This window comes from Heterodontus francisci, chromosome 15, assembly GCF_036365525.1.
Source record: "Heterodontus francisci isolate sHetFra1 chromosome 15, sHetFra1.hap1, whole genome shotgun sequence".
NCBI classification, from domain to species: domain Eukaryota; kingdom Metazoa; phylum Chordata; class Chondrichthyes; order Heterodontiformes; family Heterodontidae; genus Heterodontus; species Heterodontus francisci.
The window spans coordinates 96,314,492-96,386,580 of record NC_090385.1 but is presented as its reverse complement, the minus strand read 5'-3'; the positions used below and the strand labels follow the sequence as shown (position 1 = coordinate 96,386,580).

At 44.6% G+C, this 72,089-nt stretch overlaps 1 protein-coding gene across 4 annotated transcripts; it reads right to left on the bottom strand.

Annotated features, from left to right (window-relative positions):
• Nucleotides 1-34,080: 34,080 nt before the first annotated feature.
• LOC137377945 (thymosin beta-b-like) lies at nt 34,081-48,421 on the bottom strand. 4 transcript variants are annotated; one of them, XM_068048008.1, is made up of 4 exons: nt 48,178-48,196; nt 40,307-40,651; nt 38,942-39,072; nt 34,081-34,504 (listed from the first exon to the last, which is right to left on the bottom strand). In XM_068048008.1, exons 2-4 carry the CDS (start codon nt 40,369-40,371, stop codon nt 34,461-34,463), a joined length of 240 nt encoding a protein of 79 aa, XP_067904109.1. In that variant the 5' UTR covers nt 40,372-40,651; nt 48,178-48,196; the 3' UTR covers nt 34,081-34,460. The 4 variants fall into 4 exon arrangements, 1 of the variants encoding a protein (XP_067904109.1); XR_010976529.1 differs by lacking the exons at nt 40,307-40,651; nt 48,178-48,196 and adding an exon at nt 48,303-48,421; XR_010976527.1 differs by lacking the exon at nt 40,307-40,651 and having other exon boundaries at nt 48,178-48,255.
• Nucleotides 48,422-72,089: the final 23,668 nt, after the last annotated feature.

The following is a 72,089-nucleotide window of genomic DNA, read 5'->3' as shown; positions in this document are numbered from 1 at the left end:
TGCTCTTTTTGCATCAACCACTAAAGTATTTCTCCTTGGCTAGCCCCCTGAAAGTCATCGACTGAATACTTTCTAAGGCCTTGGTTCAAAATGACTCATTTGGTAGGTGCTGGTGGCTGAATTCCTTTGTTGGTTGTCCCAGAGTTAGGCGATTGTAGCCAAGGCAGAGTTGCTTTGGAGGTGTGAAAGTTCAGAGGTCATAATGTGGCATTCTGGACCCTGGGGATGCTATGACCAGACCGGTGGTTCAGATTTATTGCATTAGTTAGTATCCTATCTATCCTCTGACTGCTCATCATACAGCAACAATCATGACCAAAGATTGCAGATGAGAACATTTCCATAACACTGCCAGCAATACATCAAAGCCTGACACAGCCTCCCGGTCTGCTAACACAGATGGGGCAGTGTTGGGGTAGAAACAATATCTTCCTTCTTTTTGGTAGAATTGAGACTTGTTCCTGGCTGTGTCTGAAAGCTAATGGTGTTTCCGACAAGACCTGAGTCACTGTAATCTCAAACACAATATATTTATCCACTTACAGTGCAAATTCAAAGCCTGTAATCTAAGCCCTTGGACAAGGGAGGGAACACTCACATCTTTGAGTTCTTTATATATTTTTGCCTACTGCGTTTAAGGGTTGCCCTTGTAACTGAGCCCTCACTAGATTGACATAGAATACACAACACAGAAACAGGCCATTTAGCCCAACTGGTCTATTCCAGTGTCTATGCTCGACATGAACCTCATCCCATCTTACTTCATCTTAGCCTATCAGCATATCCTTGTATTCCTTTCTCCCTCATGTGTTTGTCTAAAGCTTCCCCTTAAATGCAAGTCTGCTACTGACCTAAGATAAAAGCAAAATACTGCGGATGCTGGAAATCTGAAATAAAAACAAGAAATGCTGGAAATACTCAGCAGGTCTGGCAGCATCTGTGGAGAGAGAAGCAGAGTTAATGTTTCAGGTCAGTGACCCTTCATCAGAACTGGCAAATATTGGAAATGTAAAAGATTTTAAGCAAGTAAAGCGGGGGTGGGGCAAGAGATAACAAAGGAGAAGGTGTAGATAGGACAAGGTCACAGAGAATAACCGAACAGAAGGTCATGGAGCAAAGGTAAACAATATGTTAATGGTGTGTTGAAAGACAAAGTATTAGTACAGAGAGGGTGTTAACGGACTGAAAACTGAACAGCTGCAAGTACAAACATAAAAATAAACAGTGGGTCGGCATTTACCGATTAGGCACACTACAGCCTGCCGGACTGAACATTGAGTTCAATCATTTCAGAGCATGACGGGCCCCCTCATTTTACTTTTATTTTTAGCTATTTCTTTCTTTTTTCTTTTTTATGTACTTTTTTGTGTTTATTTTATTTTATTTTATCTTAGTTTGTTTAGTTTGCCTACCCGCTGTTTATTTTCATGTTTGTTTTCAGTCCGTTAACACCCTATCTGTACTAATGCTTTGTCTTTCAACACACCATTAACATATTGTTTGCCTTTGCTCCATGACCTTCTGGTTAGCTATTCTGTGACCTTGTCCTATCTACACCTTCCCCTTTGTTATCTCTTGCCCCACCCCCACTTTACTTGCTTAAAACCTTTCACATTTCTAATATTTGCCAGTTCTGATGAAGGGTCACTGACTTGAAACGTTAACTCTGCTTCTCTCTCCACAGATGCTGCCAGACCTGCTGAGCATTTCCAGCATTTCTTGTTTTTATTTCTGCTACTGACCTCTTGGGCTTGACTTTCTATCCAGAATCGGGAACCCAACGCTCCGATAATTTCCAAGTCCAAACCCCATGCTGCATCTGTGTCACTCACAATCATCAAAAGTGAATGCCCAATCAGTGGCGCCGATGGTTACCAGGAGGCGGGAGCCGTCTGCACAGCACAAGCTGCGAAAGCAGACGGCAGCGATGATGGGGTCTGCTGCTGCCTTGCAGAAGAGAGGCCACACAGCAGAGTGCCAGCAGCCTCACTGCACACAAAAGTGGGCAAACAGCCTACTGAAAGGTACTGCCTGCAATCTAGAGCAAGATCTGCCATGTCCCAAAAGTTTGCAGCATTAAAAAAATCTCTTTATTTCTGCCTGGATTGAACCTGATAGCTGTGCACTAACGTTCATCAGATTGGTTGGGTTTGGTGTTTTACAAGTTGAAAATAGCTTTCTTTCCCTCCCCGGACCAATAACAAACTTCTCAAGGAGCATAACAGGCTGGTAATTGGAGGTAGGCGGGATCTCAGTTTAAACCCCGCGCCCTCACTTTGAAAACTCGAGCACGGCCTGGAGGTGCCGGAACACTGACACGGCATCCAGAGTGCTATTTTCAAAGTACGCCTGCTTCTGTTCCAGCCCAATGGGCAATAGCAAATGCCAGTCCATGTGTCGTAAGTTACACATTCTCACCAGTCTCTGAGTCAAGAAATTTCTCCTGAATCCCTTGGATTTATTTGTGACTATCTATTTTTTTTATTAGTTCTTGGGATGTGGGCATCACTGGCAAGGTCAGCATGTATTGCCCATCCCTAATTGCCCTTGAGAAGGTAGTGGTGAGTTGCCTTCTTTAACCGTTGCAGTCCTTGGGCAGTAGGTATACCCACAATGCAGTAAGGAAGGGAGTTCCAGGATTTTGACCCAGTGACAGTGAAGGAACGGCGATATAGTCCCAAGTCAGGATGGTGTGTGACTTGGAGGGGAGCTTGCAGGTGGTGATGTTCCCATGTGCCTGCTACCCTTGTCCTTCTAGATGGTAGAGGTCACGGGTTTGGGGAGGTGATGTCGAAGGAGCCTTGGTAAATTACTGCAGTGCATTTTGTATATGGTACACACCGCAATCACAGTGCGCGGTGGCGCAGGGAGTGAATGTTTAAGGTGGTGGATGGGGTGCCAATCAAGCGGGCTGCTTTAATAAAAACAGAAAGTGATGGAAATACTCAGCAGGTCAGGTAGCATTTGTGGAATGTGAAGCAGAGTTAACATTTCAGGACTGTGACCTTTCATTAGAACTGGCAAAGGTTAGAAAAGGAGTAGGTTTTAACCAAGTGAAGGGCAAAGTGTTGGTGGTGAAGAGAACAAAAGGGAAGGTGTGTGATAGAGCAGAGGCCAGGAGAGATTAAATAACAAAGCTGTCATGGGACAAAGGCAAAGAGTGTGTTAATGATTGTGGTGAAAGACAAAGCATTAGTCCAGAGAGAGTGTTAATGGCAGAATAATGAGCAGCTCTGTCCACATGCAAAAATAGGCACATGGTTAAAAAATTAAAATAAAATAAAATAATAAAAAATATAAAAAAGATCAGTCATGCTCTGAAATTGTTGAACTCAAGGTTGAGTCCACAAGGCTGTAGAGTGCCTAATTGAAAGAGCCACCTGCTGTTTTGTCTAGGATGGTGTTAGATTTCTTGAGTGTTGTTGGAGCTGCACTTATCCAGGCAAGTGGAGAGTATTCCATCATACTCCTGACTTCTGCCTTGTAGATGTGGACAGGTTTTGGGAGTCAGGAGGTTACTTGCTGCAGAATTCCCAGCCTCTGACCTGCTCTTGTAGCCACACTGGCTGGTCCAGTTCAGTTTCTGGTCAATGGTAACCACCAGGATATTAATGGTGGTGGGAATTAGAGATGATAATGTCATTGAATACCAAAGAGAGATGGTTAGATTCTCTCTTGTTAGAGATGTTCATTGCCTGGCACTTGTGTGGCACAGAAGTTACTTGCCACTCATTAACCCAAGCCAGAATGTTGTCTAGGTCTTGCTTAATGTGGGCATGAACTGCTTCAGTATCTGAGGAGTTGTGAATGGTGCTGAACGTTGTACAATCATCAGCAAACATCCCAACTTCTGACCTTATGATGGAGGTGAGGTCATTTATGAAGCAGCTGAAGATTGTTGGGCCTAGGACACTACCCTGAGGAACTCCTGCAGTGATGTCCTAAAACTGAGATGATTGACCTCCAACAACCACAACCATCTTCCTTTGTGCTAAGTATGACTCCAAGCAGTGGAGAGTTTTCGCCCAGATTCCCATTGATTTCAATTTTACTAGGGCTCCTTGATGCCACTGCGGTCACTATTTTTGGATTCCCCACAAGTAGAAACATCGGATGCAAAATTTAGTTGCCTCTAGTGCCACTTTGAAGGCCTGGTGCTGCATTTGCGGGGTGTCCTGTGCTTCCAACTGTTTCCTGAGTGGTCCATGTGGCATTCTGTGAGGAAAAAGGTGCACACGGTACATCCCCTATGTGCGCTGGAAGGCCTTGAATTAACATTATCCTGACATGACACAGTCTAATTTGGAACACACAGGTCCCGACAATATTTCTGTAGATCACTCTGCAAACAAGCAAGCATTCAGCTGCAAGATGGGCCCAGCACTAGTGTTATTTGAAGAGCCAGGTACCCAAATTGCCGGTAAGGGAATTTCTAAGAACTTTTTGTATTGCAAAGTTTTTGGAAATACTGTGGAGTGTGTTTGGAGGTGTTGTGGTGAGTTCCTGGATTTGCCAGAAAGTGTTACTGCATCCTCACAGGAATGGCAGAGGAGTAGGTGACCTGTCTACACAAAGGCTGCATGGTGTGGGGGCAGCAGTGATGGTGCCTCTGGTTCTGCAGCATGACATGGAGATGGAGCAAATGCTGCAGAGAGGGCAAGCTCTGAAAGCGATGCCCTCTGCAAATTTGGTGTCACACTCCTCCATGTTCCTTGACAGTGACAGGAGGCTGCCAATGCACCCAACATCTCGATTTGCATGCCCATCAGCACTCTCCTGTATGCCACCCTATTGAGGTGCTCATCTGAGACCTCAGCAGCAGAGTTCATCTGTGACCTCTTCCTCTAGTGAGTTGGCAAATGAACCATCCTTTATCCCTGGCCTTGCTGAGGCCCACTCACAGCTGCATAACTCACCAGATGCCGATCTCAACTGTATACTCCCCTCTAATTTACTTGCAGTGCCAATATCTGAGCTGGTGGCTGCGAGAGTCAGATCAAGTGGGAGGGCCTCTTTAACATGCTGGACTATTGCTCGTTCTTCTCCTCCTTGATCCTTGGGCTGCTGTGGCTTGACAGACGGCAGTTCGTGGATGTCTGAAAGCAGGACCTCATCGGGGAAGATTGGTATGAGGGAAGTAGGATAAGGTGGGAAGCAAGAGGTCTATGGTCACATCATCTGCAGATTTCTCATCATTCCTGATAGCAGGATGAGGGTGTTCTGGGAATTGAGGAGGAGCATCCTGAAGGTTCCCAGTGATGCTGGATGCTACAGGTCCCACTGCAGGCTGCTCCATGATGTTGAGAATCATCTCTGAAGGGCAGTCCCCTGCTCGTTCTGCTCTGCTCCCTTCTACTGAGCACAACTTTGTTCTGCAAGAGAGAGGACAGAATGTAAGTAATTGTGGGTCACAGTGTTTGGGTGATGTGACTGCCACAACTGAATAGCTGGAGGTATGTAGAGGCAGCAAGAGGTGGGTGAGAGGCTGCCAGCATTGGAGGGTGTGTGAGGATGAGGCGAAGTATCTATCTGCATGTTAGGCGGGAGTCCTGATTACCAAGGGACTGGTGTTGGATGCGTGATGGGAGTGTGGTACATTGAGCAGCATGAGACATTGGTGTTGTGTTGGTAGAAGATGTCAAGTGAAGATGCATTCACTGTCCTTGTTTCTGTTGTGTGTTGATTTTGTTTCTGGAGTCAAATAGCTAGAGCATTGCAGATAAAGTCTAAGAGTGTAGATTAGGTCAACTATTAATTCTTTATTATTTATATACATTATTATTTGCACTCTCCTCAAGCCTCCTCATTCTTCGTGTTGCTACCTCTTCCTCCCTAAAGCCCATTACCATGTGACTGTTACATCTTCACCCTTACTGTGGGAGGGGTTACTCTCACAGGCCAGAATTTTTCATTGGGCAGAAGGTCCCGCCCTCCAGCCAAAAAATCGAAGAGAGCCTGCCTCTGCCAGGCTTGGGAAGCCAGGCTGGGACTTTTCACTCTGCAGGCCTGGCCTTTGGTGGGAATTCCACCTCTGTGCGGCAGGAAGTCCTGCTTAATGGAGCTGCCAGCCAATCAGTGTGCTGACAGCTCTTAATCTCAGCAGCGCCACCAGGAGCAATGACCACTGCTGGGACTATACCCAGCCATTGCAAGCAAGGTGAAGGAGGGCCCCGGACCCACCGCGGACAATTGGTCGGGCCACGGCGAGGCAAGGATTTGGTTAGGGGGCAGGGGGAGTGTTGTGTGTTGGAGGCGGTTGGGGCTTTAGGGGCGGCCCGCCATGTGGCACAGGGTGCCCGATCAGGAGGCCCCGCCCCCTCCCTGAGTCCACAAGAAATCCATCTGGTTTTACCAGGCGGGCTTCTTAAGACTTTTGCCTCCTTGCCGTCGAGGGTAAAATACCCGCAGCGCAGGGGAAGGCCCTTATGTGCCAGTTAATTGGCCACTTAAGGGCCTTGATTGGCCTGGGATGGGCAGTGGTGGGCCCCCCAACGTCCCACTCAATTTTACATCCCTGCCCTCGGCCTCCCACTCAATTTTACGCCCCTGCCCCTGCCTCCCATTCAATTTTATGCACCCCCCTCTCCCCAACCCCCCCACCCCAGTCACCAGCCCGCTTGCTTGGGGGCTGTAAAATTCTGGTCACTGTCTCCAGCATTAACCATTACATGTCCTTATACTACATCTCCCCTCAAGTCTTTATCCAACATTTTGATTAAAAATATATATGCATTCTTGACTTAATGTACTACCCTTTCTCCCCCCCCCCAAGTCTCTGGCTTCACAGATTTGTCGGTGATGTAGTGTAAGGATGTAAAGAGTTAATACGGAAATGAGTGAGAGAGGCCCCTCCCACTGTATGAGCAATGATGTAATGGACAAATGAGATGGGCTAGAGGAGAAGAAGGAGCAGCACTTAGGATGCTAGCTTAGATGGCTTGCGGAGAGTGTATATAGTAACTGTAAATAATAAAGAGTTATTAGTTAACCTTTACCGGAGTCTACGACTTTCTCTATAATGCCCTGGTAATGCGACAGAAACAACTAACCCAACAGATTAGGAGCTTTCACGAATCTCCCCGATCTGGTTGTAGTCTGACTCGGAATATCAGTAGTCTTCCTTCTGAGTCTGGATCACTGACTTAATCGATCTTTACTAAGGATGTAGCATTCTGTTAAATTGTGTTTGTTCCTCTTCATCTGGGTCTTCCAAATGAATGAGTGGCTATTGCTTGTGGGGACTAGAGGAAATGTTTCTCCTATTCCTATGTATGTTATCACCTTTGTAGATTACAGTACCTTCCCTTTTTTTTATTCGTTCATGGGATGTGGGCATTGCTGGCTAGGCCAGCATTTATTGCCCGTCACCAATAGCCCTTGAGAAGGTGGTGATGAGCTGCCCTCTTGAACTCCTGCAGTTCTTGGGATGTAGTTACCCACAGTGCTGTTAGGAAGGGAGTTCCAGGATTTTGACCCAGTGGCAATAAAGGAACGGCGATATAGTTCCAAGTCAGGATGGTGTGTGGCTTGGAGGGGAACTTGCAGGTGGTGGTTTTCCCATGCATCTGCTGTCCTTGTCCTTTTGTGGGTAGAAGTCGCAGGTTTGGTAGGAGCGGTCGAAGGAGCCTTGGTGAGTTGGTGGAGTGCATCTTGTAGATGGTACACACTGCTGCCCCTGTGTGTCGGTGGCGAAGGGAGTTAATGTTGAAGGTGGTGGATGGGATGCCAATGAAGCGGGGTGCTTTGTCCTGAATGGTGTTGAGCTTTATGAGTGTTGTTGGAGCTGCACCCATCCAGGCAGGTGGAGAGTATTCCATCACACTCCTGACTTGTGCCTTGTAGATGGTAGACAGGCTTTGGGGAGTCAGGAGGAAGATCTTCATCTCACACTTCTCAGTTATCAATCGACACCTCTTCAGAATGGTTTAGCCAATGTGAATTGTTAATGGGAAGGAGGTTGAAGACTCAACTTCCTACACTTACATGTACACTCAAGCCACAAGTACTAACAGAAGACTTGGGAAAAGTGAGGGAGAAGATAGAGATCGATCAAATCAATCAGAAAATTATGACAGATGCCATTATTATTACATAATTATTACATATCTTACAGCAACTATACATTCCTTCAAGCCACAAAAACCCCAAAAGGAAAGGCAGTCAACCGTGGATAACAAAGGAAGTTAAGTATTGTATAAGATTAAAAGAAAAGGCCTATAAAGTTGTCAGAAATAGGAGTAAACCTAAGGATTGCGGGGATTTTAGAATACAGGAAAGGACATGCAAGAAACTGATAAAGAAAGGGAGAATAGAATATGAATGTAAGTTAGCACAAAATGTAAAAATGGACTGTAAAAGTTTCTATAGATATGTAAAAAGGAAATGTTTGGCTAAGACAAATGTGGGTCCATTACAGGCAGAGTCAGGAGAATTTATGATGGGGAATAGAGAAGGACAGAGAAGCTAAATGATTACTTTGTGTCTGTCTGAGGAAGATACAAGAAATAGCCCAAAATTAGAGATCCAAGGGACTAGGGAGAATGAGGAATTGAAGGAAATTAGTATTTTTAAGAAGTTTGAATTGGAGAGGCTCTGCTGCACAGCAAGGGAGGAAAAGGGTTGGAAGAGCTATAGTGATAGGGGATTCTATCGTAAGGGGTGCAGATAGGCGTTTCTGTGGCCGCAAATGAGACTCCAGGATGATATGTTGCCCCCCTGGTGCTAGGGTCAAGGATATCTTGGAGCGGCTGCAGGACATTCTGAAAGGGGAGGGCGAGCAGCCAGAGGTCCATATTGGTACTAACGACATAGGCAGGAAGAGAGATGAGGTCCTGCAAAGTGAATATAGGGAGTTAGGCAGAAGGTTAAAAAGCAGGACCTCTAGGGTTGTAATCTCAGGATTACTCCCTATGCCACGTTCTAGTGAGGGTAGGATTAGGAGGTTTAGGCAAATGAATGCGTGGCTGAAGAGCTGGTGGAGGAGGGAGGGCTTCAGCTATTTGGATCATTGGGATCTCTTCTGCTGCAGAGGTGACCTGTACAAGAGGGCCGGGTTGCATCTGAACTGAAAGGAGACCAATATCCTTGCAGGGAAGTTTGCTAGTAATACTCTGGAGAGTTTAAACTAGTCTTGCGGGGGGGGTGGCGGGGGGGGGGGGGGTGGGTGGTGGGACCCAAAGTAGTAGTCTCTCGGATGAGATAGTTGAGGCAAATATTGAGGTTAAAGCAAGCAAGTCCAGTAGGCAGGCCGGGCAGGGGCAGGACAGAGAGTGTGGAAGGTCTGGTAGGCTAAACTGCATTTACTTTAATGCAAGAAGCCTTACAAGTAAGGCAGATGAACTCAGAGCATGAATCGGTACATTGGATTGTGATATTATAGCTATTACGGAAACGTGGTTGAGGGATGGGCAGGACTGGCAGCTCAATGTTCTGGGGTACCAATGCTTCTGTGTGACAGAGATGGAGGTAAGAGAGGAGGGGGAGTTGCACTACTGATTAAGGAGGACATCACGGCAGTACTTAGAGAAGATATCCCGAGGGAATGTCCAGTGAGGTCATATGGGTAGAATTTAGAAATATGAAAGGGATGATCACTTTGATGGGATTATACTACAGCCCCCCTAATAGTCAGAGGGAATTGGAGGAGCATATATGTAGGGAAATCACAGATAAGTGTAGGAATTATAGGGTTGTAATAGTAGGTGATTTTAACTTCCCTAATATTGACTGGGACTGCCTTAGTGCTAAGGAATCAGATGGGGAATAATTTGTTAAGTGAATCCAGGATAGTTTTCTGAAGCAGTATGTGGATGGCCCTACTAGAGAAGGGGCTAAACGCGACCTCCTCTTGGGAACTGAGGCTGGGCAGGTGGTTGATGTGTCAGTGTGGGAGAACCTTTGGACCAGTGACCATAACTCTATTAGCTTCAAGATAGTTATGGAAAAGGACAGGACTGGTCCTCAGATTGAAGTACTAAATTGGGGGAAGGCTAATTTCGATGGCATCAGACAGGAACTCTCAAAAGTTGAATGGGAGAGGCTGTTTACAGGTAAAGGGACGTCTGGCAAGTGGGAGGCTTTTAAAAGTGATATAGGAAGAGTTCAGGGCCGGCATGTTCCTGTTAGATGGAAGGGCAACCTTGGTTGATGAGGGATATTGAGGGTCTGGTCAGGACAAAGAAGGAGGCATAGGTCAGGTATAGGCAGCTGGGATCAAGTCCCTCGAGGAGTATAGGGGATGTAGGAGTTCACTTAAAAATGGGGCATAAGATTTCCCTGGCAGATAAGATAAAGGAGAATCCTAAAAGATTCTATCAGTATATTAAGAGTAAAAGGGTAGCTAGGGAGAGAGTAGATCCCCTTAAGGATCAGTGTGGCAATCTATGTGTGGAGCCACGGGAAATGGGGGAGGTCTTAAATGAAGACTTCTCATCTGTATTTACCATGGAGAAGGTCATGGGAGCTGGTGAGTTCAAGGGAGGGAACAGCGATATCCTGGAGCATATCAACATTACAAAGAAGTAGGTGTTGGAGGTTTTGAAGCGCATTAAGGTGGATAGATCCCCAGGGCCTGACCAGGTGTATCCTAGGATGCTATGGGAAGCAAGGGAGGACATTGCAGGGCCCTGGCAGAGATTAGCCACGGGTGAGGTACCGGAGACTGGAGGATAGCTAATGTTTTGCCTTTATTTAAGAAGGGCAGCATGGATAAGCCAGGGAACTACTGGCTGGTGAGCCTTACATCAGTGATGGGAAAGTTATTGGAAGGGATTCTGAGAGACAGGATTTATATGCATCTGGAAAGGTATGGTCTGATTAGGGATAGTCAGCATGGCTTTGTGCGTGGGAAATCATGTCTCACGAACTTGATTGAGTTTTTCGAGGAGGTGACCAAGAGGATTGATGAGGGCAGGGTGATGGACGTTGTCTACATGGACTTTAGCAAGACCTTTGACAAGGTCCCGCATGGTAGGCCAGAAGGTTCAAACACATGGGATTCAGGGTGAGCTAGCCAATTGGATACAAAATTGCCTTGGTGATAGGAGGCAGAGGGTGGTAGTGGAGGGTTATTTTTCAGATTGGAGGCCAGTGACCAGTGGTGTGCCGCAGGGGTTGGTGCTGGGCCCTCTGTTGCTTGTCATATATATTAATGAATTGGATGTGAATATAGGGGGCATGATTAGTAAGTTTGCAGATGACATCAAAATTGGTGGTATAGTGGACAGTGAAAAAGGTTGTGTAAGATTACAACAGGATATAGATTAACTGGGAAAGTGGGCAAGGGATTGGCAAATGAAATTTAACGCAGACAAGTGCAAAGTGATGCATTTTGGGAAGTTAAACCAGGGCAGGACATATACAGTTAATAGCAGGGCCCTGGGGAGTGTTGTTGAGCAGAGAGACCTTGGCGTGCAAGTACATAGTTCCCTGAAAGTGGCAACACAGATAGACAGGGTGGTGAAGAAGGCATATGGCATACTTGCCTTCATCGGCTGAGTACAAGAGTTGGAACGTCATGTTACAGTTGTACATAACGTTGGTTAGGCTGCATTTGGAGTACTGTGCGCAGTTCTGGTCGCCGCACTACAGGAAAGATGTGATTAAGCTAGAGAGGGTGCAGAAAAGATTCACAAGGAAGTTGCCTGGTTTGGGGGGCTTGAGTTATAAAGAGAGATTGGATAGGATGGGTCTGTTTTCCCTCTAGCAAAGGAGGCTGAGAGGGGACATGATAGAGGTATATAAAATTATGAGAGGCATAGATAAGGTAGATAGCCAGAGACTGTTTCCCATGGTCGGGGGTGACTAAAACTAGAGGGCATAGACTTAAGGTAAGAGGGAGGAGGTTTAAAGGGGATCAAAGCGGTAAATTTTTCACACAAAGAATGGTGGGTATCTGGAATGAGCTGCCAGAGAAGGTGGTGACGCAGGAATGGAATCAACATTTAAGAGGCATCTGGACAGGTACTTGAATGAGCAAGGCATAGAGGGATATGGAATTAATGCAGGCAGGTGGGATTAGTATAGATAGGCATTATGGTCGGCATGGTGGGCCGAAGGGCATGTTTCTATGCTGTACGACTCTATGTCTCTATGACTCTATAAATTAATGGGGCTGAAGTCCCACGAGCTGATATTCTGAATTTCAGAGCTCAGTGAATGCAGTGCATTGTGATTCAGTGGGTACACTCTATTGGAATTCAGTGGGTACAATGTGTTGGGATTCAGTGGGTGCGGTGTCTTGGGATTCAGTAAGTTCAGTGTGTTAGGATTCAGTGAGTTCAGTGTGCTGGGATCCAGTGGGTACAGTTGTTGGAATTACATGGGTAGAGTGTATTGGGATCCAGTGGGTACAGTGTATTAGGATTCAGTGGGTGCAGTGTATGGGGATTCAGTGGCTCCAGTGTATTGGGATTTAGTGGGTCCAGTGTCTTGGGATTCAGTGAGGTCAGTGTGCTGGGATCCAGTGGGTACACTTTATTGGGATTCAGTCAGTCCAGTGTATTGGGACTGAGTGGGTCCAGTGTATTGGGATTCAGTCAGTACAGTGTATTGGGATTCAGTCAGTACAGTGCATTGGGATTCAGTGGGTCCAGTGTATTGGGATTTAGTGGGTCCAGTGTATTGAGATTCAGTCAGTACAGTGCATTGGGATTCAGTGGGTTCAGTGTATTGGGATTTAGTGGGTCCAGTGTATTGGGATTCAGTTGGTACAGTATATTGGGATTCAGTGGGTCCAGTGTATTGGGATTTAGTGGGTCCAGTGTATTGGGATTCAGTCAGTACAGTGCATTGGGATTCAATGGGTCCAGTGTATGGGGATTCAGTTGGTACAGTGTATTGGCATTCTGTGCGTCCAGAGTATTGGGACTAAGTTGGTCCAGAGTACTGGGATTCAGTGTGTCCTGTGTATTGGGATTCAGTGGGTACTGGGTTTTGGGATTCCGTGGGTCCAGTGTATTGGGATTCAGCTTGTGCCGGGTTTTGTAATTCAGTGGGTCCAGTGTATTGGGATTCAGCGTGTACCAGTTTTTGGGATTCAGTGGGTACAGTGTATTGGGATTCAGTGGGTCGAATGTATTGGGTTTCAGTATGTCCAGTGTATTGGAATTTACTGCGTACAGTGTATTGGGATTCAGTGGGCCCAGTGTATTGGGATTTAGTGGGTACAGTGTATTGGCATTCAGTGGGCCCAGTGTATTGGGATTCAGTTGGTACCGGGTTTTGTGATTCAGTGGGTACTGTGTATTGGGATTCAGTGGGTCCCATGTATTGGGATTCAGTGGCTCCAGTGTATTGGGATTTAGTAGGGACAGTGTATTGGGATTCAGTTTTTCCAGTGTATTGGGATTCAGTGGCTCCAGTGTATTGGGATTTAGTGTGTACAGTGTATTGGGATTCTGTGGGTGCAGTGTATTGGGATTCAGTGGGTCCAGTGTTTTGGGATTCTGTGGGTGCAATGTATTGCGATTCAGTGGGTCCAGTATATTGGGATTCACTGTGTACCAGGATTTGGGATTCAGTGGGTCCTGTGTATTGGGATTCAGTGTGTGCAGTGTATTGGGGTGCAGTGTATTTGAATTCAGTGTGTCCTATGTATTGGGATTCAATGGGTACAATGTATTGGGATTCAATGTGTACAATGTAGTGGGATTCAGTGGGCCCAATGTATTGGGATTCAGTGGGTACCGGGTTTGGGATTCAGTGGGTCCAGTTTATTGGGATTCAATGGGTCCAGTGTATTGGGATTCAGTGGGTCCAGTGTATTGGGATTCAGTGGGTCCAGTGTATTGGGATTCAATGGGTACAGTGTATTGGGGTCCAGTGTATTGGGATTCAGTGGGTCCAGTGTATTGGGATTCAATGGGTACAGTGTATTGGGGTCCAGTGTATTGGGATTCAGTGGGTCCAGTGTATTGGGATTCAGTGGGTACCGGGTTTTGGGATTCAGTGTGTACTAGGTTTTGGGATTCAGTGGGTCCAGTGTATTGGGATTCAGTTTGTCCAAAGTATTGGGATTCAGTGGGTACCGGGTTTTGGGATTCAGTGGGTACCGGGTTTTGGGATTCAGTGTGTACTAGGTTTTGGGATTCAGTGGGTCCTGTGTATTGGGATTCAGCGGGTACCGGGTTTTGTGTTTCTGTGGGTGCAATGTATTGGGATTCAGTGTGTCCTGTGTATTGGGATTCAATGGGTACAGTGTATTGTGGTCGACTGTATTAGGATTCAGTGGGTCCAGTGCATTGGGATTCCGTGGGTCCAATGTATTGGGATTCAGTGAGTCCAATGTATTGGATCCAGTGAGTACAGTGTATTGGATCCAGTGGATACAGTTTTTTGGGATTGACAGTAGGTGCAGTGTGTTGCAACTCAATGTGTATACTTTGTTCAATTCATTGTTAACATTGTGTAGTGATTCAAAGGGTACAGTGCATTGCAATTCGGTGGGTACAGTGTGTTGGGATCCAGAGGATACAGTGTATTTCAATTAATTGGGTACAGTGTGTTGCAATTCAGTGGCTAGAGTGTGTTTTGATCCAGCATGTACAGTGTGTTGGGATTCAGTTGGTGCAGTGTGCTGGTATCCTGTCGGTACACTTTGTTGAGATTCAGTGTGTTCGAATTCAGTGGTCACAGTGTGTTGAGATCCAGCGTGCAGACTGTGGGTAGCGGCCCTGATAAAGAGTGCCGTCCCGCTCCGTCACATGGGAGTCCTCCCCACTGCAATTGCACAGCGGGTGGCCATTTTGCATACGGCAGACACAGGTCCCCCCGATCCCACCCCCACCCCGTCACACGGTGGGCCGGGAGGCAAGTCGTTGATTACTGTCTCAGCTGACCCCGGAACAGGTCCAATGTTGTCTGGTGCACCATATTTTAAGGGCCTGCCAACATGTATTCACTCCTGCCTGGATGCGTTGGTGCACCATACAACTCTTCTGCTGGGTCATGTATCGCCCCACCCCCCGAGGAGGGCAGAAGACAAAGTCAGAGCAAAGATACATGGCAGTCCCACAGTTCAGTGATGCCTCTCTGCAGTTTCTCCTCCAGGCTTCAAGGGAAAAGCAGGAGGTTCTTCCCCTCGTGAGGGCAAGAAGAGGTCCTCCCACCTGGACAAGCAAGCCCGGATGGAGATGGCAGAGGAGGTTAGCAGTTGTGGGGTTCCCCAACGCAATCAGGTCCAGTGCAGGGGAGGCAGTGGCATAATGGTAATGTCACTAGATTAATAACCCTGAGCACCAGGCTAATCCTCTGGGGACATGGGTTCAAGACCCACTACAGTGGAATTTGAATTAAAATTTAGTTTAATGGCGACCATTGTCAATTGGTGCAATGTCCTTTAGGGAAGGAAATCTGCTGTCCTTACCTGGTCTGGCCTACATGTGTCTCCAAATGCACTTCCAAGTGATTTGGAACTATATCGCCGTTCACTGTCGCTGGGTCAAAATCCTGGAACTCCCTTCCTAACAGCACTGTGGGTGTACCTACACCACATGGACTGCAGCAGTTCAAGAAGGCAGCTCACCACCACCTTCTCAAGGACAATAAAGGGGTGGGCAATAAATCCTGTCTCAGCCAGTGATGCCCACATCCTATGAGCAAATAAAATAAATGACATGCTGCGCTCTAGCAAGGTCTGTGCTCCATACAAGTCACCTCTTGAGAATTGCATTTGACTACATGGGAAGTTGCGCAACATGGGGAGGGTAGCAATGCTGGCTGCGTGGCTACAGTTCTGTCTCTTCCTGACACTGCCTGGCTGCCTCTCAGTCAGGGGCTATCTTCCTTCATAGCTCACCCTCCTTAACTCTCATGAAAGCAAGTGTCAGCATGAGAGACATCAGATTCCCCAGCAAGGGATGAGGGGCTGGTAAAAGAGCTGAACTGTACACTGTACCCATTGAATCCCAATAGACTGTACCCACTGAATCCCAATAGAATGTACCCACTGAATCCCAATATACTGGACTCACTGAATCCCAATACACTGGACCCACTGAATCCCAATACACCGGACCCACAGAATCCCAATACACTGTACCCACTGAATCCCAATACACTGGACCCACTGAATCCCAATACACCAGACCCACAGAATCCCAATACACTGGACCCACTGAATCCCAATACACTGGACCCACTGAATCCCAATACACTGGACCCACAGAATCCCAATGCACTGTACCCACTGAATCCCAATACACTGGACCCACTGAATCCCAATACACTGGACAGACTGAATCCCAATACACTGGACCCACAGAATCCCAATACACTGAACAGACTGAATCCCAATACACTGGACCCACTAAATCCCAATACACTGGACAGACTGAATCCCAATACACTGGACCCACAGATTCCCAATACACTGGACCCACTGAATCCCGATACACTGGACAGACTGAATCCCAATACACTGGACCCACTGAATCCCAATACACTGGACAGACTGAATCCCAATACACTGGACCCACTGAATCCCAATACACTGGACCCACAGAATCCCAATGCACTGGACCCACTGAATCCCAATACACTGGACCCACAGAATCCCAATACACTGAACCCACTGAATCCCAATACGCTGGACAGACTGAATCCCAATACACTGGACCCACTGAATCCCAATACACCTGACCCACAGAATCCCAATACACTGGACCCACTGAATCCCAATACACTGGACCCACTGAATCCCAATACACTGGACCCACTGAATCCTTCCTCTTCCAGGACAAGAGGGCCCATAATAGGAGGGAGATGTCTCAGACAGGCAGAAGACACCCAGATGTACATCCAGTCAGCTCCACCGAGGAAGAGGCCTTGGAGCTGGCGAGCGGCCGCACAATATCGGACGGGGAGATTGGAATCCCTGTGCAAGAGGGTGAGGATTGCTTCCCGTTGACATCCGCATTAATGTTGGAGACCCACATTATACTTGGTTGGCATTAGGAGATCTGCGCAGCCAAACACAGATATGTTTGTGTTCTCTCATGCCGGTAGCCATTCAAAGATGTCCGCAACCACTGGGGGACAGTCATCCACCTCTGAGGAGGATGACAACTCTGAGGATGCACCATCGCATGACTGTCTTGCACCCTACACCAGCGCAGATACTTTCACCTTGGTAAGTAACTACTCGGCTTTAGAATTAGGGTCTCAAGCTGGTGAGAGCACACATGCCAGAGCAGCTAGCTGAGGCTGAGTCAGCCGAGGCATCTGACAGTCGGGGGACTGTGGGTGGCCAGGCCCATGCTGAGACCCAGGATGATGATGACCCCTGGTGTCAACAGCAGAGGGCATGATGGAGCTGCAGAGGGACATAAGACAACATCTGGTGGAGGTGCCAGAAGCCATGTGCAGCCATGACCAGACAATGGAGGAGTCCATCCATGCTATGACTGGTACCATGTCTCAGGCCTATCAGATTATGGCTTCCTCCATTGAGAGGTTGGCAACCGTCATGGAGAGCCAGATCCCACAGATCCCTGCTGACCTGCACACAGTTGCCTTGGCCATGAACCCAACGCAGCAATGGCAAAGCAAGAGAAGGAGCAGGAACCCAGATGATTGGACAGCTCCTGGATCTGCTCCGGTGAGCAGGGAGGCTCAAGATCCTTCAAAGGGAAGAGGAGAGGCATCTGGGGGCTCCCCCCAGGGTACTCCAAGTGTGGCCATCAGCTCCTCAGTCCCTCTGCCAATGAGCCCAGCTCCAGGAAACGTGATACCTGAGGAGAGTCCTGTACCAGTCCAGGGCCACCAGACAGCCGAGGCCTTCCAGGCCTCAGGCAAGCCAGGCCAAGGGGCAGTCTGATCAGCAGCCTGCCTCCAGCCTAGCTGCTGTCACAGGGATCACACCGTGTAGGAGCCCCGCAAACAGATTAAAGAGAGCACATAGCAACACTTTGGGTTTCACGGGTATAGATTATATCTTTTGTATTAAATAATTGAAAGATCCTTTGTTCAAATCATCAAGTTTCACTGTCTGAAAGCCATGTGCCATTATACTTTAATTGTGAGCTGTTGACCACCCCCTTTCCCCTTAGGGTGATGCCAATGTGACTACTGCCTCATTAACATGTCAATGTGAAGAGAACCCTCATTAACATATGCTGTCCCATGGGTACTAGCGTACACTGCATCTGCTCGCATGACAGGGAACACAAATGGGATGAAGGGGACAAAGTTCAGGCATTAAGATGAGCCTTTATTTCACTCTCTGTGAATGGACACCAGGATGGCTGTAAACAAGTCATTATGAGGTTGTCTCTTGCTTCCTTCGTGCATTGTTCTACCCATCTGGCCTCCTGCTTGGCACCTGAGGATGTGCCAATTCTGTCGGTGGAGTCGCTGACGGACCTCAGAGTCCAACCTGGATGATGTGCACCCTCTATTACAGCAGCGTGTACAAACAGACCCATCACACAATAGTTTGCCAACCCTATACTGACACCCACCCATCTCCACCCCCTAAACAGACATTTTGAGCCCTTGCAGAGCCCCCAGTACCCTAGACCCCCCCCCCTTGCAGAGCCCCCAGTACCCTAGACCCCCCCCCTTGCAGAGCCCCCAGTACCCTAGACCCCCCCCTTGCAGAGCCCCCAGTACCCTAGACCCCCCCCTTGCAGAGCCCCAGTACCCTAGACACCCACCACCCTTGCAGAGCCCCAGTACCCTGCCCCCCTTGCAGAGCCTCCAGTGCCTCAGAGCCCCCTTGCAGAGCCCCTGCTACCCCATACCCACCTTGCAGAGCCCTCACTACCCCAGACCCCCCCACTTGCAGAGCCCCTTTCAGAGCCTGCAGCAACACGGTCCCACAATGGCCTCCAAACACTCCCCCCTTCCCCTATGCAGCAATGCTCCCTACCTTCGTGTCAATGATCCCTCCCACCTTTGTGCTGCCAGGTTGCACTGGTCGTGAAGCCAGTAGCACATTAGTGCCACCTGCCATTCACAGAAATATCCAAAGATCATTAACTCACTTTTAATGATAGTTAAATACATTTAAATCAGCATTTCAGCAATGTGAAAAAGGTTCCCATTGCATTGTGGTGGCAATGCCGCCATTATGCTTTCCCATCACTGACAAAATCCAGAACCAACGTCACAACACCGGATTTCTGGGCGGATGGTATGTTTCAATTCTCCACACCACCCTCCCCCCCTCCCAACGCCACTATTCCTGCCCTTGATGGCCGCACAAAATTCAGCCCACAATGTATTGTGATTCAGTAGATACAATGTGTTGAGATACAGTGGGTAGAGTGCAGTGGGATTCAGTGACTGCAATGAGTTGAGATCCAGTGTATACACAGTGTTGGGAATCAGTGAGTACACTGCAGTGGGATTCAGTGGGCATAGTGTGCTGGGATCCAGTGAGTACACTGTGTTACGATTCAGTGTATAGACTGTGTTGGGATCCAGTGGGTACAGTATGTTGAGATCCAGTGTATACACTGTCTTGGGATTCGTATATTACTGTGTCTTATAATTCAGTGAAAACAATGTCAAGTATCTGGTGGCTGTGGAGCTGTTCTTCAATGAGGGTCTGGGAACTCATTGTAGAGAGGGACCAGTCAATCTGGATCGGGTGCAAACTTGGATCCTGTTGCTTAGTTTAGTTATGGTGCAGGTTAGCAGAAGTGGCAGCTTCACCTGTTTGATGAGGGAGCAGGTGACTGTGGTGATAGGTGTACGAGCATGAATGTGTCGATATAGGGGAATATTTATCGTGTCTCTGGAGGTAACGGACCGTCATAATTGTCTAACTGTTCGAAACACACAAAGAACACGTACAAACCGTTCCACAACAACCGTTAGTTTGTTAAACATTTGCTTAATGAAGCAGAATTAATAACAATTATAAATATCCTAAGTCAGGACTTCCTGCAGCTAACTTCCTGTTCTATTGTTTAAAGAAAGCAGCAGCAAGGTCTTAAAGGCAGAATCTAAGCATTGTTTGGGATATTACTGATGACTACATGTCTTCATCCCACAGGAACTGTTAAACTCTGTCAATCTAATCCATGTCCTGGAACTTCAAACCCCATTCTGTGAAAGACAAAGCTAACTTTAATAGATAGTGTTACAGTGACTATCAGCCACATATCTGCTGTTGACCACAAATTCTGTCTTCCTCGTTCCACTTCTTCTAATAAAACCTACGTGAGCTGAGACACAGGCCTGTTGCCTGAAGTTGATGCAGCCAGTATCAGAATGAGATATTGGAGCAAAAATAACTTACAGCTTCCTCTGACTGGGAACTGAGCATAGGCTTAATATTCAAAGGACGGGTATGGGCTTTGATGATGACATACAGTGTGGAACAATGTGTGCCTGGCCTGATTGGGACTAGTGTAAACTCAGAGGGCCTGGGTCTCCCTAACACCATAGGCCTGGCTCTCCATAATACCACAGGGCCTGGCTCTCCGTAACACCATAGGCCTGGCTCTGCCTGACACCAAAGGGTCTGGCTCTGCCTAACACCATAGGCCTGGCTCTGCCTAACACCACAGGGCCTGGCTCTGCCTAACACCACAGGGCCTGGCTCTCCATAATACCACACGGCCTGGCTCTCCGTAACACCATAGGCCTGGCTCTGCCTGACACCAAAGGGCCTGGCTCCCTATACTACCACAGGGTCTGGCTCTCCTTCACACCAAAGGGCCGGTCACTCCAAAATACCAGGTGGGCTAGTTAACCTTGAATAGTCATTTGTGATGCATTGGGTATTTGAATTCCTGTATTTCTAATGGGGTTGAAAGCTTATCATATATTAAAGGAAAACAATCAGCACTGCCCAGTACAAATGGCAAGATAACAAAGGGCCAGCAAACAGCTCCAATCATGAAATTATATCATTCACAGCTCATTCAATGGATCCTTATTTAATATCTGATGTCACGCGATAGTATAGCAGACGGTCATCAGCGTGACCCATTTCTTTGCCTCACTGATCAGTGACCTAGAAGGAGGTCAGTTCATATTCTCTTTCATTCCCATCCCTAGGTCTTGTCACTAACAAATTTGTTTTTTAAAGGCACACCAGTCAGTTAACATGATCTATCTTGCTTTTCCTCAAGGGTATTTTTCAATCTTTCTAGTATCTAGGACTAGGCCAGGGTCTGGACTTGGCTTTGCTCATATGGTACTGGAGTTGACTTGGGTTAATGAAGGAGGCGTTCACTGCATTGTTTCCTATGAAATGATAGCAAAGCCACAAAACAAAACATAAAAAACAGCAAGTAAACACTCTTTTAATTAACAGAAACAAAATCTGAATTCATCCCAAGGGACATCATTGAATCATAAGCCCAGATTCTGTCCTTTCATTTGGAACAATTTAAATCTGATATGCTCAACTATTCCAATGTTCTCCTGACTGACCTCCCATCCTTCAACCTCCATAAATTAAGCTGATCTAAAACTCTGTTGCTTGTTTCCAAACTTGCACCATGTCCCATTCATATATCACCCCTCTACTTGCTGACCTACATTGGCTCCCAGTCCAGCAACGCATCCAATATAAAATTCTTATCCTTGTTTTCAAATCCCTCCATGGCCTCACCCCTCCCTATCTCTGAAAACTCCTCCAGCCCTACAACCCTCCAACCTATCTGGCCTCTTGCTTGTTCCCCACTTTCTTCATCCCATTATTGATGGCATGGCCTTAAACTCTGGAATTTCCTCCCCAAACCTCTCTGCCTCTCCACAATGCTCTCACCCCTTTTAAGTCGGTCCTTATAATCTTACCTCTTTGATCAAGCTTTTGGTCCCCAGTTCTAATGTTTCCCTATGTGTCTTGGTGTCGATTTCTATTTGATTACGCTCCTGTGAAGTAGCGTGGGCTATTTTACAATGTTAAAGGTGCTATATCAATATAAATTGCTATTGTTGCTTCCTAAGGGATCAAAACAAAGTTACAGAAATGATATGTAAACTGGTTTTGTGCCACATGCAATCAATGTCCCCAGCCCTTATCTGCTTATATTCAACTGTGCAAAAGAAAACACGGAAATAAGCAATTTGGCTCTTGTATGATGCAGAAGGTTCTAGAAGCAGTAGAATTTGGCCCATGGCCAGGCTGAGCAATGGATTTGTTGCCTTGAAACAGCTGGCTGCTGCACAAGTGGAAAGTTTCAGTCAAGTTTTTAGCTGAATGTAAGTCTAAGATCACAGTATTAACCCAGACACTAACGCTAGTGAGGAGTGGGGAAGTGGCAGGGGTACAATCTACATCCTCTGCTGTGAGCTTCTGATACCAACTACAACAGGAATGGGGAGAGTTCATTGTATAACTCAGTAAAATATAAAAACTTGCATTTGTTAATATCCTTAGGATGTTCCAAAGTGCTTCACGGTCAATGAAGTATTTTTGAAGTATATTCCCTGTTGTAACGTAGGAAAAACAGCAGCCAATTTACATACAGCAAGATCCCAGAAACAGCAATGTGATAATGATCAGATCATGTGTTTGTTAGTTGAGAGATAAATATTGGTCAGGACACCAAGGAGAACTCCCCTGCTTTTCTTTCAAATAGCACTCAGGCATCTTTTATGTCCACCTGAGAGGGCTGACTGGGCCGCAGTTGAATGTCTCATTCGAAAGGCAGCACCTCAGACAGTGCAGCACTCCCTCTGTACTGTACTAGGAGTCTCAGCCTAGATTCTGTGCTCAAGTCACTGGAGTGGGATTTAAACCCACAACCTTCCATTGCTACCAATTGAACCATGAGAGGCGTAAACAAATCTTGCAATAAATTCAGAGGAGCTTTGGAAACATAGGGTTCATTTAAACAAGGGAGGTAGATTCCCACCCCAACTCCATTGTGGACATGGGCTTGCCAGCCAGCAGACTGTGCCTGCCGACCACCTGATACTCTATGCAGGGGGTCCAGAGCCAGACTGCAGCAGCCACAATGCTGAGACATCACCACCACTTTGAACAGCTCAAGCACTTGTTTCCACCAGGTCCAGGCAGGAGGCTTCACGATCTCTTCACCACAACCCTATTGTCTTGTCCAGTAAAGACATATCATATTCCTACTTTTAAGATGCAAACTTTATTCAATGTGGAATCTTTGAAATTGACTTTTCCTTTAAAAAGTGGACAATGTGCTGCAAGATGGCCACTGACGATCAGCTGACTTGGCCAGTATATTCAAACTGTCTCACTGTATGGAATTTTACACCCCCACCCCCCCTAACCCGCCTCCCGCAGGAGCTGGCTGCTGGTGTTGAGGGAGGGCGGGGTTCATAAAATTGAGTTGGTGGTGGGAGAGGGGCTGTTCCCGATGCCTTTATGCCCCCGCTGTAGTTTTAAGAGGTGATGGTGGTAGGAAACAGCCCACACACCCCAGGCCCATCAAGGCTCTTAAGTGGCCAATTAACTGCCAGTTAAAGGTCTCCTCATGCCGCCACTGGTATTTTACCACCGGCAGACAGGCGACTCAAGCCCTGCAGGAGGCTGCCAAATAAAACCTGGTGGCCTCCTTGTGGGCTGGGGAGGGGGGCCCTCCTGATCGGGCACCACCCCACTGCACAAGACTCCCCCCCTTTCAACTGACCGCCGCCCCCCCACTTGCCTCGCCGGGACCCAGCCGATTTTTTGTTCAGGAGATGTTGAGAGAAGGTCTTGCAGAAGCTTCTCAGGAGAAATGTTACATCAGTTTCTCCAGTTCTCACACTGGATTCTCAGGTTTTTTCTAAGGGATGGAACAGAGTGAGCTGGTAGCTTCTCTCTCTCTTAGCTGACTTACATCTCAACTGAACTCCAAATAGTATCCAAAAACCAAACCACCATTAATCTAGACATGTCACTTCTCTGTAAACAACTCTGATAGTCAGAAAGGCTCGTGCTGATTACAAAGTTTAAGACATGTGACTTCTTGTGTTTGTAAACAAAGTCCCAAGTGTCCTTCCAGTGACCCTTTAAAAAAATCCAGCATCTTCTTAGATTTTGTCACAGTCTTTTGAACGAGTCCTCAAAAATGGAAGCATCTTCATAACAGCTGACACTGTAGTGCAAAACTGAGGGAGTGCTGCACTGTTGCAGGTGTCATCTTCTGGGTGAGATATTAAGCCGAGGCCCCATCTGCTCTCTGAAGTGGATGTAAAAGATCTTATGGCATTATTTTGAAGAGCAGGGAGGTTGCCCCCTGGTGTCCTGGTCAACATCACTAAATCATTTATCTGGTCATTATCACATTGCTGTTTGCGGGAGCTTGCTGTGCGCAAATTGGCTGTTGTGTTTCTTACATTAGTCCAACAGGGATTTCACATCAAAAGTACTTAATTGGCCGTTAAGTGCATTCAGATGTCCTGAGGTTGTGACAGGTGCTATAGAAATGCCTGTTGTTTCTTTTCTTCATTCCACAGTCCAACACCCCTTTGGTATCTGACCCTCATGGTGTTTTCCACATGTGAACCTGGGCCGTGGGTGTCTGCAGCTTCTTTGATCAGAGGAACATCAAAGCTGAGCCTGGCCTGTTGTTGCCCAACGCCAGCAACATGTATCGTCTCCAGCAGCGACCCTGACTCACTATCGTCCTCTTCAGTCTTGTGGTGCTGAGGCCGAGTATAGCTTGGAGAGGACGCAAAAGAGATTTACTAGAATAGTCACCAAGGATTCAGCTATAGGGAGACATTGAAGAAGCTGGGGCTGTTCTTCTTAAAGCTGAGAAGGTTACGGGGACATTTGATAGAGCTGTTGAAAATCATGAATGGTGTTGATAGAGTAAATAGGGAGAAACTGTTCCAGTGTTGGAAGGATTAGTAACCAAAGGACACAAATTTAAGGTGATTGAGAAAAGAACCAGAGTCAACATGAGGAAATATTTTTTTACACAGTGAGTTGTGATCTGGAATGTACTGCCTGAAAGGGTGGTGGAAACAGAGTCAATAGTAACTTTCAAAAGATCATTAGATAAATACTTGAAGAGAAAAAATGTGCATGACTATGGGGGAAGAACAAGGAGTGGGATTAATTGGATAGTTCTACCAAAGAGCCAGCACAGGCCGAATAGCCTCCTCATGTGCTGTAACTTTTATATAATCAGATAATGTAAAAACATGGATTTTCACCTGGAGAGGGGATAAAGGTATAAAAGTGGGATTTTTGAACAGATATCTCAGATTTGATAGGCTTTGATTTATCTGGTTTGAAACGGTGACATGTTTGAGTCCTTCAGCTAACCAGCAGGCTTAGTTGTGAGTGTGGTCTTTTAAATGCATGCTCAGGGACTGTTACATGTGCTGTATGCTTAATAAATCTATGATACCTAATATTCAATGTTTTATTGATTGTGGAGTCAATTATAAGTAACAACCCCTCTCCTAACAGTCTGCCCAGTGTGGAACAGAAATGGCTGCTGGTGACCTGGGTATCAGGACCCTCTCCCCACCCCAATCATCATTTTAAATGGGCCAACTGTCAGATTCAGGGGAGGCCCTCCAGCATCTCAGCCCCTGGGAAAACTGCTATGACCACAACAACCAAGGGAATGTGGTAATGGGTTATTGATCACTGCTATGACCTCAGTAAGACCGTTGACCTTAAAATATGAGATATGAATCCCCAGACCAACTTAACAAATTACCTGACACGACTTCACATTTTAAGACTTTTATTGCAACTAAATGAAAAGAAATCCATATTTGTAAGTAATAATTTGTAAGTAGCTGATACCCCAAATTACAAAGAAAGGTTTTTTTTTTAACTTATTAGACCTGTTGAAAACCTCACACCACACTCATACGTTACACCATCCTCTTTGATGGTGAAAACATTGTGGTGAAAAGTCTCAAACTCCGCCCAGTTGCAATGGGTTGGATTTTCCGACCACTCTCGAAGCCAATGTCCTCTTCATTCGCTTCCCTGAGCACTTTGGATGTCTGTGAATAAGGTGATTCCTGGTGATCCTGATGGTCTTTACTTCACCACAAACTTCAACTTTCAAAACTAGTTCCAGTCTTGGCAGCCTTTTGATGTGTCAGTATTCTCTGAGAGTAGGTGTTCCCTGTTGTTCCCTTGAGGCAGCCACCACTAGTTGTCTTTCTTCCTCACAGCCTGCTCTGAAGCTGCAACCACGGGTTTCCTTTCTTACAACCTGCCTGCCTTCAGAAAATCTGTTAAATGTATCTGGAATCAAAGGCCAATAGCTCATTGTCCTTTTCCAATATGCAGAGTCCAGAAGTCTGGTTTCAGCAGAGCCACCCATGTGTTTCATTATTTCCAGGTGTTAGCAATTGCAATGCATATTTGCATCTTCAGAATCACTGACTCCTTCAGAGTTTAGTTTAGAGTTTAGAGATACAGCACTGAAACAGGCCCTTCGGCCCACCGAGTCTGTGCCGACCATCAACCACCCATTTATACTAATCCTACACTAATCCCATATTCCGACCACAACCCCACCTGTCCCTATATTTCCCTACCACCTACCTATACTAGGGGCAATTTATAATGGCCAATTTACCTACCAACCTGCAAGTCTTTTGGCTTGTGGGAGGAAACCGGAGAACCCGGAGGAAACCCACGCAGACACAGGGAGAACTTGCAAACTCCACACAGGCAGTGCCCAGAATTGAACCCGGGTCGCTGGAGCTGTGAGGCGGCGGTGCTAACCACTGCGCCACTGTGCCGTCCTTGTTAATGATCCAAAATCTGGGAGGGTGAAACCCATTGTTCTTCAAGTGTTTATACCTCTGCAGGCTCTGTTTTTTTCAAAAAGGTCTTTGATCTTTATTGTCCTGGTAACCAGGATTTCTGTCTTGTCTTTAAGCAGAGTTGATGTGACTTCTCAACACCATCTTAAGCTTTTAAAAACCACAGGTTTTTATAAACATAATGATGTTACAAAGATCAGTGTTCAGAACACCACCATTTATCGGGCCCTACATTCCCAATATCCATTAGGTGGAAGGCCTGAATGATCAGGCTCTTGCACCTGAGCACCATCCAGTGCCTCTTGCAGAAAGAGCTAGTGCATGGCTATCAGTTGAGGTTGGGATTGGGTTTGGTCCTGAAGATCTGCAAGGTTGAAATGCCTGCTGACAATCACTGTCAAGGCTCTCACAATAGGAGCAGAGGGGCCCAGCACTTGTACCTCTGAACACCTGACTGATTCACAATCTGTTTGACTAAGTTTGCAAGTTCTCCCTGTGTCTGTGTGGGTTTTCGCCGGGTGCTCCAGTTTCCTCCCACATCCAAAGACTTGCAGATGATAGGTAAATTGGCCATTGTAAATTGCCCCTAGTGTAGGGAGGTGACAGGGAATATGGGATTACTGTAGAGTTAGAATAAATGGGTGGTTGTTGGTTGGCACAGACTCGGTGGGCTGAAGGGCTTGTTTCAGTGCTGTATCTCTAAATAAAATAAAAAATTTTTAAAAAAGGAGTACAAAAAACAGCTGGAGCTCAACCCAGTCCTGATCCCACACACACTTTCCAAACACAGGTCACTGAACAGTGATGCCGAATGGGAACGTGGGAACACTGAGACCAACGTAATGCACCTATCAGTCTAGGTGAGATCAGCTGGGTGAAGCAATGGTTATCCTAGCCCATATAAGTATCAGTTTGACCCAGTGCTAACACTCTTGCCTCTGAGTCATGGGTTCAAGCTCAACTCCATGGATCTAAGCACTTAATCTAGGCTGATACCGTAATGCAGTACTGAGGGAGTGCTGCACTATCGGAAGTACAACCGAACCCCTTTTTGCCCACTCAGGTGGGTGCATAAGATCACATTGCACTATTAGAAGAAAAGCAGGGGAGTTCACCCAGTGTCCTGGCAAATATTTATCCCTTAACCAATATCACTAAAAACAGATATATTTAATTGCTGTTTGGGGAAGCTTGTTGTGTGCAAATTGACTGCTACGTCTCCTACATTACAACAGTGTCAATACTTCAAAAGTTCATTGTTGGCTATGCAATGCCATGGGAAACCCTGAGGATGTGAAAGGCGATATAAAAATGCGAGTTCTTTCTGTACCCCAATCTCACACCAGACAGCGCACAAAGACAGTGACTAATCTTTCAATGTTTTTAAAAAGTTGAAATACTATCCATGTAAAAATCCCATCCTTTGTCATTCGCAAACACTATGTTAAATATCTGCCAGGGCAAACTGTGACCTTTCATCACCTCAAGCTTCTTTCCCATTGAGCTAGTTTAAATTCACAAGTTAAAGGCTCAGTCAGAGACCGCCCGCACTGACTCAGTAGGAAATAGCAGCCTGCATGATCTTGAATGAGATGAACTGGCCCAGCATGGCTTCTGGACATACTGTGTATGAGATCAAGTAGCCGGCTATTCACACAGGGCAGGGTACCTGTACAAGTCCCCTTTTTAAAATTCATGCTCAGGATGTAGGTGTTGCTGATAAGGCCAGCGTTTATTATCATCTATTCTTGCCCTTGAAAAGATTGTGGTGAGCTGCCTTCTTGTACTGCTGCAGTCTATGTGATGTAGGTGCACCCACAGTGCTGTTAGGAAGTGAGTTCCAGGATTTTGCAACGATAAAAAAGGAACATAAGAAATAGGAGTAAAAACAGAAAGTGTTGGAAATACTTAGGAGGCCTGGCAGCATATGTGGAGAGAGAACCCTGAATACTGATGAAAGGTCACAGATCTGAAACATTGGGCTGGATCTTGAGCAGGAGGCTGAGTTCCCAGCACAGGGCAGAAAAGTCAGGGGGAAACCCACCTCTGCACTTTTTCAGTCCCCCGGAGTGATCCTCCGGCCTTTTGGGGTGAAAGTTTAAGGAGCCGGGATCCCTGTCCCTTTAAACACTGTATAGGGTCGGGGAGTCTGCCCTCAAGTGCTGCTGGCCAATCACAGGGCTGGCAGTTCGGCAGTATCAGCAGTGCCACTGGGAGTGGTGGCCACTGCCAGTACTGCAGAGGCCTTGGACCCAGGCCCAGCACCGGAAACCCAGATCTGAGGTAGGTGAGGCGGGGTTGTTGGGGCCAGACTGGAAGGCGCCAATGAAGGCAGGTGGGAGGATGGGTGGTGGGATGGGTGTTCGGTCTAGGGGAGGGGGTTCCCGGGGGGTGAAGTGGTTCCCGATGGGGGGCCTCCATGGGCCATAAATTGCCGACGAAGGATGCCCCTCCCCCAAGTCCGCAGGGAGAGTGCATTTTCCAAGGTGTTCTCCCCGTGCAGCAGATGCCACCCCCCCCCACCACTGGTAAGATCCCAGAGAACTCTGTTTCTCTCTCCACAGATGCTGCCAGACCTCTGAGTATTTCCAGCATTTTTTGGTTTTATTTCCGATTTCCAGCATCCACAGTATTTTGCTTTTACTAACATAAGAAATAGGAGCAGGAATAGACCATTCGGCCCCTCGAGCCTGCTCCACCATTCCAATAAAGTATATCCCTCCCTAAATAAGGTGACCAAAACTGTATAGAGTAGTCTCGGTGCAGTCTCACCAGTGCCCTATACAGCTGCAGCAACACTTCCCTACTTTTACACTCCATCCACCTTGCAATAAAGGCCAACATTCCAATTGCCTTTATAATTACTTGCTGTACCTGCATGCTGACTTTTTGTGATTCATGTACAAGAACAGCCAGATCACTCTGTACCACAACATTCTGCAGTCTCTCTCCATTTAAATGATATTCTGCTTTTCTATTCTTCCTGTCAAAGTGGACAATTCACACTTTCTCACATTATACTCCATCTGCCAAATTTTTGCCCACTCACTTAACCTACCAATATCCCTTTGCAGACTCTTTGTATCACCCTCCTCCCACAGCTTATTTTCCTACCTATCTTAGTATTATCAGCAAACTTGGCTACAATATAGTCGATCCCTTCATCCAAGTCATTAATATAGATCGTAAATGCCCCAGCACCGATCACTAGTTCTCCACTAATTACACTTTGCCAACCTGAAAATGACCCATTTATCTTGACTTTCTGTTTCTTGTGAGTTAGTCAGTTCTCTATCCATGCTAATATATCATCCCCAACACCAGGAGCTATTTCTTGGGTAGTAACCTTTTATGTGGCAACTTTTCGAATGCCTTTTGGAAATCTAGGTATTCTATATCAACTGGTTCATCTTTATCCACCCTGCTTGTTACATCCTCAAAGAACTCTAATAAATTTGTCAAACATGATTTTCCTTTCACAAAACCATGTTGACTCTGCCTGGTTGCATTATGATTTTTTAAATGTCCTGCTACCACCTCTTTAATAATGGATTCTAGCATTTTCCCAGTGACAGACATTAGGCTAACTGCCCTATAGTTTCCTGCTTTCTGTCTCCTCCTTTCTTGACAGAGGTGTTACATTTGCAGCTTTCCAGAATTTGGGAATTTTGGAAGATTACGACCAATGCATCCACTATCTCTGCAACCTTTAAGTCTCCTTTAAGACTCTGGTATGCAGGCTATCAGGTCCAGAGGACTTGTCAGCCTTTAGTCACATTAGGTATTCCGACTACTTTTTCTCTAGCAATAGTGATTGTTTTAAATTCTTCCCTCGCTTTTCTACTATTCTTGTGATGTTTTTTGTGTCTTACAGTGTTAGGATGGATACAAAATACTTGTTCAAATCCTCTGTCATTTCCTCTTTTCCCAATATTAATTCAGCAGTCTCACCCACTAATGAAGCAATACTCGATTTAGCTACTCTTTTCCTTTTTATATGTTTGTAGAATCACAGAATCGTTACAGCGCAGAAAAGGCTATTCAGCCCATCACACCTACACTGGCTCTCTGAAAGAGCAATTCACCTATTGCCATTCCCCTGCCTTCTCCCCTAACCCTTCACATTCTTCCTTTTCATATAACAGTCCCTTTAAATTGCTTCAGTTGAACCTGCCTCCACCACACTCTCAGGCAGTGCATTCCAAGTGCCAATTAACTGGCACTTAAGGGCCTCCACCTTCCACTGCGGGTATTTTGCCTTCGACGGCTGGATGGCAAACGCCTCAAGAACCCTGCCTGGTAAAACCAGGTGGCCTTCTTGCGGGCTGGGTTGGAGCCCTCCTGATCTGGCATCCACAGAGGGCCGCCCCCAAAGCCCTAACCATTCCCAATGCACAACACCCACCCCAACCGTTCCCCAGTTGCCTTGCAGATGCCCGGACAATTGACCCAGTGAGGCCCTAAAAACCTACCTTTTTTCTGGTGCCGTCCTTCCTGCTGCCTCCGACGGCTGGGTGCAGACCCAGCAGTGACCACCTCTCCTGGTGGCACTAAGAGCTACCAGCCTGCTGATTGGCTCGCAGCTCGATTAGGCAGGACTTCCTGCCTCAAGGAGGTGTAAGTCCCATCCAAGACTAATTAAGGGCCTGGGGAGTGAAAAACCCTGTCCTGGGTAACATTCTCCCTCCCTGATGCATCACAGTGTCGGACTCCAGCTCATCAACTCCGAGTCGAAGTTCCTTGAGCTGCAGGCGCTTCCTGCAGATGTTGTTGCTATGGATCACACTGCTGTTCACTGGCTCCTATATGCTACAGTTGCAACACGTCACCTGCCTTGCCATCTCTACTGTGTTTTATTTAACAAATTAGATTTAGAAATATCACTCAACAAATATCTGTACTTATCTCAATTAGTTTAAATAGTTAAGCTATAAATTTAATGCAAAACCTACATCTCCTCCGTACCAGTTAAACTACTGCCACTATCTTGTAGATAGTGGACAGGTTTTAGCAACTTAGGAGATGAGTCATTCACAGCAGAATACAGCATGATACGGCCTTAGATTGACAATTCCAGAGACGTCAATGGTTGGTTGATGTGGGAAATGGAAAAATGTCATATTCATGATGTAAAGGTCACTCTTGAATTTAGGGCAGAGACGAACCGTAGGGGCAGTGTAAAGTGAGCTTTAATCCACACCCATCCAGTGTGATTCCTTACACTATTGAATCCAGTAACCCCTCCCCTCGTTACTGACTATATCTCTACTGATTTCAATCCAGCTCTCTCACACTGTCATTCAGTAACCCCTCTCCCCTGGTGCAGTCTTACTTACTGTATTTCTGCCAATTGTAATCCAGCTCCCTCATGTTGTCTCTCAGTAACCCCTCACACCAGCGCCCTGTGTTACTGACTATCTCTACTGATGTTAATAGTAACTTCTCATTGGTACTGCTCCTACTTGAATATATCAGAAGTTCCACAAATTATAATTTTATACAGTAATTGTGTGATGCAATTTTCAGAAGATTCTAAAACATTGCAGCTATTTATATTATTTATCTCATAATAAGTGTGACATTCTCCTGCTGCAGTCCTCACAACATGATCCAATTTCCCCTGGGCACCGAAATTAGTCCAGACCGAGGATTAAACCAGGTACCATTTAAAAAGTAGATTTATTAAGTGCTGTAACCAACAAGGCGATGGGTCAAGAGAAATGGGATTCGGCTCCTTGTCGACTGGCACAGACACAATGGGCTGAATGGCCCCATTCCATGCTGTAAATTTCTTTGATTATCTTGGTCAGTATGGGGGAATTTTACCAGACTCTCCGAGGTGGCTTGGAGGCAGGGAGGGAGCAAAATTAGAAACAAATGTCTGTCCGGTTTGCGGATGTGTTCTTGCTGCTGTCCATTTTTCCCATGGGTGGGCTGAGTGCAATGACAGCAACCTGGCCGGCGGCAGCAGGAAACCAATTACAGTTGCTTAGGATGTAATTAACCACAGGTAACAGAATTTTATCAGCAGTCCATGGGATTCCCGCAGTCTCTGCAACACATCAACTTACAAGAGGCAAGTGTACGGCAGGAGGTCTTTGCGTCATGGCAATAAAATGCAACCTGAACGTTAAAGGTCCAAATTGACAAGTTTCAAGTCATCCGCAGACAGAGGCATTATCTCCTGTAGACTGATGTCATGGATATTGCTGGTGGTGAAGAAATGGCTGCCATTTCCTCCAGCTGTTTTGCACCTCCAATTTCATCCCATACTCTCTCGTCTCACTCACCTCAGCAGCACTCTCACTGCAGACACAGGCTGAATCACTCTCCCACCTCCTTAACCTGCCTGCCGTCCCCAACAGTGATTTTAACTAGTTGCCTCCTGGAGGATTGGACTGACAGTCCCACTGCTGCTGCGATTGGGTTCACGACCCAAAAATGGTCCTCCGTCTAGAAAGAATCCGAAGGTGGGAAAATTCAGCCCCATGTCTCAGTCAAAGAAGAAACCCGTATATATACAGCACCTGTCATAAAGTCAGGACATCCCAAAACTCTTCCTAGCCAATACAGTACATTTGAATTGTGGCCATTGTCTTTTTTTTAAGAGATACAGCACTGAAACAGGCCCTTCGGCCCACCGAGTCTGTGCCGACCATCAACCACCCATTTATACTCATCCTACACTAATCCCATATTTCTACCACATTCCCACCTGTCCCTATATTTCCCTACCACCTACCAATACTAGGGGCAATTTATAATGGCCAATTTACCTACCAACCTGCAAGTCTTTTGGCTTGTGGGAGGAAACCAGAGCACCCGGAGGAAACCCACGCAGACAGAGGGAGAACTTGCAAACTCCACACAGACAGTACCCAGAATTGAACCCGGGTCGCTGGAGCTGTGAGGCTGCGGTGCTAACCACTGCACCACCCATTGATTTATTGTAGGAAATGCAGGGGTCAATTTGTGCACAGCAAGCTCCCACAAAGATACTGTGAGACAAATGACCAGATAATGTTATAATGAAATAAAAACAGAAAGTGCTGGAATTACTCAGCAGGTCAAGCATCATTTGTGGAGACAGAGAAACAGAATTAACATTTCAGGTCGATGACCTTTCATCAGGACTCACCATCACATCAGAATGTTTTAGTGATATTATTTGGGAGATAAATATTGGCCAGGCCACAGGGGAGAACTCCCCTGCACGTCTTCGAAAAGTGCCATGTGATCTTTTACACCCTCCCAAGGGGGCAGACTTCTCATGTGAAAGATGGCACCTCTGACAGTGCAGCACTCCCTCAGGACTGCATTCACCCACTCACTGCCAGAAAAGGGTGGAATGATTAGTGAACTAAATCCTGATATTGGGCTGCAAATTAGTAGTAAGAAGGCTACAGAACCAGCTTATTTCAAATGTATATTTTATTTCATTTTTATATTAAAATGTTTCCATTTTTTTTTAATAGGCAAAAATCAAATTGCCAACGCATCACCATTACATATTATAAATTCAGCCACAGTCCATAGCTCAATTATTCAGCATTGCCCAACCCCACGCAACGCAACCCCTCTCCTTTTCCCTTCCCCTCATTGTGCTCAAAGCTGTGTTAAAAGCAAACATAAAAAATCACCAAATACAAGCGGAAAGTGCCTTGAATATTGAGGGGTTAGCGGGGCAATGCCTCTCCCCTCAGGGCGCAGTGTTGTGATTATTGTTGATGTGCCAGGCTTATATAAAAAAATTTGGTCGGCATTGTGGAATGTAGTGACAATGGCACCTTGTCTCAGGAAGTTGCTTCTGCTGCACTCTTCTTTTCTTGCTCAATTGCTGCAAGGACAAACAGAAATGGCAGTTAGAAAGATGTCACTCTAACATCTTAAAGTTTAACATTCATAACTACTGATAAGAGGCAATGCTCCATCCTCGTGCCAAAGGGATTACAATAAAAAATGCTAATGTTTTGTCTACTGTTGGTTTTAACCGCTCTTTTAAAGCGGGCATGGTGTCAAGGGCAAGCTATTAATCAGCCCTGAAATTCAAAACCCCAGACCAAACCAATTCTGACAGAAAGTTGCATAGTTTGGTGGTAAATATACACAATGTTCATTTTTTAAATTTCAGATTTAATTTGATTCAGTTGATTTCAAATTTGTGTGGCTGGGATCTAAAATCCCCAAAGTCCTGGTCACTCTCTGCTGTGATATAATGGAAGTGGAGTTGGGAGTTAGCAGGGTATCAGGAAAACGTCTTAACATTCTTAAAGTCTCAGAAAGGTATCCAGGAGACAGTTTGAGAAGGAAATACTGAATGAAAAGAGAAATTGTGTATTTAGGAGAGGCATCTCTGTACACAAAGGATTAGTTGACCTCATCATTTTGTCTATTTGAAGAGTTACATTCAAAGATGCTCGATCCTAAATGCAGAGCCAATCCAAAAACACAGCAACAGGAGGAAGTTATTCAGACTCTCATGTCCCCCAATCAATTAAATCATGGCTGACCTCTTAACTCCATTTATCCATCTTTGTTCCATATCTCTGATACAGGTTCCCAACAAAAATGTATCGATCTCCGTCTTCAAAGATATTGCAATCGATGTCAGCATCCACACCGTTTGGGGGAGAATTCCATATTTCGAGTACCCTTTAATCAATATGATTCTTCCTCATTTCACTCCTGAACAGCCTAGTTCTAATTTTAAGATTTATACCCCCTTGTCCTTCATAAAAGCCAACGGTTTCTGTGACCACCCAATCGAATTTCAATCAGCCCTAAACCTTCCAAACTCAAGGAAGTACAAGACAAGTTTATGCAACATCTTCTCATAATTTAACTTTTCAAAGCCCTTATAACATTCTGGTGAATCTCGATAATAAATCCTTCCTGAGATGTGATACTCAGAACAGAAGGCTGTTACTCCAAAAGGCTCTGTACAACTGAAACATCACTTCCTCCCTTTTGAACTCGAACCGTGAGATAAAGCCAACATTCTATGAGTATTTTTGATTGTTTTTGTACTCTCCTGCTAACCTTTAGTGGTTTGTGCACATGAATGCCTAAATCACTTCGAAGCTGCACAGCTCCCAGTCTTTCAACATGGTGAAAAATTCTAATTTGTCTTTCTCAGATCCATAGCGGGTGATTTTATACTTCACCACACTGAACTGTGTCTGCCACAGTTTTGCCCACTCACTTAGTCTGTCTCTGTCCCTTTGCAATTTCCTCTTCACATCCAAAAGATTTACTGTGTCTCCTAACTTTGAAATACCTGCAAACTTGGACTTTCAACTCTCTATTCCTTCAAGTTATTTATATGGTGAAAAGTTGAGACCCCTGTACAGATCCTGGGGAACACAACTTGTCATAGCAACCCCCCCCCCCACCACCCCCCCTCAAAATCAGAGAATGTTCCCTTTATCTCAGTCTCAACTAATTTCCAATACATGTCACAGGCTTGCCTCCAATTCTATGCACTCTTTTTTGTTCATCATCCCTTGTGCAGAAAATGTCCATTGACCATGCTAGTGACCTTCTCAAAAATGTCAATAGATACATGTAGCCTACCCTTAAAATTGCATGCTGACTCTTTGATCAACTATTACTTGTCTAAGTGCTCAGTTACTCTGTCTCTGATGATAGATTCCAATACTGATTTCTCTCTAACCAATCTTACTCACTTGTTCCTGGCCCACAATCAACGACAAACTGAAAGGTCTGTAGTTATTTGGTTTCTGATTCCTTTGTATCTTAAAATGAAGGCTGACATTTGTCATATTCCAATCCAAAGCACAATTCCCAAATCTAAAGAGCTTTGGAAAATGATGACTAATGCATTGGCAATTTTCGTACCCATTTCTTTTAATATACTGGGGTGGAAACCGTCCTGGAAATTTGTCGACATTAAGTCCTGTTATTTTCTCCATTACCATTTTTATTTTAATTGATGTTCGATCCACCCAGATCCTCCATTTGACTTATTCAAGTCAGGCTGCTGAGGTGATGGTTGGCCTCATTTTCAATTGTCCCACCTTCTCCACCAATATTTTGCCAGATGTTACACGGGGTAGCAGAGGAAAATCCAGCTCAAGACGTGAGATTACAGTTACATTTCCAGATCTTTTCTGACCTTCTCAACCTCAATTAATTCTGCTCCTGAATCTCAGATCATTCCCTCCCCAAACCGTCTCTCCTCACCTCAACAACAAGAGAAACTTTCCTTAGCATTACCCATGTAATTGAACAACCAACCCTCTTTGGCAATTGCTTTCAGGTACATTAGTGCCCAAGCAGCAGGAGTAAACCATTCAGTTCCTTGAGTTTGTTCTGCCATTCAATAATATGATGGTCAATCTGTGGTTCAACTACATATCCCTTGATACTTTTGGTGAATGGATTAGGGTATCATAGTTAAATGTGCAGAATGGGCAAGAACATTGGTAAATGAACTTCAACTCAGATATATGTGAGGTTGTACATTTTAGTCAGAATAGGGAAGTCACTTATTACTTGAAAAAGGTGCAAGTCTAGGTGGGGTAGAGGAACAAAGGGATTGAGTACAAATACATCAATTATTAAAAGGTTAACAGGACCATAAAAAAAGCAAACCCAGAACCAGGCTTTATTTCTAGAGGGATAGAATTGAAAAGTAGGGAGGTTATGCTAAACCTGGATTGAATCTTGATTAGACCACATTTAGAGTATTTGTATGCAGTTATGGTCACCATATTATAAAAAGAATAAAGAGGCACTGGAGAGGGTGAAGAGAAGATTTATAAAAGGACGATAAAAGAAATGTGGGGGCTATACAAATGGATGAACAGGCCGGGTCTCTTCTCTTGAAAGAAGGTGGCTGAGGGATGACCCAATAGAGGTCTTTAAAATTACAAAAGGTTTTAATAGTGTGGATAGAGAGAGAATGTTTCCATTATGGTGAAGAGTATCGCTAGGAGCCATCAATACAAGATAGTCATCAAGAAGGCCAATAGGGAATCCCTTACCCACAGAGTGGTGAGTATGTGGAACTCACTATCACAGGGAGTGGTTAAGCAAATAGTTTCGATGCATTTAAGGGGATGCTGGATAAGCATATGAGGGAGAAGGGAGTAGAGGGTTACGATGATAGATTTAAATGAGGAAAGATGGGATGGGGCTCGAGTGGAGCATAAATGCTGGCACAGACTGGTTGGGCCAAATGGTCTATTTCTGTGCTGTATATCCAATGTAATCCATCTTTCATTTAAAACACTTCAGACACAATAATAAAATATTGCAGCTCCAAGAATTAATCAAATTGTTATAACTTTTGTTTGCCCTTTCTGTTGGTTACAATCATAGAACCATACAGAGCAGGAGGAGGCCATTCACCCCATCAAGCTTGTGCTGGCTCTTGAAAGATGTATTCAATTAGTCCTACTCTTTCCCCATAGCCCTGTAAACCTTTCCTTTTCAAGTATATATCCAATTATCTTTTGAAAGTTATTATTGAATCTACTTCCACCTGTTTCAGGCAGTGCATTCCAGATCATAACTTGCTGCTGAAAAACACTGCTCCTCATTTCCCCTCTGGTTCTTGTGCCAATTATTTTAAACCCCAAGGAACACAGTTTCTCCTTTTTTACTCTATCAAAACCCTTCATGATTTTTAACATCTTTATTAAATCACCTCTTAATCTCTCTCCCCTAAAGGAGGACAACACCTACACTTCAAACCCCTTGGTTTTCTCCTCTATTCCTCTATTAATAACACCATGTTATTCAAGTAACTGTGTTTAGATTTTTAAGAAATTTCCTTCCAAACTTTTCCAAATTGTTGTTAGCCAACATCAGAGAACAGAGTTTAGGATTGGCTTTGAAACTGGCGACTCAAATCCACAAGAGAAATTGTCTGTCCGATATGAACTGAACCACGCAGAAACAACGTACATTTGAAAATTGTGACAGACTCCAACTCATTAATATCACAGAAACTTTACCATCAAACACAAATTAGGACAGCGTACAGACACAAGGACTGAGTTAGAAAAGGACAGATACCACAGCAAAGCCTCAACAAAAATCCGTCCAATCCTAACAATATCAATTAACCTGCAGCTGAAAGCAAAGTACACTTTTCTGAAAGATAAATGTTAACACATTTCTGAAGGAGAGACTGCCCTACCCTCCATATACACAGTATGCACATTAGACATATAAACACGCTACACTGGGAGGATACAGACTTGTATGAAATAGTAAATTGAAGCCATGAAGCTTGAATTGTACGTACCCTCTTTTGTTGGCAGTGTGTTCTTCTCCAGTGCTTTCATTTTCTTTAGGCTGTCTCTCTTGAAATGCTTGACTTCTGACACATCTGGTTTCGAAGTTTGTTCCGGTTTGTCCGACATCTCTTGCAGTTCACTAAAAAAAAAATCATTTTTGAGAGAATATTCCCAAGAGGAAAGACGGAGCACAAGGGGATAGGACATACCAGAACCAGGGAAAAGAAATAGGAAACACAGGAATAGCAAGGAGTAAAGGATGGAGAGACAAGGAGGAAAACAAACACTAAAAAATAAATAGAGAAGACAGGATTACAGCAAATTGGATTTTCTGGTTTATTTTCAGCGTAAAATAGTTCTGAGCAAAGCAGCAACTGTGTGATTTGCTTGGCATTCAGAATCAACCACATTTTCAGCTGTTGCCAACTCTGGTTGGAGGCATTCCTGGTGGTTTGATCCCTCCACACTCTGAACACATCTCTGATCATGTGATGTTCAATCACATGACTTCTACAAATGTTACTGTATTTACCTTATAACATTTGGATTCCCTGTAGTTGTGGATTCACCCCCAGGTCTTTCTGTTCTTGTACCCCCTTTTAACATTGTACCATTTAGCTTGTAATGTCTTTCCTCATTCTTCCCACCAAAAGGCATCACCTCTCACTTTTCTGCATTTCATTTTATCTGCCATGTGTCCACCCATTCCACCAGTTTGTCTATGCCCTCTTGAAGTCGATTACTATCTTCCTCACTGTTAATACACTTTCAAGTTTCGTGCCATCTGCAAATTTTGAAATTGTGTCCTGAACACCCAAGTTCAAATCATTAATGTACATCAGAAACAGCAGAGATCCTCGTACTGAACCCTGGGGAACTCCACTGTATGCCTTCTTCCAGTCCAAAAAACAGCTATTCACCCTATTGTTTCTAACCCTTAGCCAATTTTGTATCCAGACTGCTGCTGACCCTTTTAACTCATAGGCTTTAATTTTGCTAGCAAGCCTAATATGTGGTACTTTATCAAACACCTTTCCAAAATTCATATGCAGACGAAACACACTGCTCTCATCCGCCCTTCATAATCAAGTATCTGAAATCAAATAGTCAAATACAGTTTATCCCTGACAGATCCACGCTGGCTCTCCTTTATTGGTCCATTCTCTCTCTCTGGTGCATGTACACATGCCGCATCAGTCTACTCTCGATCATCTATAAAGTGATGGAAGGTGTCATTAAAAGAGCTATCAAATAGCACTAGTTCCATAATAACCTGCTCAGTGACGCTCAGTTTGGATTCCGCCAGGGTCACTCAGTTCCAGACCTCATTACAGCCTTGGTTCAAACATGGACAAAAAAAAAAGAGAGCTGACCTCAAGGAGATGAGGTGAGCGTGACTGTGCTCGACATCAAGGCAGCATTTGACTGAGTATGGCATCAAGGAGCCCTAGAAAAACTGGAGTCAATAGGAATCAGGGGGAAAACGCAAAGGAAGATGGTTGTGGTTGTTGAAAGTCAATCATCTCTGCTCCAGGGCATCACTGCAGGAATTCCTCAGGGTAGTGTCCCAGGCCCAACCATCATGAGCTGCTTCATCAATGACCTTCGCTCCATGATACAGGTTAGAAGTGGAGATGTTCGCTGATGTTTGCACAATGCTCAGCAACATTCATGACTCTTCAGATACTGAAGCAGTCCATGTAGAAATGCAGCAAGACCTGAAAAAAAAATCCAGGCTTAGGCTGATAAGTGGCAAGTAACATTCACGCCACACAAGTGCCAGACAATGACAATCTCAAACAAGAGAATCTAACTATCTCCCCCTGACATTCAATGGCATTACAATCAACATCCTGGGGGTTACCATTGACCAGAAACTGAACTGGAGTAGCCATATAAATACTGTGGCTACAAGAGCAGGTCAGAGGCTAGGAATCCTGCAGCGAGGAACTCACCTCCGGACTCCTCAAAGCCTGTCCACCATCTACAAGACACAAGTCAGGAGTGCGATGGAATGCTCACCACTTCCTTGGATGGGTGCAGCTCCAACAACACTCCTGAGTATAGAAAGTGTAGAGGGGGTACTTAAAAAAGTAGTTAAGAGAGCAAAGAGAGGGCATGAGAAAACACTGGTGGGGAAGATAAAGGAAAATCCCAAGGCATTTTATAATGATATGAAGGGCAGGAGAATAACCAGGGAAAGAGTAGGGCTCATTAGGGACCAAAGTGGCAATGTGTGTGTGGAGCCAGAGGATATAGGTGAGGTTTTAATCAATAACTTTTCATCCATGTTCACTATGGAGAAGGACGATTTAGGTGTAGAGATCAGGGAGGGGGACTGCAATATAAATCAAATAAATTAGCATTGAAAGGGAGGAAGTATTAGCGGCATAAAAATTGATAAATCCCCAGGCCCAGATGAGATGTATCCCAGACTGCTATGTGAGGCAAGGGAGGAGATAGTTGGGGCTCTGAAACAAATTTTCAAATCCACTCTGGCCACAGGAGAGGTACACCAGAGGATTGGAGGACAGCAAATGTGGTACTATTATTCAAGAAGGGTAGCAGGGATAAACCAGGTAATTACAGGCTGCTGAGTCGAACATCAGTGGTAGGGAAACTGTTGGAAAAAATTCTGAGGGGCAGGATTGATCTCCACTTGCGAGAGGCAGGGATTAATCAGGGATAGTCAGCATGGCTTTGTCAGGGGGAGATAATGCCTGACAAACATGATTGAATTTTGCAAGCAGGTGACTAGATGTGTAGATGAGGGTAAAGCAGTTGATGTAGTCTACATGGACCTCAGTCAGGCTTTTGATAAGGTCCCGCATGGAATATTGGTCAAGAAGGTAAGAGCCCAAGGGATCCAGAGTAATTTGGCAAATTGGATCCAAAATTGGCTTAGTGGCAGGAGGCAGAGGGTGATGGTCGAGGGTTGTTTTTGCAATTGGAAGCCTGTGACCAGTGGTGTACCACAGGGATCGGTGCTGGGACCCTTGCTGTTTGTCGTGTACATTAATGATTTAGACGTGAATATAGGAGGTATAATCAGTAAGTTCGCAGATGACACAAAAATTGGTGTTATCGTAAATAGTGAGGAGGAAAGCCTTAGAATACAGGATGATGTGGATGGGCAGAGCAGTGGCAAATGGAAGTTCATCCTGAGAAGTGGGAGGTGATACATTTTGGGAGGACTAACAAGGCAAGGGAATATATAATGAGTGGTAGGACCCTAGGAAGTACAGAGGGTCAGAGAGATCTTGGTATACTTGACCATAGATCACTGAAGGCAGCAGCACAGGTAGATAAGGTGGTTAGGAAGCCATATGGGACACTTCACTTTATTAGCCGAGGCATAGAATACAAGAGCTGGGAGGTTATGATGGTGCTGTATAAAACACTACTTAGGCCACAGCTGAAGTACTGTGTACAGTGCTGGTCACCACACTATAGGAAGGCTGTGATTGCATTGGAGAGGGTGCAAAGGAGATTCACCAGGATGTTGCCTGGGCTACAGCATTTCAGCTACAGAGAGACTGAATAGGCTAGGGCTGTTTTCCTTAGAGCAGAGAAAGCTGAGTGAGGACCTGATTGAGGTATACAGAATTATGAGGGGCACTGATAGGTTAGATAGGAAGAAACTTTTTCCCTTAGTGGAGGTGTCAATAACCAGAGGGCACAGACGCAAGGGAAGGGGCAGGAGGTTTAGAGGGGATTTGAGGAAAACATTTTTCACCCAGATGGTGGTTCAAATCTGGAACACACTGCCTGAAGCAGTGGTACAGGCAGGAACCCTCACAACATTGAAGTCTAGATGAGCATTTGAAATGCCACAACATACAAGGCTACGGGCCAAGTGCTGGAAAACGGGATTAGAATAGATAGGTGCTTTGATGGCCAGCATGGACATGATGGGCCGAAGGGCCTGTTTATCTGCTGTGTAACTCTATGACTCCATGAGTCAAGATCCAGGACAAAGCACCCTGCTTGACTGGCACCACATCCACCACCTTCAACATTCACTCTGTCCACCGCCGTCGCACAGTGACAGCAGTGTGTACCATCTACAGGATGCACTGCAGCAACTGACCAAGGCTCCTTAGACAGTACCTTCCAAACCTGCAACTTGACCATCTGGAAGGACAAGGGCAGCATATACAAGGGAACACCACCTGCAAGTTCCCTCCAAGCTAGACACCATGCTGACTTGGAACTATATCGCCGTTCCTTCACTGTTGCTGGGTCAAAATTCTGGAACTCCCTTCCTAACAGCACTGTAGGTGTACCTACCCCAAATGGACCGCAGCAGTTCAAGAAGGCAGCTCACCACCACCTTCTCAAGGGCAATTAGGGATGGGCAATAAATGCTGGACTGGCCAGAGATGCCCACATACCAGGAACAAATAAAGAAAATCTCTCTCTGGCACACACAAACACACATCCACTCTCTTTCTATCTTTCTCAAACTCTGGCGCGCGCACACTCTCTGGCATATGCACACACACACATCCACATATTGGCACGCACGCACTCTCTGGCTCTCTCTGGCGCACACTCTCTACCACGCTCACTGGCATACTCTCACTGATGCACACATACACACACACAGACTATCTCTCTCTCCAGCACTTTTGGGCATACCCACTCTTTCCATGGCATTCACTGGCACACCCTCTCTCTCTCTCTGCAGGAGACAGAAGGTAAGTTGTGATCACACCACCAAGAAGTTTCCTGGGTTTCAGAAAGTCAGAACCAGCTTACACTGAGTCGCTGAGCGAGATATGGTGAACCCATGTTTAGGCAGTTAGTAAGCTAAGTGTTATTTTCTGCATCTGAAGAGTGTGGGGAAGTTATTCACAGTCACTGCTTCCACTGCGGAAAAATAATCATAACACCACTGAATTCCATGTTAAGTTTGAAAGTGACATGCTCCAATCACAAACAAGAATCTTAAACTTAAACAAAGACAATTACATCGGTATGAGGAAAGAACTGGCTAAGGTAAATTGGGTAAATAGACTAAAAAGGTACAGAACAGTGGGAAATGTTCAAAGAAAAAATTTAAAATGTTCAATTAACGTATATTCCTTTGAAAAACAAAAACCCAGCCAGAAAGAGCCATCAGCTCACTCAGGAAGTTAAGGATAGCATTAGATTGAAAGAGGCTTATAATGCTGCAAAAAAAAAAGCAGCAAGTCTGAGGATTGGGAGTGTTTTAGAAACCAGCAAAGGGCCACCAAAAAGTTGACACAAGAAAAAAAATAGAATGAGTGTAAACTAGCCAGTAACAAAAACAGATTGAGAGCTTTTATAGGTATATCAAAAGGAAGGGAGTAGCTAAAGTAAACATTCGTCCCTTGGAAGCAGAGACAGGAGAAATTATCATGGGGAATGAGGAAATGGCAGAGGTATTGAACAAATATTTTGTGTTTGTCTTCACAATAGAAGACACAAGTACCATTCCAGGAATACACAGTAACCTAGAGGCTAAAAAGTGAGGAAATTCGTATCAGCAAAGAAAAAGTATTGGAAAAACTTAAGGAACTAAAATCTGACCAATACCCACAACCTGATGGCCTACAACCTGGGCTCTAAAAGAGACAGCTGCAGATATAGTGGATGCACTAGCTATGATTTTCCAAAATTCCTTAGATTTGGGAACGGTCCCATTGGTTTAGAGTTTTCAAATGTTACACCACTTATCAAGGAGGGGAGAGAGAAAACAGGGAACTACAGGCCAGTTTGCCTAACATCAGTTGTTCGGAAAATGCTGGAATCTATTAGCCAGGAAGTCTTAACAATGCACTTTGAAATGCACAGTATGATTAGAACAAGTCAATGTGGTTTTACTAAAGGGAAATCCTGTTTGACAAATTTATTAAGAGTTTTTTGAGGATGTAGCTAGTAGGGGAGATAAAGGGGAACCAGTAGATGTAGTATACAAATAGTGGTTTGGTCGGACAGAACTTGAGTATTGCAGAAAATAGAGACATGTTGTCAAAGCTTTTCGTCTTGCACTCATCAGAACAATCTGTAAGAATGCCAATGTAAGGGAAAACAACAACTTTATACTGTATGAGAAGAGAGTTCTGATTGGTTCGCAAGTGAACAAGTGAACTCTGATTGGTACAGGCATTGCCATGGAGAGTGCACCAGCACCAGACTTGTAGTTAACCGCCAAGCTTTGTTTGAAATTTAAACCAGGCAGCTTGACTGATTTCCTCAGGGCAATGCCCTGAGGAATGAACCAGCGAATGTCCGTCACTTATTTTGTTTAGCTGAAATGGGCGCAATGTGTGTACATCTTCTTTCAGTGTGCAGAGAACAGGGACCGGTGTATTAATATATGCTTTCCTCATCAGGACAATCCGCAAGAATGCCAGTGTGAGTGCAAGATAAAAAGCTTCAACAACACGTCTCTATACTAAGCAATACTCACGATGTAGTATACCTGGTTTTCCCAAAGGCATTCGATAAGGTGCCGCACAAAAGGTTAATTGGCAAGATAAGGACTCATGGAGTTGGGGGTAATATATTAGCATGGATAGTTGATTAGTTAACAGACAGGAAACAACGAGTGGGCAGAAACAGGGCATTTTCAAGTTTGCAGGCAGTAAATAATGGAGTGCCGCAAGTATGAGTGCTGGGGCCTCAACTATTGACAATCTATATTAGTGACTTAGATGGAGAGACAGAGTAATGTATCGAAGTTTGTGACGATACAAAGGTAGGTGGAAAGGTAAGCTGTGGAGAAGACACAAAGATATAGACAGGTTAAATGAGTGGGCAACAGGATGGCAGAAGGAATATAATGTAGGGAAGTGTGACGTTATTCACTTTGATCATAAGAATAGAAAAGCAGAATATTTCTGAAAAGGTGTGCAATTTGTAAGTGTCGATGTTCAAAGAAACTTGGGTGTGCTTGTACAAGGAACACAGAAAGTTAGCATGCAGGTACAACAAGCAATTAGAAAGGCAAATAGCATATTGGCCTTTATTGCAAGGGGATTGGAGTACAGGAATAAGGAAGTATTGCTACAATTATACAGGGTTTTGGTGAGACCACATCAGGAATACTGGGCTGGATTTTAAGAGCCTCCCGCCAATCTCGATGGCAAGGTCAAAAAGGGGCAGCCAGCCCTGCCCATCAATTTGACTTTTTAAACCACCACCCCCCCTAAAATTTGTTAAATAAATTCCAATGCCCATTTCCCACCCCCCAAATAACAATTACATTAACTATTTGCTCTTCCCCCCTCCAAGACTGCACAAAGTTTGAAGTTTACCCCTTCCCACCATCTCCTACACCCATTACATTTATTTGACCCTGTGTGCCCCCCACCCACCCACCCACCCTCCCAGATTTTTGGTCGGTCAGGAAATCAAGGTGTATGGTGAGTGGGCGGGAAAGTGGAGTTGAAGCCCAAGATCAGCCATGATCATATGGAATGGCGGAGCAGGCTCGATGGGCCATATGGTCTACTCCTGCTCCTTTTTCGTGTATTGTGAAAATTGGATGCTGGTCAGTCATTCTGTAAAATCCCAGATTATAATTATCCCACCACCACAGCTGTCTCGTCAGTTGCCATGGTCCCGTGCTCTGGGATTCCCTCCCTAAACCTCTCCACCTCTTTCGCATCCTTAAAGCCTATCTCTCTGACCAAGTCTTTAGTCACCTGTCTTAATAGTTCTTCCTTTGACTTAATGTCAAATTTAGCCCAATTCTGCTACTGTGGAACATTTTACAACATTTAAAGGTACAATATAAATGCATGTTGTCATTGTTGATGTAACATAAACCAGCTGATGCCCTAAGCTGTGCCTTGGCTCAGGAAAGTCCTATTTCTGTATATATGACAGCAAGTGTCATACTGTAGCAGCCTGTGTGAGGACTAAGGGCCCTGGCTCACTATTATTTCTGTAACTGGCAAGTAAGAGGTGCACTCGATGTCATTAGGGGACGTAAGGTTTGTCATCAGGATTGTCTAGTGACACTGACTAGGAGACTATTGAGCACAACACCCAAACCTTGTGACAAATCGAAAAAATTTTTGTTGGGGGGAGTGAAAGGAGGGAGGGGAGAAGAAAGGATGGTAGGAGAGGGAAGAGGAGATTGAGGGAGCAGAAAGGAGGGAAAGAAGAGAGGGACACAGGATAGAGAAGATTGGAGAGGAGTGAGGAGAGGGCATGATGAGAGAGCACAGCAACAGCACAACCATTATGAGATAGGCTTGTGCAGAAACACTAATTATCAACTTCTGCAATTTTCTTCAGGATTCTTGACTACCTAATGTAGCCTAGCTGCAGTCACTCACCGAGGACAGAAATCAGCAAACACACTTAACACTATATTCTTCCAAAGCTATTTGACTATGACTAGGGAGCAAGCTGATACTTAAAAAAAAAATTAGTGCAAAAAAATCCTCCCTACATGGTATGAGGAATGAGGCTGCAATGCAGACTAATGTCCTTTGGCTTGGACTCAGTACATTTCCTCACACAAGGTACAGAGCTGCCTCCACTCAGGCTGGAGCAACACCGGTTCTGGATTCATATGTAATGACAGAAAAAAACAAGGGCTCCCATGACACACCCACCTTCAAGATTCCACCGTTTGGTTTTAACAGCAATAAGCTTCCCTCCTGAAATGGGTCAACATTAATTCAGACACCCTGCAGCATATCTTCCCAATTTGCTTCAAAGAAAAAGCTCAAAGTGCCTTATTCCTTTCCCTCTCCCCACCTTATTTAGCCACAAGTTAGAAACACCAAACTGAGCTGGTAACTGAGAAGAGAATAGAAACATTTCCATCTTCGATTCTCATGCTTGAAATAATATTTTAATCTAACTGAGGTTTATAAACAGTTGTAATACGGAAAAAAATTATTCTGAATTTTATTTCACAATAGCTTCCAAACTATTCTTAAACCTCTTTTTTCTAAAGTGTTTTAACATCTGATAAGAGCACAATAAATGCATGGATGTTGTCCCCAGTGTTTCAAAGACATGGATAATATTTATTCCATTTTGTAAACATATTTGCTTTTACTTGTTCCCCTCCCATTCCTTTTCTCTCGGCAATGTAAGATCGCAAAAAAACATTTAGAAATATGTTCACTTCATAGCAAAACAAGACTATAATTTTGGAACATAAACTCTACAGCATCAATAGTAATATTGATGTCCAGTTAACAGGTTGAATTGCTGTTAAATTTGGGATCTCCGTCAATTGCCCTGTCCTTACCTGTGCGGTTCCTTCTACTACTACTACTACTACCCAAGTGTGCAAATGCTGTTCCTACTTTGCTCTCTGTCAATCTCTGTTCCGCCCCTCGCCTTTATATTCCAGCCCGCGCAGCTCAACCTAACCTGAAACGGGCCGCTCCCCGCTCATAGGTTGGTGCTCAGAAAGCCTTTCTCTGATTGGATCCGCTCCCTGCAGGTTAGGCTGCGCTCCTGCAGCTCGGAGTCACCGTCCGTCCTGGGAATTGTCGTTTCTTCAGTCTCTGCAGTTAAACTATAAGCAGCTCCAGCAGAGGCTCTTCTATTAAATAGTTCGCAGATTTTAGACCAATTTAATGCAATATCTAAAACAGCTGTAAAAGTTGTGTCTAGTTTATTCATTTTGTTCTGTGCAAATCTCAGAGGGTCTGATCCTTTGTGGAGATTGCCATCTTCTTTCTTCTTCTTCTTTTTGGGCCTCCTTATCTCGAGAGACAATGGATACGCGCCTGGAGGTGGTCAGTGGTTTGTGAAGCAGCGCCTGGAGTGGCTATAAAGGCCAATTCTGGAGTGACAGGCTCTTCCACAGGTGCTGCAGAGAAATTTGTTTGTTGGGGCTGTTGCACAGTTGGCTCTCCCCTTGCGCCTCTGTCTTTTTTCCTGCCAACTACTAAGTCTCTTCTGGTAACTCAAATTTTAGAAAAATAATTCACGCTTTGTCTTCCCCTTTCTCTCCGTCCTATCCCCTCACTGAGAGCACTGATTCTCACTGGAAAGGCCAGCTTTGGTTGCAGTGAGATGCTCTGTAATATCTGAGTTGTGATGTGCTACTTACAGTTCAGAACAGAATTTCATCATATTCTCCCAGCTCAGCCATGACAGAATGAATGAGACACTACTGCCACTGTGCACAGGTGGTGGAGGGAGTGAATGTTTGTGGATGGGGTGCCAACCAAGTGGGCTACTTCGTTGTGGATGGTGTCGAGCTTCTTGAGTGTTGTTGGAGCTGCACCCATCCAGGCAAATGGAGAGTATTTAATCACACGCCTGACTTGTGCCTTGCAGATAGTGGACAGGCTTTGGGGAGTCAGGAGGTGAGTAACTTGCTGCAAAATTCCCAGCCACTGACCTGCTCTTGTAGCCACAGTATTGAGATGGCTGGTCCAATACAGTTTCTCGTCAATGGTAACCCCCAGGATGTCGATAGTGTGGGATTCAGCGATCCTAATGTCATTGAACATCAAGGGGATATGGTCAGATGTTCTCTTGTTGGAGATAATCATTGCGTGGGACATTGCTCGGCTCCTACATGCTACAGTTGCAACACGTCACCTGCCTTGCCATCTCTACTGTGTTTTATTTAACAAATTAGATTTAGAAATATCACTCAACAAATATCTGTACTTATCTCAATTAGTTTAATTAGTTAAACTATAAATTTAACTTATATCTCCTCCATACCAGTTAAACTACTGCCACTATCTTGTAGATAGTGGACAGGCTTTAGCAATTTAGGAGATGAGTCATTCACAGCAGAATACAGCATGATACGGCCTTAGATTGACAATTCCAGAGACATCAATGGTTGGTTGATGTGGGAAATGGAATAATGTCATATTCATGATGTAAAGGTCAATCTTGAATTTAGGGCTGAGACGAACTGTTGGGGCAGTGTAAAGTGAGCTTTAATCCACACCTATCCAGTGTGATTCCTTACACTATTGAGTCCAGTAACCCCTCCCCTCGTTGCTGACTATATCTCGACTGATGTTAATCCAGCTCTCCCACACTGCCACTCAGTCACCCCTCTTCCCAGCACCGTGTTACTGACTATCTCTACCGATTTCAATCCAGCTCCCTCACACTGTCACTCAGTAACCCCTCTTCCCATTACCCTGTGTTACTATCTCTACTGATTTCAATCCAGATCCCTCACACTGCCACTCAGTAACCCCTCTCCCCTGGTACAGTCTTACTTACTGTATTTCTGCCAATTGTAATCCAGCTCCCTCGTGTTGTCTCTCAGTAACCCCTCACCCCAGCGCCCTGTGTTACTGACTATCTCTACTGATGTTAATAGTAACCACTCATTGGTACTGCTCCTACTTGAATATATCAGAAGTTCCACAAATTATAATTTTTATACAGTAATTGTGTGATGTAATTTTCAGAAGATTCTAAAACATTGCAGTTATTTATATTATTTATCTCATAATAAGTGTGACATTCTCCTGGTGTAGTCCTCACAATGGGCTGCATTTAGGGCAGTCTCAATGACAGCATTCTCCCTGGAGTACAGTTCTAGGTAGTGCTCAACCCAGCGGTCCATCTGTTTGCGTTGGTCAGTGATTATGTCCCCCGATTTAGATTTGAGGGGGGCGATCTTCTTGATGGTTGGCCCAAGAGCTCTCTTCATGCCATCATACATTCCTCTGATGTTTCCGGTGTCTGAGGCCAGCTGAATATGGCTGCATAGGTGTTGCCAGTAGTCGTTCCCTCAATGCAGCCCAGCCTCTACCAGTCATGGATGAGCTGGACATACAGCCAACCAAATCGGAACTCAGTGATGCCATTGATTCCCTAGCCAGCGGAAAAGCCCCTGGGAAGGACAGCATTACCCCTGAAATAATCAAGAGTGCCAAGCCTGCTATACTCTCAGCACTACATGAACTGCTATGCCTGTGCTGGGACGAGGGAGCAGTACCCCAGGACATGCGCGATGCCAACATCATCACCCTCTATAAAAACAAAGGTGACCGCGGTGACTGCAACAACTACCGTGGAATCTCCCTGCTCAGCATAGTGGGGAAAGTCTTTGCTCGAGTCGCTCTGAACAGGCTCCAGAAGCTGGCCAAGCGCGTCTACCCTGAGGCACAGTGTGGCTTTCGTGCAGAGAGATCGACCATTGACATGCTGTTCTCCCTTCGTCAGATACAGGAGAAATGCCGTGAACAACAGATGCCCCTCTACATTGCTTTAATTGATCTCACCAAAGCCTTTGACCTCGTCAGCAGACGTGGTCTCTTCAGACTACTAGAAAAGATCGGATGTCCACCAAAGCTACTAAGTATCATCACCTCATTCCATGACAATATGAAAGGCACAATTCAACATGGTGGCTCCTCATCAGAGCCCTTTCCTATCCTGAGTGGTGTGAAACAGGGCTGTGTTCTCACACCCACACTTTTTGGGATTTTCTTCTCCCTGCTGCTTTAACATGTGTTCAAATCCTCTGAAGAAGGAATTTTCCTCCACACAAGATCAGGGGGCAGGTTGTTCAACCTTGCCCGTCTAAGAGCGAAGTCCAAAGTACGGAAAGTCCTCATCAGAGAACTCCTCTTTGCTGACGATGCCGCTTTAACATCTCACACTGAAGAGTGCCTGCAGAGTCTCATCGACAGGTTTGCGTCTGCCTGCAATGAATTTGGCCTAACCATCAGCCTCAAGAAAACGAACATCATGGGGCAGGACATCAGAAATGCTCCATCCATCAATATTGGCGACCACGCTCTGGAAGTGTTTCAAGAGTTCACCTACCTAGGCTCAACTATCACCAGTAACCTGTCTCTAGATGCAGAAATCAACAAGCACATGGGAAAGGCTTCCACTGCTATGTCCAGACTGGCCAAGAGAGTGTGGGAAAATGGCGCACTGACACGGAACACAAAAGTCCGAGTGTATCAGGCCTGTGTCCTCAGTACCTTGTTCTCCGGCAGCGAGGCCTGGACAACGTATGCCAGCCAAGAGCGACGTCTCAATTCATTCCATCTTCGCTGCCTTCGGAGAATACTTGGCATCAGGTGGCAGGACTATATCTCCAACACAGAAGTCCTTGAAGCGGCCAACACCCCCAGCTTATACACACTACTGAGTCAGCGGCGCGTGAGATGTCTCGGCCATGTGAGCCGCATGGAAGATGGCAGGATTCCCAAAGACACATTGTACAGCGAGCTCGCCACTGGTATCAGACCCACCGGCCGTCCATGTCTCGGCTATAAAGACGTCTGCAAATGCGACATGAAATCGTGTGACATTGATCACAAGTCGTGGGAGTCAGTTGCCAGCATTCGCCAGAGCTGGCGGGCAGCCATAAAGACAGGGCTAAATTGTGGCGAGTCGAAGAGACTTAGTAGTTGGCAGGAAAAAAGACAGAGGCGCAAGGGGAGAGCCAACTGTGCAACAGCCCCGACAAACAAATTTCTCTGCAGCACCTGTGGAAGAGCCTGTCACTCCAGAATTGGCCTTCATAGCCACTCCAGGCGCTGCTCCACAAACTACTGACCACCTCCAGGCGCAGATCCATTGTCTCTCGAGATAAGGAGGCCCAAAGAAGAGTCCTCACAACACGATCCAATTTCCCCTGGGCACCGAGATTAACTATTCTCCTACTGAAATTAGTCTGGACCGAGGATTAAACCAGGTAACATTTAAAAAGTAGATTTATTAAGTGCTGTAACCAACAAGGCTATGGGTCAAGAGAAATGGGATTTGGCTCCTTGTCGACTGGCACAGACACAATGGGCTGAATGGCCCCCTTCCGTGCTGTAAATTTCTTTGATTATCTCGCTCAGTGTGGGGGAATTTTACCAGGCTCTCCGAGGTGGTTTGGAGGCAGGGAGGGAGCAAAATTAGAAACAAACTGTTGGACCGGTTTGTGGATGTGTTCTCGCTGCTGTCCATTTTTCCCATGTGTGGGCTGAGTGCGGCGACAAAAACCTGGCCGGCGGCAGCAGGAAACAAATTACATTTGTTAAGGATGCAATTAACAGTAGATTTCCACAGGTAACAAAATTTTATCAGCAGTCCATGGGATTCCCGCAGTCTCTGCAACACATCAACTTACAAGAGGCAAATGTACAGCAGGAGGTCTTTGCGTCATGACAATAAAATGCAACCTGAACGTTAAAGGTCCAAATTGACAAGTTTCAAGTCATCCGCAGACAGAGGCATTATCTCCTGTAGACTGATGTCGTGGATATTGCTGGTGGTGAAGAAATGGCTGCCATTTCCTCCAGCTGTTTTACACCTCCAATTTCATTCCATCCTCTCTCGTCTCACTCACCTCAGCAGCACTCTCACTGCAGACACAGGCTGAATCACTCTCCCGCCTCCTTAACCTGCCTGCCGTCCCCAACAGTGATTTTAAGTAGTTGCCTCCTGGAGGATTGGACTGACAGTCCCACTGCTGCTGCGATTGGGTTCACGACCCAAAAATGGTCCTCCGTCCAGAAAGAATTCTAAGGTGGGAAAATTCAGCCCCATGTCTCAGTAAAAGAAGAAACCCGTATATATACAGCACCTGTCACAAAGTCAGGACATCCCAACACTCTTCCTAGCCAATAAAGTACTTTTGAATTGTGGCCATTGTTTAATGTAGGAAATGCAGGGGTCAATTTGTGCACAGCAAGCACCCACAAAGATACTGTGAGACAAATGACCAGATAATGTTATAATGAAATAAAAACAGAAAGTGCTGGAAATACTCAGCAGGTCAAGCATCATTTGTGGAGACAGAGCAACAGAATTAACGTTTCAGGTCGATGACCTTTCATCAGGACTCACCATCACATCAGAATGTTTTAGTAATATTATTTGGGAGATAAATATTGGCCAGGCCACAGGGGAGAACTCCCCTGCACGTCTTCAAAAAGTGCCATGTGATCTTTTACACCCTCCCAAGGGGGCAGACTTCTCATGTGAAAGATGGCACCTCTGACAGTGCAGCACTCCCTCAGTACTGCATTCACCCACTCACTGCCAGAAAGGGGTGGAATGATTAGTGAACTAAATCCTGATATTGGGGTGCAAATTAGTAGTAAGAAGGCTACAGAACCAGCTTATTTCAAATGTATATTTTATTTCATTTTTATATTAAAATTTTTCCATTTTTTTTAGTAAGCAAAAATCAAATTGCCAACGCATCACCATTACATATTATAAATTCAGCCACAGTCCATAGCTCAATTACTCAGCATTGCCCAACCCCACGCAACTCGACCCCTCTCCTTTTCCCTTCACCTCATTGCTTTTAACACACCTTTGAGCAGAAACATAAAAAATAAATCACCAAATACAAGCGGAAAGTGCCTTGAATATTGAGGGGTTAGCGGGGCAATGCCTCTCCCCTCAGGGCGCAGTGTTGTGATTATTGTTGATGTGCCAGGCTTATATAAAAAAATTTGGTCGGCATTGTGGAATGTAGTGACAATGGCACCTTGTCTCAGGAAGTTGCTTCTGCTGCACTCTTCTTTTCTTGCTCAATTACTGCAAGGACAAAAATAAATGGCAGTTAGAAAGATGTCACTCTAACATCTTAAAGTTTAACATTCATAACTACTGATAAGAGGCAATGCTCCATCCTCGTGCCAAAGGTATTACAATAAAAAATGCTAATGTTTTGTCTGTTGGTTTTAACCGCTCTTTTAATGCGGGCATGGTGTCAAGGGCAATCTATTAATCAGCCCTGAAATTCAAAACCCCAGACCAAACCAATTCTGATAGAAAGTTGCAAAGTTTGGTGGTAAATATACACAATGTTCATTTTTTACATTTCAGATTTAATTTGATTCAGTTCATTTCAAATTTGTGTGGCTGGGATCTAAAACCCCCAAAGTCCTGGTCACACTCTGCTGTGATATAATGGAAGTGGAATTGGGAGTTAGCAGGGTATCAGGAAAACGTCTTAACATTCTTAAAGTCTCAGAAAGGTAACCAGGAGACAGTTTGAGAAGGAAATACTGCATGAAAAGAGAAATTGTGTATTTAGGAGAGGCATCTCTGTACACAAAGGATTAGTTGACCTCATCATTTTGTCTATTTGAAGAGTTACATTCAAAGATGCTCGATCCTAAATGCAGAGCCAATCCAAGAACACAGGAACAGGAGGAAGTTATTCAGACTCTCATGTCCCCCAATCAATTAAATCATGGCTGACCTCTTAACTCCATTTATCCATCTTTGTTCCATATCTCTGATACAGGTTCCCAACAAAAATCTATCGATCTCAGTCTTCAAAGATATTGCAATCGATGTCAGCATCCACAACCTTTTGGGGGAGAATTCCATATTTCGAGTACCCTTTAATCAATATGATTCTTCCTCATTTCACTCCTGAACAGCCTAGTTCTAATTTTAAGATTTATACCCCCTTGTCCTTCATAAAAGCCAACGGTTTCTGTGTCTACCCAATCGAATTTCAATCAGCCCTAAACCTTCCAAACTCAAGGAAGTACAAGACAAGTTTATGCAACATCTTCTCATAATTTAACTTTTCAAAGCCCTTATAACATTCTGGTGAATCTCGATAATAAATCCTTCCTGAGATGTTATACTCAGAACTGAAGGCTGTTACTCCAAAAGGCTCTGTACAACTGAAACATCACTTCCTCCCTTTTGAACTCGAACCGTGAGATAAAGCCAACATTCTATGAGTATTTTTGATTGTTTTTGTACTCTCCTGCTAACCTTTAGTGGTTTGTGCACATGAATGCCTAAATCACTTTGAAGCTGCACAGCTCCCAGTCTTTCAACATGGTGAAAAATTCTAATTTGTCTTTCTCAGGTCCATAGCGGGTGATTTTATACTTCACCACACTGAACTGTGTCTGCCACAGTTTTGCCCACTCACTTAGTCTGTCTCTGTCCCTTTGCAATTTCCTCTTCACATCCAAAAGATTTACTGTGCCTCCTAACTTTGAAATACCTGCAAACTTGGACTTTCAACTCTCTATTCCTTCAAGTTATTTATATGGTGAAAAGTTGAGACCCCTGTACAGATCCTGGGGAACACAACTTGTCATAGCAACCCCCCCCCCTCAAAATCAGAGAATGTTCCCTTTATCTCTGTCTCAACTAATTTCCAATACATGTCACAGGCTTGCCTCCAATTCTATGCACTCTTTTTTGTTCATCATCCCTTGTGCAGAAAATGTCCAGAGACCATGCTTCTGTCCATGACCTTCTCAAAAATGTCAATAGATACATGTAGCCTACCCTTAAAATTCCATGCTGACTCTTTGATCAACTATTACTTGTCTAAGTGCTCAGTTACTCTGTCTCTGATGATAGATTCCAATACTGATTTCTCTCTAACCGATCTTACTCACTTGTTCCTGGCCCACAATCAATGACAAACTGAAAGGTCTGTAGTTATTTGGTTTCTGACTCCTTTGTATCTTAAAATGAAGGCTGACATTTGCCGTATTCCAATCCAAAGGCACAATTACCAAATCTAAAGAACTTTGGAAAATTATGACTAATGCATTGGCAATTTTCGTACCCATTTCTTTTAATATACTGGGGTGGAAACCGTCCTGGAAATTTGTCTACATTAAGTCCTGTTATTTTCTCCATTACCATTTTTATTTTAATTGATGTTCAATCCACCAGATCCTCCATTTGACTTATTCAAGTCAGGCTGCTGAGGTGATGGTTGGCCTCATTCTCAATTGTCCCACCTTCTCCACCAGTATTTTGCCAGATGTTACACGGGGTAGCAGAGGAAAATCCAGCTCAAGAAGTGAGATTACAGTTACATTTCCAGATCTTTTCTGACCTTCTCAACCTCAATTAATTCTGCTTCTGAATCTTAGATCATTCCCTCCCCAAACCGTCTCTCCTCACCTCAACAACAAGAGAAACTTTCCTTAGCATTACCCATGTAATTGAACAACCAACCCTCTTTGGCAATTGCTTTCAGGTACATTAGTACCCAAGGAGCAGGAGTAAACCATTCAGTTCCTTGAGTTTGTTCTGCCTTTCAATAATATGATGGTCAATCTGTGCTTCAACTACATATCCCTTGATACTTTTGATGAATGGATTAAGGTAACAGTTAAAATACAAATTAAATTCGTTCAAAGAAAGAGTGCATGAGGTAATGATTATAAACACCATTCTAGAGTGGGAGTAAAGGGTAGTTATTCAGATTGGTGAAAGGTGGGATGTGGTGTTCTACAAGAATCAGTGCTGGGATCACTGCTGTGCACAATTTACATTTACAATTTGGACCTTGGGACAATTTCTAAATTGACACCAAATTTGGTTGGGTGGCGCAGGGCGGAGGGGAAAGGGGGTGCACAGAAACAGTCAATACTGCAACAAATCACAAGACATTAATAAATGTGCAGAATGGGCAAAAAAATTGGTAAATGAACTTGAACTCAGATATATGTGAGGTTGTACATTTTAGTAAGAATAGGGAAGTCACTTATTACTTGAAAAAGGTGCAAGTCTAGGTGGGGTAGAGGAACAAAGGGATTGAGTACAAATACATCAATCAATTATTAAAAGGTTAACAAGACCATTTAAAAAAAAAAGCAAACCCAGCACCAGGCTTTATTTCTAGAGGGATAGAATTGAAAAGTAGGGAGGTTATGCTAAACCTGGATTGAATCTTGGTTAGACCACATTTAGAGTATTTGTATGTAGTTCTGGTCACCATATTATAAAAAGAATATCGAGGCACTGGAGAGGGTGAAGAGAAGATTTATAATGATAAAAGAAATGTGGGGGCTATACAAATGGATGAACAGGCCGGGTCTCTCTTCTCTTTAGAATTAGAATTAGAACATTACAGTGCAGTACAGGCCCTTCGGCCCTCGATGTTGCGCCGACCTGTGAAACCATCTGACCTACACTATTCCATTTTCATCCATATGTCTATCCAATGACCGCTTAAATGCCCTTAAAGTTGGCGAGTCTACTACTGTTGCAGGCAGGGCGTTCCACGCCCCGACTACTCTGAGTAAAGAAACTACCTCTGACATCTGTCCTTTTTCTATCACCCCTCAACTTAAAGCTATGTCCCCTCGTGTTGAAAGACGGCGGCTGAGGGATGACCTAATAGAGGTCTTTAAAATTACAAAAGGTTTTAATCGTGTGGATGCAGAGAGAATGTTTCCATTATGGTGAAGAGCGTCACTAGGAGGCATCAATACAAGATAATCATCAAGAAGTCGAATAGGGAATTCTTTACCCAAAGAATGGTGAGTATGTGGAACTCACTATCACAGGGAGTGGTTAAGCGAATGGTATAGATGCATTTAAGGGGAAGCTGGATAAGCATATGAGGGAGAAGGGAGTAGAGAGTTACGATGATAGATTTAAATGAGGAAAGATGGGATGGGGCTCGAGTGGAGCATGAATGCTGGTATAGACTGGTTGGGCCAAATGGTCTATTTCTGTGCTGTATATCCTATGTAATTCATCTTTCATTTAAAACTCTTCACAGACAAAATAAAATATTGCAGCTCTAAGAATTAATCAAATTGTTATAACTTTTGTTTGCCCTTTGTTGGTTACAATCATAGAACCACACAGAGCAGGAGGAGGCCATTCACCCCATCAAGCTTGTGCTGGCTCTTGAAAGATGTATTCAATTAGTCCTACTCTTTCCCCATAGCCCTGTAAACTTTTCCTTTTCAAGTATATATCCAATTATCTTTTGAAAGTTATTATTGAATCTACTTCCACCTGTTTCAGGCAGTGCATTCCAGATCATAACTTGCTGCTGAAAAACACTGCTCCTCATTTCCCCTCTGGTTCTTGTGCCAATTATTTTAAACCCCAAGGAACACAGTTTCTCCTTTTTTACTCTATCAAAACCCTTCATGATTTTTAACATCTTTATTAAATCACCTCTTAATCTCTCTACCCCAAGGAGGACAACACCGACACTTCAAACCCCTTGGTTTTGTACTCTATTCCTCTATTAATAACACCATGTTATTCAAGTAACTGTGTTTAGATTTTTAAGAAATTTCATTCCAAGCTTTTCCAAATTGTTGTTAGCCAACATCAGAGAACAGAGTTTAGGATTTGCTTTGAAACTGGGGACTCAAATCCACAAGAGAAATTGTCTGTCTGATATGAACTGAACCACGCAGAAACAATGTACATTTGAAAATTGTGACAGACTCCAACTCATTAATATCACAGAAACTTTACCATCAAACACAAATTAGGACAGCGTACAGACACAAGGACTGAGTTAGAAAAGGACAGACACCACAGCAAAGCCTCAACAAAAATCCGTCCAATCCTAACAATATCAATTAACCTGCAGCTGAAAGCAAAGTACACTTTTCTGAAAGATAAATGTTAACACAGCAGATGAAGGAGAGACTGCCCTACCCTACATATACACACAGCATGTACACCCTCCATTTACACTATGTACATCAGACATATAAAACACGCTACACTAGGAGGATACAGACTTGTATGAAACAGTAAATTGGAGCCATGAAGCTTGAATTGTACGTACCCTCTTTTGTTGGCAGTGGGTTCTTCTCCTGTGTCGACACTTTCCTTAGGCTGTTTCTCTTGAAATTCTTGACTTCTGACACATCTGGTTTCGAAGTTTGTTCCGGTTTGTCCGACATCTCTTGCAGTTCACTAAAAAAAAAAATCATTTTTGAGAGAATATTCCCAAGAGGAAAGACAGAGCACAAGGGGATAGGACATACCAGAACCAGGGAAAAGAAACAGGAAACACAGGAATAGCAAGGAGTAAAGGATGGAGAGACAAGGAGGAAAACAAACACTAAAAAATAAATAGAGAAGACAGGATTACAGCAAATTGGATTTTCTGGTTTATTTTCAGCGTAAAATAGTTCTGAGCAAAGCAGCAACTGTGTGATTTGCTTGGCATTCAGAATCAACCACATTTTCAGCTGTTGCCAACTCTGGTTGGAGGCATTCCTGGAGGTTTGATCCCTCCACACTCTGAACACATCTCTGATCATGTGATGTTCAATCACATGACTTCTACAAATGTTCCTGTATTTACCTTATAACATTTGGATTCCCTGTAGTTGTGGATTCACCCCCAGGTCTTTCTGTTCTTGTACCCCCTTTTAACATTGTACCATTTAGCTTGTAATGTCTTTCCTCATTCTTCCCACCAAAAGGCATCACCTCAATTTTCTGCATTTCATTTTATCTGCCATGTTCCCCCCATTCCACCAGTTTGTCTATGTCCTCTTGAAGTCGATTACTATCTTGATACACTTTCAAGTTTCGTGCCATCTGCAAATTTTGAAATTGTGTCCTGAACACCCAAGTTCAAATCATTAATGTACATCAGAAACAGCAGAGATCCTAGTACTGAACCCTGGGGAACTCCACTGTATACCTTCTTCCAGTCCAAAAAACAGCTATTCACCCTTCTGTTTCTATCCCTTAGCCAATTTTGTATCCAGACTGCTGCTGACCCTTTTAACTCAGGCTTCAATTTTGCTCGCAAGCCTAATATGTGGTACTTTATCAAACACCTTTTCAAAGTTCATATGCAGACGAAACACACTGCTCTCATCCGCCCTTCATAATCAAGTATCTGAAATCAAATAGTCAAATACAGTTTATCCCTGACAGATCCATGCTGGCTCTCCTTTATTGGTCCATTCTCTCTCTCTGGTGCATGTACACATGCCGCATCAGTCTACTCTCGATCATCTATAAAGTGATGGAAGGTGTCATTAAAAGAGCTATCAAATAGCACTAGTTCCATAATAACCTGCTCAGTGACGCTCAGTTTGGATTCCGCCAGGGCCACTCAGTTCCAGACCTCATTACAGCCTTGGTTCAAACATGGACAAAAAAAAAAAGAGCTGAACTCAAGGAGATGAGGTGAGCGTGACTGTGCTCGACATCAAGGCAGCATTTGACTGAGTATGGCATCAAGGAGCCCTAGCAAAACTGGAGTCAATAGGAATCAGGGGGAAAACGCAAAGGAAGATGGTTGTGGTTGTTGAAAGTCAATCTCCTCTGCTCCAGGGCATCACTGCAGGAATTCCTCAGGGTAGTGCCCTGGGCCCAACCATCATGAGCTGCTTCATCAATGACCTTCCCTCCATGATACAGGTTAGAAGTGGGGATGTTCGCTGATGTTTGCACAATGCTCAGCAACATTCATGACTCTTCAGATCCAGGTAGAAATGCAGCAAAACCTGAAAAAAAATCCAGGCTTAGGCTGATAAGTGGCAAGTAACATTCACGCCACACAAGTGTCAGACAATGACAATCTCAAACAAGAGAGTATCTAACTATCTCCCCCTGACATTCAATGGCATTACGATCACTGACACCCCCACTATCAACATCCTGGGGGTTACCATTGACCAGAAACTGAACTGGATTAGCCATATAAATACTGTGGCTACAAGAGCAGGTCAGAGGCTAGGAATCCTGCAGTGAGGAACTTACATCCGGACTCCTCAAAGCCTGTCCACCATCTAAAAGACACAAGTTAGGAGTGTGATGGAATGCTCACCACTTCCTTGGATGGGTGCAGCTTCAACAACACTCCTGAGTATAGAAAGTGTAGAGGGGGTACTTAAAAAAGTAATTAAGAGAGCAAAGAGAGGGCATGAGAAAACACTGATGAGGAAGATAAAGGAAAATCCCAAGGCATTTTATAAGGATATGAAGGGCAGGAGAATAACCAGGGAAAGAGTAGGGCTCATTAGGGACCAAAGTGGCAATCTGTGTGTGGAGCCAGAGGATGTAGGTGAGGTTTTAATCAATAACTTTTCATCCATGTTCACGATGGAGAAGGACGATGTCGGTGTAGAGATCAAGGAGGGGGACTGCGATGCAATCAAACAAAATTAGCATTGAAAAGGGATGAAGTATTAGCGGGCTTAAAAATTGATAAATCCCCAGGCCCAGATGAGATGTATCCCAGACGGTTATGTGAGGCAAGGGAGGAGATAGTTGGGGCTCTGACACAAATTTTCAAATCCCCTCTGGCCACAGGAGAGGTACACCAGAGGATTGGAGGACAGCAAATGTGGTACGATTATTCAAGAAGGGTAGCAGGGATAAACCAGGTAATTACAGGCTGGTGAGTCTAACATCAGTGGTAGGAAAACTATTGGAAAAAATTCTGAAGGTCAGGATTGATCTCCACTTGGAGAGGCAGGGATTAATCAGGGATAGTCAGCATGGCTTTGTCAGGGGGAGATCATGCCTGACAAACATGATTGAATTTTGCAAGGAGGTGACTAGATGTGTAGATGAGGGTAAAGCAGTTGATGTAGTCTACATGGACTTCAGTAAGGCTTTTGATAAGGTCCCACATGGAATATTGGTCAAGAAGGTAAGAGCCCAAGGGATCCAGAGTAATTTGGCAAATTGGATCCAAAATTGGCTTCGTGGCAGGAGGCAGAGGGTGATGGTCGAGGCTTGTTTTTGCGATTGGAAGCCTGTGACCAGTGGTGTACCACTGGGATCGGTGCTGGGACCCTTGCTGTTTGTAGTGAACATTAATGATTTAGACGTGAATATAGGAGGTATGATCAGTAAGTTCGCAGATGACACGAAAATTGGTGTTATCGTAAATAGTGAGGAGGAAAGCCTTAGAATACAGGATGAGTAGATGGGCAGAGCAGTGGCAAATGGAAGTTAATCATGAGAAGTGGGAGGTGATACATTTTGGGAGGACTAACAAGGCAAGGGAATATTCAATGAGTGGTAGGACCCTAGGAAGTACAGAGGGTCAGAGAGACCTTGGTATACTTGTCCATAGATCACTAAAGGCAGCAGCACAGGTCGATAAGGTGGTTAGGAAGGCATACTGGATACTTACCTTTATTAGCCGAGGCATAGAATATAAGAGCAGGGAGGTTATGATGGTGCTGTATAAAACACTATTTAGGCGTCAGCTGAAGTACTGTGTATAGTTCTGGTCACCACACTATAGGAAGGCTGTGATTGCACTGGAGAGGGTGCAAAGGAGATTCACCAGGATGTTGCCTGGGCTGGAGCATTTCAGCTATGGACAGACTGGATAGGCTCGGGTTGTTTTCCTTCGAGCAGAGAAAGCGGAGGACCTGATTGAGGTATACAGAATTATGAGGGGCACTGATAGGTTGATGGGAAGAAACTTTTTCCCTTCGTGGAGGTGTCAATAACCAGGGTGCATAGACTTAAGGTGAGGGGCAGGAGGCTTAGAGGGGATTTGAGGAAAAACGTTCTGACCTAGAGGGTGGTTGAAATGTGTACCACACTTCCTGACGTGTGGGAGAGGCGGGAACACGCACAACATTTAAACTGTCCAGATGAGCATGTGTAATGCCATACTAGTACCGGTCGCACGCACACACTTCCTTTGAAAAACAAAAACCCAGCCAGAAAGAGCCATCAGCTCACTCAGGATGTTAAGGATAGCATTAGATTAAAAGAAGAGGCTTATAATGTTGCAAAAAAAAAAAGCAAGAAGTCTGAGGATTGGGAGTGTTTTAGAAACCAGCAAAGGGCCACCAAAAAGTTGACACAAGAAAAAAAATAGAATAAGACTAAACTAGCCAGTAACATAAAAACAGATTGTGAGAGCTTTTAAGGTATATCAAAAGGAAGGGAGTAGCTAAAGTAAACATTTGTCCCTTGGAAGCAGAGACAGGAGAAATTATCATGGGGAATGAGGAAATGGCAGAGGTATTGAACAAATATTTTGTGTTTGTCTTCACAGTAGAAGACACAAGTACCATTCCAGAAATAAACAGTAACCTAGAGGCTAAAATGTGAGGAAATTCATATCAGCAGAGAAAAAGTATTGGAAAAACTTAAGGAACTAAAATCTGACAAATACCCACGACTTGATGGCCTACAACCTGGGCTCTAAAAGACAGCTGCAGATATAGTGGATGCACTAGCTATGATTTTCCAAAATTCCTTAGATTTGGGAACGGTCCCATTGGTTTAGAGTTTTCAAATGTTACACCACTTTCCAAGGAAGGGGGAGAGAAAACAGTGGTGTAGTGGTTAGCACCGCAGCCTCACAGCTCCAGTGACCCGGGTTCAGTTCTGGCTACTGCCGGTGCGGAGTTTGCAAGTTCTCGGTGACTGTGGGTTTCTGCCGGGTGCTCCGGCTTCCTCCAAAAGACTTGCAGCTGGATAGGTAAATTGGCCATTGTAAATTGCCCCTAGTGTAGGTAGGTGGTAGGGGAATTGAGGGGATGTGGTCGGAATATGGGATTAATGTAGGATTAGTATAAATGGGTGGTTGATGGTCGGCACAGACTCGGTGGGCCGAAGGGCATGTTTCAGTGCTGTATCTCTAAATAAATAAAATGAAAACAGGGAAGTACAGGCCAGTTAGCCTAACATCAGTTGTTAGGAAAATGCTGGAATCTATTAGCCAGGAAGTCTTAAAAATGCACTTTGAAATGCACAGTATGATTAGAACAAGTCAATGTGGTTTTACTGAAGAGAAATCCTGTTTGATAAATTTATTAAGAGTTTTTTGAGGATGTAGCTAGTAGGGTAGATAAAGGGGAACCAGTAGATGTAGTATACAAGTAGTTGTTTGGTAGTACAGAACTTGAGTATTGCTGAAAATAGGGATATGCTGTCAAATAAAAGCAAAATACTGCAGATGCTGGAAATCTGAAACAAAAACAAGAAATGCTGGAATCACTCAGCAGGTCTGGCAGCATCTGTGGAAAGAGAAGCAGAGTTAACGTTTCGGGTCAGTGACCCTTCTTCGGAACTGACAAATATTAGAAAAGTCACAGATTATAAGCAAGTGAGGTGGGGGTGGGGCACGAGATAACAAAGGAGAAGGTGCAGATTGGACGAGGCCACATAGCTGACCAAAAGGTCACGGAGCAAAGGCAAACAATATGTTAATGGTGTGTTGAAAGACAAAGCATTAGTACAGATTAGGTGTGAATACACTGAATATTGAACAGCAGCAAGTGCAAACCTGAAAAAAAACCTGAAAAAAAACAGTGGGTAAGCAAACTGAACAAACTAAGATGAAACGAAATAAATGCAAAAAAAGATTGTAAAAAATGTAAAAAAGAATGAAAAAAAAAAGAAAAAATAACTGAAAATGAAAGTAAAATGGGGGGCTGTCATGCTCTGAAATTATTGAACTCAATGTTCAGTCCGGCAGGCTGTAGTGTGCCTAATCGGTAGATGAGATGCTGTTCCTTGAGCTTGCGTTGATGTTCACTGGAACACGACAGCAATCCCAGGACAGAGATGTGAGCATGAGAGCAGGGGGGAGTGTTTTTTTTTCAGTTTTTGTGATACAGCACTGAAACAGGCCCTTCGGCCCACCGAGTCTGTGTCGACCATCAACCACCCATTTATACTAATCCTACACTAATTCCATATTCCTACCACCTCCCCACCTGTCCCTATATTTCCCTACCACCTACCTATACTAGGGGCAATTTATAATGACCAATTAACCTATCAACCAGCAAGTCTTTGGCATGTGGGAGGAAACCGGAGCACCCGGAGAAAACCCACGCAGACACAGGGAGAACATGCAAACTCCACACAGGCAGTACCCAGAATTGAACCCGGGTCGCTGGAGCTGTGAGGCTGCGGTGCTAACCACTGCGCCACTGTGCCGCCCCTGTTGAAATGGCAAGCAACCGTAAGCTCAGGGTCCCGCTTGCGGACTGAGCGGAGATGTTCCGCAAAGCGGTCACCCAGTCTGCGCTTGGTCTCCCCAATGTAGAGGAGACCACACTGTGAGCAGCGAATACAGTATACTACATTGAAAGAAGTACAAGTAAATCGCTGCTTCACCTGAAAGGAGTGTTTGGGGCCTGGGATAGTGAGGAGAGAGGAGGTAAATGGGCAGGTAATGCTGTCAAAGCTTTTCGTCTTGCACTCATCAGAACAATCTAAGAATACCAATGGAAGGGAAAACAACAACTTTATACTGTCTGAGAAGAGAGTTCTGATTGGTTGGCAAGTGAACTCTGATTGGTACAGGCATTGCCATGGAGAGTGCACCAGCACCAGACTTGCAGTTAACCGCCAAGCTTTGTTTGAAATTTAAACCAGGCAGCTTGACTGATTTCCTCAGGGCATTGCCCTGAGGAATGAACCAGCGAACGGCTGTCACTTATTTTGTTTAGCTGAAATGGGCGCAATGTGTGTACATCTTCTTTCAGTGTGCAGAGAACAGGGCTCTGTGTATTAATATATATGCTTTCCTTATCAGGACAATCTGCAAGAATGCCAGTGTGAGTGCAAGATAAAAAGCTTCGTAAACACGTCTCTATACTAAGCAATACTCACGATGTATTATACCTGGTTTTCCCAAAGGCATTTGATAAGGTGCCGCACAAAAGGTTAATTGGCAAGATAAGGACTCATGGAGTTGGGGGTAATATATTAGCATGGATAGTTGATTAGTTAACAGACAGGAAGCAACGAGTGGGCAGAAACAGGGCATTTTCAAGTTTGCAGGCAGTAAATAATGGAGTGCCGCAAGGATCAGTGCTGGGGCCTCAACTATTGACAATCTATATTAATGACTTGGATGGAGAGACAGAGTAATGTATCTAAGTTTGTGATGATACAAAGGTCGGTGGAAAGGTAAGCTGTGGAGAAGACACAAAGATATAGACAGGTTAAATGAGTGGGCAACAGGATGGCATAAGGAATATAATGTAGGGAAGTGTGAAGTTATTCACTTTGATCATAAGAATAGAAAAGCAGAATATTTCTGAAAAGGTGTGCAACTTGTAAGTGTCGATGTTCAAAGAAACTTGGGTGTGCTTGTACAAGGAACACAGAAAGTTAGCCTGCAGGTACAACAAGCAATTAGAAAGGCAAATAGCATATTGACCTTTATTTCAAGGGGATTGGAGTACAGGAATAAGGAAGTATTGCTACAATTATACAGGGTTTTGGCGAGACCACATCTGGAATGCTGGGCTGGATTTTAAGAGCCTCCCGCCAATCTCGACGGCAAGGTCAAAAAATGTGAGCCTGACCGTGCGGGTCGCACGCCAAAGAGCTGCCGGGATCTCATGCCTAGTGACTTATTTACATAGTCAGAGTGGCCCGTATGGCCCCCCCCCCCCAATGTATCTGTATGCTGGCACTGGCACCATTTTTAAGGGGCAGCCAGCCTTGCCCGTCAATTTGACTTTTTAAAAAGCAACACCCCCCCCCCCCCACTAAAATTATTAAATAAATTCTAATGCCCATTTCCCACCCCCAAAATAACAATTACATTTACTATTTGCCCTTTCCCACCCCCCAGACTGCACAAAGTTTGAAGTTTACCCCTTCCCACCATCTCCTACATCCATTACATTTATTTGACCCTGTGTGCCCCTCCCCCACTCCCAGATTTTCGGTCTGTCAGAAAATCAAAGGGTATGGTGAGTGGGCGGGAAAGTGGAATTGAAGCCTAAGATCAGCCATGATCATACTGAATGGTGGAGCAGGCTCGATGGGCCATATGGTCTACTCCTGCTCCTATTTCTTGTATTCTTGTGAAAATTGAATGCTGGTCAGTTATTCTGTAAAATCCCAGATTTTAATCGTCCCACCACTGCAGCTGTCTCGTCAGTTGCCAAGGTCAGAAGCTCTGGGATTCCCTCCCTAAACCTCTCCACCTCTTTCGCATCCTTAAAACCTATCTCTCTGACCAAGTTTTTAGTCACCTGTCTTAATTGTTCTTCCTTTGACTTGATGTCAAATTTAGCCCGATTCTGCTACTGTGAAACATTTTACAACATTAAAGGTACAATATCAATGTATGTTGTCATTGTTGATGTAACATAAACCAGCTGATGCCCTAAGCTGTGCCTTGGCTCAGGAAAGTCCTATTTCTGTATATATGACAGCAAGTGTCATACTGTAGCAGCCTGTGTGAGGACTAAGGGCACTATTATTTATGCGACTCGCAAGTAAAAGGTGCACTCGATGTCATAGGGGACGTGAGGTTTGTCATCAGGATTGTCTAGTGACACTGACTAGGAGACTATTGAGCACAACACCCAAACCTTGTGACAAATCGAAAAAATTTTTGTTGGGGGGAGTGAAAGGATGGAGGGGAGAAGAAAGGATGGTAGGAGAGGGAAGAGGAGATTGAGGGAGCAGAAAGGAGGGAAAGAAGAGAGGGACAAAGGATAGAGAAGATTGGAGAGGAGTGAGGAGAGGGCATGATAAGAGAGCACAGCAACAGCACAACCATCTTGAGATAGGCTTGTGCAGAAACACTAATCATCAACTTCTGCAATTTTCTTCAGGATTCTTGACTACCTAATGTAGCCTGGCTATGGTCACTCACCAAGGATAGAAATCAGCAAACACACTTAATACTACATTCTTCCAAAGCTATTTCACTATGACTAGGGAGCAGGCTTATATTTAAAAAAAAAAATTAGTTCAAAAAATTCCTCCCCACATGGTATGAGGAATGAGGCTGCAATGCAGACTAATGTCCTTTGGCTTGGACTCAGTATATTTCCTCACACAAGGTACAGAGCTGCCTCCACTCAGGCTGGAGCAACACCCATTCTGGATTCATATGTAATGACAGAAAAAAAAAGGCTCCCATGACACACCCACCTTCAAGATTCCACCGTTTGGTTTTAACAGCAATAAGCTTCCCTCCTGAAATGGGTCAACATTAATTCAGACACCCTGCAGCATATCTTCCCAATTTGCTTCAAAGAAAAAGCTCAAAGTGCCTTATTCCTTTCCCTCTCCCCACCTTATTTAGCCACAAGTTAGAAACATCAAACTGAGCTGGAAACTCTGGGAGAAGAGAATAGAAACATTTCCATCTTCGATTCTCATGCTTGAAATAATATTTTAATCTAACTGAGGTTTATAAACAGTTGTAATACAGAAAAACAAACATTATTCTGAATTTTATTTCACAATAGTTTACAAACTATTCTTAAACCTCTTTCTTCTAAAGTGTTTAAACATCATCTGAAAAGAGCACAATGAATGCATGGATGTTGTCCCCAGTGTTTCAAAGACATAGAAAATATTTATTCCATTTTGTAAACATATTTGCTTTTACTTCCCCACCCCACCCCACCCCCAATTCCTTTTCTCTCTAAGATCATAAAAACATTTAAAAATCTGTTCACTTTATAGCAAAACAAGACTATAATGATTAGATTAGAGATACAGCACTGAAACAGGCCCTTCGGCCCACCGAGTCTGTGCCGAACATCAAACACCCATTTATACTAATCCTACACTAATCCCATATTCTCAACAAACATCCCCACCTATCCCTATATTTCCCTACCACCTACCTATACTAGTGACAATTTATAATGGCCAATTTACCTATTAACCTGCAAGTCTTTTGGCTTGTGGGAAGAAACCGGAGCACCCAGAGAAAACCCACGCAGACACAGGGAGAACTTGCAAACTCCACACAGGCAGGACCCGGAATCGAACCCGGGTCCCTGGAGCTGTGAGGCTGCGGTGCTAACCACTGCGCCACTGTGCCGCCCGTAAATAATTTTGGAACATCAATAGTAATATTGATCTACAGTTAACAGGTTGAATTGCTGTTAAATTTGGGATCTCCGTCAATTGCCCTGTCCTTACCTGTGCGGTTCCTACTTCTGCCCAGGTGTGTAAGTGCTGTTCCTACTTTGCTCTCTGTCAATCTCTGTTCCGCCCCTCGCCTTTATATTCCAGCCCGCGCAGCTCAACCTAACCTGAAACGGGCCGCTCCCCGCTCATAGGTTGGTGCTCAGAAAGCCTTTCTCTGATTGGATCCGCTCCCTGCAGGTTAGGCTGCGCTCCTGCAGCTCGGAGTCACCGTCCGTCCTGGGAATTGTCGTTTCTTCAGTCTCTGCAGTTAAACTATAAGCAGCTCCAGCAGAGGCTCTTCTATTAAATAGTTCGCTGATTTTAGACCAATTTAATGCAATATCTAAAGCAGCTGTAAAAGTTGTGTCTAGTTTATTCATTTTGTTCTGTGCAAATCTCAAAGAGGGTCTGATCCTTTGTGGAGATTGCCATCTGCTGGATGCAACTCAAATTTCGGAAAAAATAATTCACGCTTTGTCTTCCCCTTTCTCTCCGTCCTATCCCCTCACTGAGAGCACTGATTCTCACTGGAAAGGCCAGCTTTGGTTGCAGTGAGATGCTCCGGAATATCTGAGTTGTGATGTGCTACTTACAGTTCAGAACAGAATTTCTTCATATTCTCCCAGCTTAGCGATGACAATGAATGAGACACTACTGCCACTGTGCACAGGTGGTGAAGGGAGTGAATGTTTGTGGATGGGGTGCCAACCAAGTGGGCTACTTTGTTGTGGATGGTGTCGAGCTTCTTGAGTGTTGTTGGAGCTGCACCCATCCAGGCAAATGGAGAGTATTTAATCACACTCTTGACCTCTGCCTTGCAGATGGTGGACAGGCTTTGGGGAGTCAGGAGGTGAGTTACTTGCTGCAGAATTCCCAGCCTCTGACCTGCTCTTGTAGCCACAGTATTTATATGGCTGGTCCAATTCAGTTTCTAGTCAATGGTAACCCCCAGGATGTTGATAGTGGGGGATTCAGCGATCCTAATGTCATTGAATATCAAGTGGATATGGTCTCTTGTTGGAAATAATCATTGCCTGGGACATTGCCCGGCTCCTACATGCTATAGTTGCAACACGTCACCTGCCCTGCCATCTCTACTGTGTTTTATTTAACAAATTAGATTTAGAAATATCACTCAACAAATATCTGTACTTATCTCAATTAGTTTAATTAAATTTAATGCAAAACTTATATCTCCTCCGTACCAGTTAAACTACTGCCCCCATCTCGTAGATATTGGACAGGTTTTAGCAATTTAGGAGATGAGTCATTCGCAGCAGAATACAGCATGATACGGCCTTAGATTGACAAATCCAGAGACGTCAATGGTTGGTTCACGTGGGAAATGGAATAATGTCATATTCATGATGTTCAGGTCACTCTTGAATTTCGTGCTGAGACGAACTGTTGGAGCAGTGTAGAGTGAGATTTAATCCACACCTATCCAGTGTGATTCCTTATACTATTGAGTCCAGTAACTCCTCCCCTCTTTGCTGACTATATCTCTATTGATGTTAATCCAGCTCTCTCACACTGTCACTCAGTAACCCCTCTCCCCTGGTGCAGTCTTACTTACTGTACTTCTGCCAATTGTAATCCAGCTCCCTCGTGTTGTCTCTCAGTAACCCCTCCCCCCAGCGCCCTGTGTTACTGACTATCTCTACTGATGTTAATAGTAACTTCTCATTGGTACTGCTCCTGCTTGAATATATCAGAAGTTCCACAAATTATAATTTTATACAGTAATTGTGTGATGCAATTTTCAGAAGATTCTAAAACATTGCAGTTATTTATATTATTTATCTCATAATAAGTGTGACATTCTCCTGGTGCAGTCCTCACAACATGATCCAATTTCCCCATGGCACCGAAATTAGTCTAGACCGAGGATTAAACCAGGTAACATTTAAAAAGTAGATTTATTAAGTGCTGTAACCAACAAGGCTATGGGTCAAGAGCTGGAAAGTGGGATTAGGCTCCTTGTCGACTGGCACAGACACAATGGGCTGAATGGCCCCCTTCCATGCTGTAAATTTCTTTGATTATCTCGGTCAGTATGGGGGAATTTTACCAGACTCAGAGGTGGTTTGGAGGCAGGGAGGGAGCAAAATTAGAAACAAATGTCTGTCCGGTTTGCGGATGTGTTCTCGCTGCTGTCCATTTTTCCCATGGGTGGGCTGAGTGCGATGACAGCAACCTGGCCGGCGGCAGCAGGAAACCAATTACAGTTGCTTAGGATGTAATTAACGGTAATTTTCCACAGGTAAGAGAATTTTATCAGCAGTCCATGGGATTCCCGCAGTCTCTGCAACACATCAACTTACAAGAGGCAAGTGTACAGCAGGAGGTCTTTGCGTCATGACAATAAAATGCAACCTGAACGTTAAAGGTCCAAATTGACAAGTTTCAAGTCATCCGCAGACAGAGGCATTATCTCCTGTAGACTGATGTCATGGATATTGCTGGTGGTGAAGAAATGGCTGCCATTTCCTCCAGCTGTTTTACACCTCCAATTTCATTCCATCCTCTCTCGTCTCACTCACCTCAGCAGCACTCTCACTGCAGACACAGGCTGAATCACTCTCCTGCCTCCTTAACCTGCCTGTC

What these genes read in the sequence shown, in the direction of transcription:
- LOC137377945 (XM_068048008.1), bottom strand. Translation starts at nt 40,371, where the DNA reads ATGCCATACTCAGTCAAATGCTGCCTTGATGTCGAGCACAGTCACGCT. An exon ending in GCTCACCTCATCTCCTTGAG is followed by an intron (nt 39,073 to 40,306) that starts GTCAGCTCTCTT and finishes TTTTTTTTTTAG; the next exon opens with TGAACTGCAAGAGATGTCGG. An exon ending in CACACTGCCAACAAAAGAGG is followed by an intron (nt 34,505 to 38,941) that starts GTACGTACAATT and finishes TTGTCCTTGCAG; the next exon opens with CAATTGAGCAAGAAAAGAAG.